Source organism: Schistocerca cancellata, chromosome 4 (assembly GCF_023864275.1).
Source record: "Schistocerca cancellata isolate TAMUIC-IGC-003103 chromosome 4, iqSchCanc2.1, whole genome shotgun sequence".
Classification (NCBI taxonomy): domain Eukaryota; kingdom Metazoa; phylum Arthropoda; class Insecta; order Orthoptera; family Acrididae; genus Schistocerca; species Schistocerca cancellata.
In genome coordinates, this window is record NC_064629.1 from 624,913,097 (window position 1) to 624,985,185 (window position 72,089).

Consider the following 72,089-nt stretch of genomic DNA (forward strand, 5'->3'; position numbering starts at 1 on the left):
CATCACCCGCAAAAAGCCTCAGTGAACTTCCGATGTCATCCACAAGATCATTTATGTATATTGTGAATAGAAACGGTCTTACGACACTCCCCTGCGGCACACCTGAAATCACTCTTCCTTCGGAAGACTTCTCTCCATTGAGAATGACATGCTGCGTTCTGTTATCTAGGAACTCTTCAATCCAATCATACAATTGGTCTGATATTCCATATGCTCTTATTTTGTTCATTAAACGACTGTGGGGAACTGTATCGAACGCCTTGCGGAAGTCAAGAAACACACTAGGTCGCTGGTCGTCTCCACAAACGCCGTCATCGAGGTGAGCGGCGGCTCGAAACGTGCAGCGCGCCAGGGACACAGCCTGGTGGCAGCAGTGTTATGCTATGGGAGACATTCTCCTGCACTTCCATGGGATCTGTGGTAGTAATCGAAGACACGCTGATAGCTGCGAACCACCTGCATCCCTTCATGCTTGATGTCTTCCCCGAAGGCCATGTCATCTTTCAGCACTATAATTGTCCATGTCTCGGAGCCAGACCCGTACTTCATTGGTTTGAGCAACGTTACAGTGAATTTACGTTTATGTCTCGGCGACCAAATTCGCCTAACATAAATCCTATGGAACTCATCTGGGTCGCTATTGGGCGCCATCACCGCGTACGCAAATCAGGGGCCCGTTATTTACTCGAATTACATGACCAGTGTGCAGACATCTGATGCCACATTCCTCCACAAACCTACCGACAAACTGTTAGATCTTTGACACAGAGAATCAGTGATGTAATTCGTTCCAGAGGCGGACAAACAAGCTATTGAGCAGGTAGTCATAATTCTTTGACTCATAGGTGTATTTTTCGTCACAGCACTCTCCAATGACCGTTCGTCACTATCACTCAACACACACTTTCGTCCGCATTAGGTCTTAGCGGATGGCGGCTCTCCGCCTTTCATGTATGCAGTATAATTGCTCAGTACGGTGCCTCTTGAAACAACAAATACTTCGATTACTTTGTTACGAAATCACCTTTACGAGCATCAGCAATTTACCAACGTTCGAATTCACTTAGCTCCGAGATAAAGCATTCTCAACCACAAGGACACCATTAGCATCACGACTGACATTTACATCGTATTGAGGTTATTGCAAAAATGCCGTTCGTGGTCAAATACAACTGCGGAACCTGCCGGCTTGGCCAGAATCTGCATATATCTAGGTGCTTCCATATTTTTGTCCAGCCGCTTTAAACATTTAGGTTCAAATGCGTATTTTATTTAGACGAAGTATTTCTCAAGCAATTTTAATCTTCAGTTTTACACAGCCAGTAGTAACAAATAACGAAAGGGTAAAGGCAGTGAATAAATGTAGAGCTTGAAATTGATTGATTTAAACCCGTTTGATTGAAGAAAGGCTGTACACACGGTATTCATTCTTTACCTAAACATTATTTCTACTCAAGACCCCTCCAGCATATTCATAAATATTCGTGTATTGTGGTATTTGTGATGTATATGGAATATATGATCATAGATAGATAAAGGTAATGGAAATTCCAACTGAAAACGGGAAAAAGAAAGGTAATGTGCTAAAGTCATTAATTCCAATGCTGCCTACTCGTTGGAAACTTGGCTTTTGCTTCTGCCAAAGATGAACTGCCGACAGTAGTAGCACAACCCCACAAAATTGTAGTGGTAAGAGTTTCTCATTACCATAGAACAGATATGAAGCTCATACGTAAAATGACAAGACGAGCACTCACACGTGGGTCCTGTCACCGTACTAGCACGCACAGCGTATTAAAGTAGGTTACCTTTAAATGAGGTATACTGAAACACTGAACAGCTTACAGAAGCCTTGTTAGAGACACAGAGCGCTCTCATAACTGCACAAATAACGCAGGTTTACTTTTACCTCCCTCACAGGGATGGCTGTGCATACTGATTTTCTGTAATCAAAAGAATGTTGACGAAGAGGTTTCCAATAAACAAAATATAAATAAAGTATGCGAGTTATGAAGGTGGTAAAAAATTTTCTTCACGAAGTTACGATGCTGTCTGATATTACATTAGCGCAACTATTAACAATAATTTGTAGAAAATAGCTTCAGTGGAAAATTCTTCTAAAAACCGGATGAAGGGGAAAGTCATAGTCACGAGCAAGGTAATCATCATAACCAACAAGTGAAACTTCCGCCTTATGTCATTCATATCTATCAAATGCTATATGGTACACCGCGCCCGACCAGACCTCGAAAGACCTAGCGATACCATCCGACCGCTGTGGTATCCTCAGCATTGGATGCGGATATGGAGAGGCTTGTGGTCATCGCACCGCTCTCGCGGCCGTTGTCAGTGTTCGTTAGCTGGAGCCGCTAATTCTTAATCAAGTAGCTCCTCAATTAGCCTCACAGGGGCTTAGTGCACCCCGCTTCCCAACAGTGGAGGAAGGCCCGAACGGTCACCCATCCAAGTCACCCCTGGTGATGCTTAATTTCGGTGATCTGACGGAAATCAGTGTACCCATAATGGCAAGGCATCTGACAGCAGAATGGTAGGGAACATTTTAATTCGAATACAGTCTTTCTTCTTCTTGATAATCAGCATGCATTTCAAAAGCATCCATGTGATACCCAGCAACACTCCACAGGCAAGGTTTCCCAAATGTGTTCGTTCAATATTCCTTCATTTTAAAAATGTCATTTAACTCGATGCCGCATTTTTGTCTGTTTTAAAAAGTATTGTCGCATAGAATATCTTGAAGCAGTTAGGATTGGAAGAAGAATGTACTTGGAAGATTCTACACAGTACATTATCCAGCCCACCAGTCAGCAGCCTGTTCTGGTGATACGGAACAGTTCTCTAAACGTCTGCGATAAGGTGTGTGGCGGAGGATACAGAACTTACTAGTATCACTGTCCTTAGTTAATATTCGATTCACGAAAAGTGTATCAAGTAGAAAATGTTTGTGCATTCACCTCTGCACATAAATTCCAGAAATTTTGATACTGAGCATTTCTTTTAGCGTCTGCAATTGTTAAACAGTACCGCAATCCTTTCGCAGTAGTGAATATTGTGCGACGAATTGTCCAGAATCTACTCTGAATATTTTCTATCGTTCCGTTAATCAAACTTGACATAATGAACGAAGAAGTTTTTGAAGAATCTATTCATTTCATTTTCATTCAAAAAAAATTGTAGAAAATAAATTTTATACATTATCCTCCGCCATAAACTATATGGTGGCTTGTTGAATGTGCGTATACTGTATATAGATAAGGAACACTGCGACTGTAATGTCTATATTTTTTTTTAGAAATGACTGCTACCAGTCACCTTTTGTGTTGGATTTTTTTATTTTACTATAACTGGTTTCAAGTACAAAATGCGACTGGTTGCAGTCATTACAGAAAATCTATGTTCGCAGAAAAACATGGAAAAAGCACAGTCCTCTCGATGTCGAGAGCACGGAGCACTATTTCAGTTAGAGAATGATGAGGAAAGAAGACGTATTGGCTTTTGAAGCAGCCATCCAAATGTTCCAAGGGAGGTCACAGTCAACGCCCGGTGAGATGCGTAGTCGGAAGGGAGCACTTGTTCAGTTGGACAAGGATGCGGAATTACCTGCCATTGCTTATTCTCAACAACCGTCGTGGCATTTTATTCTATTTTTGTTTTATTTTACACCGGTTTCCGTGAGATCACCGACGTTAAGTGCTGTCGGACTTGGTCGGCACTTGGATGGGTGGTCATCCAGGCCGCCATGAGCTGTTGCCATTTTTCGGGGTGCACTCAGCCTCGTGACGCCAATTGAGGAGCTACTCGACCGAATAGTAGCGGCTTCGACCAAGAATACCATCATAACGACCAGGAGAGCGGTGTGCTGACCCCACGCCCATTCTATCCGCATCTTCCACTCAGGATGACACGGCGGTCGGATGGTCCCGGTAGGCCACTCGGAGTGCTTTTTTAATTTTATTTTACACGTCTAGTCCCGTAGGACCAAATTGAGAAGCAAATCTCCAAGGTCATTGAACATGTCAGTACATGAAATTGCAACAGCAAATTAATAACAGATAAAATAAAATGTTTATGAACCCAAAAAAGACAAGCCATAAGTTTATGTAAACGCAATCAACAATATAACACAGGAATCAGCTTAATTTTTCAAGGAACTACTCGAAAGAATAGAAGGCGCGACCCATAAGAAACTCTTCAGTTTCGATTTGAAAGCACGTGGATTGCTTCTAAGATCGTTGAATTCTAGTGGTAGCTTACTGAAAATGGCTGCAGCATTGTACTACACACCTTTCTGCACAATAGTCAAGGAAGTGTAATTCAGATGTAGATTCGATTTCTGCCTAGTATTAACTGAGTGAAAGTTGCTAATTCTTGGGAATAATCTGATATTGCTAACAAGAAACGACAGTAAAAAATATATACATTGAGAGACCAACGTCAGAATACCCAGACTAATGAACAGGGGTCGACAAGAGGTTCGCGAACTTACATCACTTATTGTCCGAACCGCCCGTTTCCGAGCCAAAAATATCCTTTGAGAATGGGAATAGTTAACCCAAAATATAGTACCATGCGTCATAAGCGAATGACAGAACTGGCACTTACTTCAGATACCGTTCGAACAGCAACAATTGCAGCATTTAGTCTTTGAACAAGATCCTGAACATGGGCTTCCACGACAGTTTACTATCTATCTGAACACTCAGAATTTGATCCGTTCAGTTTCACTAATCATATGCCCATTCTGTGAAGTTCAAACGTCCGGTTTTGTTGAATTGTGTGTTGGAAATTGTAAAAACAGAGTCTTACTATGATGTAGATTCAGTTTATTTTCTACAAGCCATGAACTTGTGCCATGAACTGCACTATTTGAAACAATACCATTGTTGCACACAACGTCATTTACTACCAAGCTAGTGTCATCAGCAAAAAGAAATATTTTAGAATCACCTGCAGAGGGCATATCATTTATACAAATAAGTAACAGGACTGGGCCCAGCATTGATCCCTGGGGCACCCCCTGTTTCACCATGCCCCACTCAGATCATCATAGTCATTCTCAGAACTGTAGATAATGATCTTTTGCTGTCTGTTGTTACAGTAAGAGGTAAGCCAATTGTGAGCTACCTCCCTGTTCTGTAATGGTTCAACTTCTGGAGCAATATTTTGTGATCAACACGATCAAACGCCTTAGTTAAATAAAAAAAGATGCCTAGCGATCGAAACCTTTTGTTTAATTCATCCAGTGCCTCACAGATAAAAGAGAATATAGCATTTTCAGTTGTTCAACCACATCTAAAACCGAACTGTACATTTGGTAGCAAATTATGTGAAATAAAATGACCAATTATCCTTACATACACAGCCTTTTCCATAACTTTAGCAAACACTGATGGCATAGAAACAGCTATAAAATCATCTACATTATCCCTTTGTCCCTTTCTATAAAGCGGCTTTAGTACTGAGTACTTTAATCGTTCAGGAAACTCACAATTCCTTAAGGAAACATTACAAAAGCACAGGGCTAACATGGGCATTACAGTACTTTAATATTCTGCCAGACACCCCCTTACTATCCATGAGAGTCCTTACTCTTCAGTGATTTAATTATTTACTCATTCTCCCCCATGCCCATATCACAGAGGAGTATTTCAGACATTAATCTCAGAAAGGAATTTTCCAAGAGAGTTATATGATTTCCTGAAGAAGCTAAGTTTTTATTTAATTCACCAGCAATGCTCAGAAAGTGATTGTTAAATTCTCCACATATATCTGACTCATCAGTAACAGAACTGACTTGCCGGCCGTTGTGGCCGAGCGGTTCTAGGCGCTTCAGTCCGGAACCGCGCTGCTGCTACGGACGCAGGTTCGAATCCTGCCTCGGGCATGGATATGTGTGACGTCCTTAGGTTAGTTAGGTTTAAGTAGTTCTAAATCTAGGGGACTGATGACCTCAGATGCTAAGTCCCATAGTGCTCAGGACCATTTGAACTGACTTTACATTGTAGGCCTTGTGCTACTGACCAGACACTTCCCTCACGACTGACCATGCGGTTTTAATGTTATCCTGTGAATTAGCTATTCTAATTGCGTACCACATACTCCTTGCCTTCGTAATAATATGTTAAGCACCTTATATACTGTTTGTAATAGGCTACTGTAGCTTGATTGTGATTACTTCTAACATTTTGATATAATTCCTACTTTGTTCTACATGATATCATTATCCCACTAGTCAGCCACCCACGACGCCTTTTACTGCTAATACCCTGTTTAGAACGTTCTTGTGGAAAGCAACTTTCAAAGAGCATGAGAAATGTGTTAATGAAAGCATTATATTTGTCATCTATGTTATCGGAACTATAAACATCCTGCCACTCTTGTTCCTTAACGAGGTTTAAAAAACTCTCTATTGTCGTTGGATTGGCTTTTCCATATAGTTTCTAGTTATATACGGGGGTTGAAACTTTAATAGTGGCAACTGTTTATTTACAGCTAGTACAAAATAGATACGTCATTCAAAGTATTATTGACCTTCAAAGTAGTCACTAGCAGCTGCAAATAAATAGTTACCACTATTAAAGTTCCAGCCCTCGTATAACATTTGTTTGCGTACAAAAGCCTTTCAGTGTTAAAATTTGTCCTTCATGGTCTGAAAGGCCGTTCACCCTTTTACTAACGAATGCAGTGGGCCGGCCATGTGACCTTGATGGAAGATCACAGATGGCCTCAGAAGCTCCTGGATTTCACATCTACAGGAAAGAGACCCCCAGGAGACCTATGAAGCGTTGAAGGGATGGCCTCTATGAAGATTTAAACCAAGCATCAATAAATGTGGAGCCGGCCGGAGTGGCCGTGCGGTTCTAGGCGCTACAGTCTGGAGCCAAGCGACCGCTCCGGTCGCAGGTTCGAATCCTGCCTCGGGCAAGGATGTGTGTGACGTCCTTGGGTTAGTTAGGTTTAATTAGTTCTAAGTTCTAGGCGACTGATGAGCTCATAAGTTAAGTCGCATAGTGCTCAGAGCCATTTGAACCATTTGAACCAATAGATGTGGACGAATGGTGGATAGCAGCAATGGACAGAATACAATGGAGGAGGAAACTTGTAGCAGCGTGCGGTCCACTGGGCCTGATCACATAGAAGAAGAAGAAGAAGAAGAAGAAGGAGAAACCTAAATATGAGTGCTAGCACTTGGATTCGAACCTCGCTCCCTCCAGTTGCGAGTGGAGTGTCCACCATTGCGCCTCCCTAGGTACAGCATTTTGGGTTTTATCTAATTTTGAAAAACCAAGAAAATATATGTTAGGCCGGTGGCGCATGTATTTTATCTTTTCTCCTTCTGTGTTCTTTAAACACTCGTGGAAAATGAAGCAACAACCAAAAAAATGGAAGTAGTAAAAATAAAGTAACAACCATCAGATATCTAATTTAGTGGTAATACAATGTCGGTTCGAGGGTTAAGAGTGTGCATTAGGCTGTCTGAGATAGGTTGACGGATGACACTGAATATTCGAAGAGGATGACAGCATAAAATTCCCTCCATAGCCAGTAGTTTGGTTGAGTCAAGAGGAGAGCTGTAGAAATATTGGTCTCACTGTAGTTCTAGAAACCTCTACGAAAGCGCTCGTAATCTTCTACCTGCTAAAAAATTACACCATACCAGTGTTTCAAAATGACGCTAGGCATATGTTGGAGACGTTACCGAACACGAATAATTTCAAATGTGAAATTAAAAACTTGCAGCGTGTACGGGGGAACACAGTAGGCGAATTTTTTAGTGTTCCTTCTCGAATATAACAGCGAGAACAATGAATAAAGTAGTAAATCTAAAGCACTGTAAACCATTCATCTCAGATCCATCTACAGAATCTTACTGTAAATGAGCATGTAAATGGGTTAGTGTGTTTTAGGGGCATCAAAGGCGGAGCGTAATATTCTTGAAAGGAGCCTACAAATCTTTCAGACTGCAGATTAATTGCAGTTAGCTAATAATCTTTTTGTATACGAAAGCTGGGAGTTTGAAATACTTTACCAATCGACTTACGTTCTTTTATGTAGATGGTGCTAAGCTCTGGTTCCAGCTTTGCCCCGTACCTCATCTAATCAAAGCCAAGTTAATCGATACGGTTACTGAAAGAGACTATTATGTGCTTTTCTGAAGCTGTTGCTTTTCCCGTCCACGACCTGTCTTAACTGGAAACTCATTTTTACTTCAGGAATATTTAGGGACAATAAATATGGCACACTCATATTGATAAGCTCAAGGGGAGAGAAAAAAAGCGATGTTTGCAGGAGACGAGAAATCGGGGCGAGGAAAGGCCGTGCGAAGGTGTTGAGGCCAGGTCTGCGGCCAGGTTTTGTGCTCCGCCGCCCTCGCACTGATTAACAAAAAACATTCGCTCACCTTTTGATAAATTGGACAGCGCGCTTTTAATCTGGAGGGCGCAAGATTCACCCCCGTCGCCACTCCCCCGTGCGCCCCGCGCTAAATGCGTTCAGGGCAGTGCCTCCCTCTCCATTCACGACCTACGTCCCTGTAGAACAGTGTTTTATGAGTTTACAGTTGTCACAAAACCAATCTTGAAACAAAAACACTCTCTAAACCGTGCATTTCCAAATACTAAGACAGCTCAACTTATCTGTTCGGATTATCTCACAATTCTCCGTCATTCTGTTGATCATATACCTTCGGCCAAAAGTTCTAGATATTGTCCACATACAGATCTGCATCTACAATTTGCATTTGAGTGTAAAGCGCATAGCACAGGGCGCTTATCATTGTCACATTACTGAAGAATCTTGATCTTCCACCTGTCACTTTCAGGGATAGATCTTGAGAAGAATAGATGTTTCTTACATTTTTCTGTCTCAACTCAATTCCATCTGAAATGTAAATTCGGAAAAAAAACATTCGTTGGTAATATCATCAACAACGATACCTGGAAGGTTATAAGAAGATTCTCACATGAATGTAACCAGAGGTTTGCACAATACATTTCATTTCATTTATAATTCATAAAAGACTATAACATCGCCTACTTCCAAGGAGCATTATTTTAAAACGTAACGAACGAGGTGGCAAACTGATTAAAACACTGGAACCAGCTAAGGGTTGAGCCCTGTGTTCAAATCCCCGTCTATCTATCCCGATTTAAGGGTCCAATGGCTTATCTGAAGCTCATCAAGCGCATGCTGGAATGCTTCCTGCAATATCGTGGCTGCAAATGATTTATTTTGACCTTATTCGTCTGATCTCTTGATTAATCTTTGCTGACTTAGATGATAGTGAGACGTCGAACTCTTCTACGCTCTTTATTCTATTTTTATGAAATACATAACGATTTTCCAAATCTGATCGGCTAACTGAACATTTTTTGCCTCATCAGGAAGACAAATTCCAAAATTATATCCAATATGACACGAAAAATCATTAACGTATGATGTAAAACTGAAGAAACTGCAAAAAGGTGGGAATTTAAGAAAATGGGACCTGGATAAACTGAAAGACCCAGAGGTTGTACAGAGTTTCAGGGAGAGCATAAGGGAACAATTGACAGGAATGGGGGAAAGAAGTACAGTACAAGAAGAATGGGTAGCTCTGAGGGATTAAATAGTGAAAGCAGCAGAGGGTCAAGTAGGTAAAAAGACGAGGGCTAGTAGAAATCCTTGGGTAACAGAATAAATATTGAATTTAATTGATGAAAGGAGAAAATATAAAAATGCAGTAAATGAAGCACGCAAAAAGGAATACAAACGTCTCAAAAATGAGATCGACAGGAAGTGCAAAATGGCTAAGCAGGGATGGCTAGAGGACAAATGTAAGGATGTAGAGGCTTATCTCACTAGCGGTATGATAGATACTGCCTACAGGAAAATTAAAGAGACCTTTAGAGAAAAGAGAGCCACTTGTATGAATATCAAGAGCTCAGATGGAAACCCAATTCTATGCAAAGAAGGGAAAGCAGAAAGGTGGAAGGAGTGTATAGAGGGTCTATACAAGGACGATGTACTTGAGGACAATATTATGGAAATGGAAGAGGATGTAGATGAAGATGAAATGGGAGATACGATACTGCGTGAAGAGTTTGACAGAGCACTGAAAGACGTGAGTCGAAACAAGGCCCCGGGAGTAGACAACATTCCATTAGAATTACTGACGGCCTTGGGAGAGCCAGTCCTAACAAAACTCTACCATCTGATGAGCAAGATGTATGACACAGGCGAAATAACCTCAGACTTCAAGAAGAATATAATAATTCCAATCCCAAAGAAAGCAGGTGTGGACAGATGTGAAAACTACCGAACTATCAGTTTAATAAGTCACAGCTGCAAAATACTAACGCGAATTCTTTACAGATGAATGGAAAAACTAGTAGAAGCCGACCTCGGGGAAGATCAGTTTGGATTCAGCAGAAATGTTGGAACACGTGAAGCAATACTAACTCTACGACTTATCTTAGAAAATAGATTAAGGAAAGGCATTTGTAGACTTAGAGAAAGCTTTTGACAATGTTGACTAGAATACTGTCTTTCAAATTGTAAAGGTGGCAGGGGTAAAATACAGGGAGCGAAAGGCTATGTACAATTTGTACAGAAAGCAGATGGCAGTTATAAGAGTCGAGGGGCATGAGAGGGAAGCAGCAGTTGGGAAGTGAGTGAGACAGGGTTGTAGCCTGTCCCCGATGTTATTCAATCTGTATATTGAGCAAGCAGTAAAGGAAACAAAAGAAAAGTTCGGAGTAGGTATTAAAATCCATGAAGAAGAAATGAAAACTTTGAGGTTCGCCGATGACATTGTAATTCTGTCAGAGACAGCAAAGGACTTGGAAGAGCAGTTGAATGGAATGGACAGTGTCTTGAAAGGAGGATATAAGATGAACATCAACAAAAGCAAAACGAGGATAATGGAATGTAGTCGAATTAAGTCGGGTGATGCTGAGGGAAGTAGATTAGGAAATGAGACACTTGAAGTAGTAAAGGAGTTTTGCTATTTGGGGAGCAAAGTAACTGATGATGGTGAAAGTTGAGAAGATATCAAATGTAGACTGGTAATGGCAAAGAAAGCGTTTCTGAAGAAGAGAAATTTCTTAACATCGAGTATAGATTTAAGTGTGAGGAAGTCGTTTCTGAAAGTATTTGTATGGAGTGTAGCCATGTATGGAAGTGAAACATGGACGATAAATAGTTTGGACAAGAAGATAATAAAAGCTTTCGAAATGTGGTGCTACAGCAGAATGCTGAAGATTAGATGGGTAGATCACATAACTAATGAGGAGGTATTGAATAGAATTGGGGAGAAGAGGAGTTTGTGGCACAACTTGACAAGAAGAAGGGATCGGTTGGTAGGACATGTTCTGAGGCATCAAGGGATCACAAATTTAGCATTGGAGGCAGCGTGGAGGGTAAAAATTGAAGAGGGAGACCAAGAGATGAATACACTAAGCAGATTCAGAAGGATGTAGGTTGCAGTAAGTACGGGGAGTTGAAGAAGCTTGCACAGGATAGAGTAGCATGGAGAGCTACATCAACCCAGTCTCAGGACTGAAGACAACAACAATAACATGATATAAGTAGCGGTGCTTGTGTAAAAGTTAAATTTAGTGCATTGGAAACTGTGTTAATGTCTATGAATGATCTTCAGTTCAGAATAAAGTGCGCTAGTCCACTTACAAATCTGCTTTTATATCTCAAATGAACTTATTTTCTTTGCCAAATGTGAGAATTTTGCAAATTGAAAGATTCCTTACTGTACTCAATAAATATTGTAACTACCTAGTTACACTATGTGATCAAAAGTATCCGGACACACCTAAAAACATACGTTTTTCGTATTAGGTGCATTGTTCTGTCACTTAGTGCCAGGTACTCCGTATCAGCGACCTCAGTAGTTATTAGACATCGTGAGAGAGCAGAATGGCCGGCCGTTGTGGCCGAGTGGTTCTAGGCGCTTTAGTCCGGAACCACGCTGCTGCTACCGTCGCAGGATCGAATCCTGTCTCTGGCATGGATGTGTGTGGTGTCCTTAGGTTAGTTGGATTTAAGTCGTTCTTAGTCTAGGGAACTGATGACCTCAGATGCTAAGTCCCATAGTGCTTAGAGCCATTTGAACCACTTTTTAGAGCAGAATGGGGCGCTCCGCGGAACTCACGGGCTTGGAACGTGGTCAGGTGGTTGGCTGTCACTTGTGTCATACGTCCGTATGTGAGATTTCCACACATCTAAACATCCCTACGTCCACTATTTCCGATGTGATAGTCATGTGGAAACGTGAAGTGACACGTACAGCACAAAAAAGTACAGGCCGACCTCGTCCGTGGACTAACAGGCAGACATCGATCCAGACCATCGTACAGGAATTCCAAACTGCATCAAGATCCACTGCAAGTAGTATGACACTTAGGTGGGAGGTGAGAAAAGATGAATTTCATGCTCGCAAGCCACGCATCACGCCGGTAAATGACAAACGACGCCTCGCTTGGTGTTAGGTGCGTGAACATTGGACGATTGAACGGTAGAAAAAAGTTGTGCGGAGTGACGAATCAAGGCACACAAAGTGGCGATCCGATAGCAGAGTGTGGGTACGGCGAATGCCCGGTGAACGTCATCTGCCAGTGTGTAGAGCCAACAGTAAAATTCGAAGGCAGTGGTGTTACGGTGTGGTCATGTTTTTCGTTGAGGGGGCTTGCACCCCTCGTTGTTTCGCGTGGCACTATCACAGCACAGGCCTACATTGATGTTTTAACCACCATTTTCCTTCCCACACTTAAATAGCAATTGGGGGAAGGCGATTGCATCTTTCAACACAATCGGGCACCTGTTCATAATGTACGGCTTGTGGCGGAACGGTTACAAGACAATAACATCCCTATAATGAACTGGCCTACACAGAGTCCTGACCTGAATACTATAGAACACCTTTGGGATGTTCTAGAACACCAACTTCGTGCGAGGCCTCACCAACCGACATCGATACCTCTCCTCAGCGCAGCACTCCGTGAAGAATGGGCTGCCATTCCCCAAGAAACCTTCCAGCACCTGCGAGAGTGGTTGCTGTCATCAAGGCTAAGGGTGGGCGAACACCATATTGAATTCCAACATTACCGATGGAGAGCGCCGCCAACTTGTAAGTCATTTTCAGCTAGGTGTCCGGATACTTTTGATCACATAGTGTATATTTACCTATCATGGATTTCAATAGTAATGCAACTGTTACACCAGCACCAATTTTCGTGTTTTCTGTTTTCTCCTCTCGCCATCAATTTTCAGGAGTGTATAAGTAAAAATTAAATTTAAATCGCCTTCTTTCTGTAAACCTGTTATAAAACAACTACCTACAGCTATTTTCAAGTATAAAATCCGAACTTAAAACTTCTGGGTACTAATGGGCTACAGCAGTGGTTCCCAACCCATGGGCCGCGGTCCACTTGAGGGTTGCGGGCAGCGTGGCACTGTGTCGTGAGCGCTGGTGGTAAGTCGGAGTCAAGATAAAAATTATCGGTATATTGACGGATTGCACTCGTCAGTTGTCAAGGTTACTGAATACAGAATGAAATAAGAGCTGAATCCTCCTTTCGCTATCCTGTACCACTGGAACAGTCCATTCTGTTATGCCGAAACCTGCTCTATTTCTTTTTCTACACAGAAATAACACATCAAATGAAGCTGCTAAGGCGGGCCAAAAGTATTTTTATTTAATGCTGGGAGCGGCTGGAAGTTTATACCACAATGGATTGCACTACAGTGCTGGTGCGGCCTTGTCTGGCTGATTATGGCCCGAACACGTAACACTCTACAATGCGATCGTAGCTTGTAGAGTTGGTAGTTTCTCGGACACAATTGCTCACTAGCACGACTTGCTTAAATTTGCAGACACAACAGGAAAGAAGGAACGAAGACTGGTGTTTTACGTCCGTCCATTGCTAAGATTATTAGAGATGGAGCTTTGCTCGAATTTATTACGATTGGAGGAGACGGAAACGGCCATGGACCGTTTAACGAACCATTCCGGCATTTTCATGGAATTATCTGAGTGACCGTAGAAAACCGATTTGTGGATGGTTGACTCGAGAACTGAACGCGGGTCTCGCGAATACGAGTTGAGGGCGTCAGCCACTATACCACCTCGCTCAGTCCCCGTCGAGCTAGTGCTGCGTTAGTATTCACTGAGTTTTTTTCGTATGTGGCTGCTAATAGAAATTGCATTTGTGCAGGTTTGCAAACTGATATTGAGATACTGGTATTTCGTCATGAACAATAATTTTTATAGCTAAGTCGTTGCAAGACAAACACAGATAAATAAGAGAAATTTTTTACTGAGTATTGCCTGTAATTTTCGTAGGTAAAAGTTCACACTACATCGAAAAGTCAGTTTGTATATTACTTATACATTGTTATAGTTGACGCCGGCAGGAGTGGCCGAGCGGTTCTAGCCGCTACAGTCTGGAACCGCGCGACCGCTAAGGTCACAGGTTCGAATCCTGCCTCGGGCAGGGATGTGTGTGATGTCCTTAGGTTAGTTAGGTTTAAGTAGTTCTAAGTTCTAGGGGACTGATGACATCAGAAGTTAAGTCCAATAGTGCTCAGAGCCATTTGAATTTTTCAATTTGGAACCGGAAAGTAAATGACTAGTAGTGATTAAGGGCACCCTCCATCACCCACCGTTCGTTGGCTCGCGGAGTATGTATGTAGACTGAGGCGCACAACATGCGGTCTTACGTCATCTTGTCGAAAGATAACGTCAGGTAGTCCTCGAAAATAGGGCCTTACTGCGTCACAAACAACCGGCCATGAGAGCCAGGGGTGCTCGTATTGTGTACCCAATGGCACGCTCTACCATTATGCCAGATGCTGGACCCGAATGACGATGCCGATGGCGATCTGGCGACGTTTTGTTCTCCTCGAAGCCTCCACACACTGGTAAGTCCATCTTGATACTGATCGCAGAACCATGTGTCTTCTGAAAAGATGACCTGGTATCGTTCGCGTTCAGTGTTGTTGTTTTCCGCACTACTGCCGGCGTCTCTATTTCTGCTGTCACGTCAAGCGAAGTCCGAACAATGGAGGCCGAGCTGAAAGGCCGTGATACTCCAGGCGCCGTCCCACTAACCGTGTGGATATTGTTCTTGCTACAAACAAGCCCATTTCCTGACTCAATGTACGTGACGTGACACGGCTGAGCAAACAATATGTCTGACCTCTAGGTCGCCAGACGTCAGGGGCTGCTAGTGTGGCGTTATTCGAGTCAAAGTCATCGGATCCCGGCCAGCTCTAGCAGCATTATCCCAGAACAATTAACTGCAGTCAACCTAGACAACGATCCTGCCGCTGCCGAACTCCGGCATGTGTTGGTAGTCGCAGACGTTTCTCTCTCACACACAAGGCATAAAACGGTTTTCACACGAACAAACAACATTCAAATGTGTTTTCTGAAGGATAAATCCGACGCACATTCTTTCCGTATTTACAGAAAGTAGACAGCGTTACTCCTTGCTTCTTTGTATGGTTGCTTTGATAATCTTATCAATTGCATACCCAAACATGTAATTTCATGCCAGTTTGACATTTGGGACGTTCAGTGCACGAAGGACTCAAGTCACAATAAGAGAGTTTTGAGAAAAAAGGAAAAAGTTGAGACGATTTTAAAATGTTTTAATGATAGAAGATGTTTTATATAATGTATTCACACACTTAAGAGGAGTAAATTTAACTGCTGTTACGTACTAATTTCAATAGAAAGGGAAAATTTTGGTATTGATTTCTTTTGTGCACTGATTGTATTGCACTTGTGTCTTTCTCTTTATTCTAGCAGCCAGGTTTTATTAAGGAACCGGGAATAAAAATACGTTTCTTGAATGTACAATTATAATTTTTTTCTGTGTGTCTGCTTATAACTAATATTTCCAATTTTGAAGTAGAGGATAGGAAGAGATTAGTGTTTAACGTCCCGTCGATAACGAGGTCATTAGAGATGGAAAGGATTAGGGAAGGATATGGAAGGAAATAGGCCGCGCCCTTTCACAGGGACCATCCCAGCATTTGCCTGAAGCACTTTATGGATATCATGGAAAACCTAAATCAGAAAGGCCGAACGCGGGTTTGAATGGTCGCCCGACAGAATGCGAGTCCAGTGTGCTAACCGCTGCTCCATCTTACTCAGTAAACAATAATTTACGCAAATAATTCATCAATCATAAGATACGCTACAGCTGTAAATTTTTTATCTCCTAAAACGAAAGCACAACCCGGTTTCGGGATCTGTGTTCCATCTTCAGGCGCAGCTACAAAGTTATAAATAAATAATTATACCCATCCAAATTTTCATATAAAAAATAAAAAGAGACTAAATAGAACTTATACTAAAATTCTTAAGAAAGAACACCACGTAAATACATAAAATCTGAGTCCATGAAAGTCAAATAACAGAGGTTAAATCAGGTTAAAATAGTGAATCCCTCGCACATTGCATAAAAAGGGAGACCCTCTCAATTCCTATGGCTCCCGCAAAGCCTCTCGCAGAGAAGGACCTACTTAAAAAGATCCCCACATTAAATGAGAGAAACCACCATTAATAAAATCAGGTCTAAGAACTCACAGACTAGCATCGGCCCTATCACTTGACGATAACGGTATAATATCTCAGATTTTGACCGTCAGTTTGTGCGAGGAGTGCACTCGCTTACGTCACGTCTACACGGCCTCTGCCGTCGGCATTTCAATTTTGGTGTGTGCTTGGCACGGGCCTGATGGGTGTGTATGCAGCTCTGCTACGGGGTGACAATTACTGAACTATATGAAAAAAGTAAATTAGTTACAAACTACGGCGTGCACACACTTGATTCAACATGTAAAGATCACTACAGATATTCAGATTTAGGTTATGATATGTTCGATATGACTGCCATCATAGTCTATCATGAGGCTCAGACGAATAGCGAAATTCTGCATGACTCGCTGAAGTGTCGGAATATCGATGCTGTCGATGACCTCCTGAACGGCGGTTTTCAGCTCATCAGTGATTTTGGGGTTATTGCTGTACACCCTGTCTTTAATATAGCCCGACAAAAAGGAGTCGCATGTGTTGAGATCCGGGGAATGTGGCGGCCAATCGAGGCCTAGCCAGTGGTCTCTGGGTAACCTAGAGCCAGAATGCAGTCCCCAAAGTGCTCCTCCAGGACATCAAATACTCTCCTCCTTCGATGGGGTCGAGCTCCGTCTTGCATGAACCACATCTTGTCGAAATCAGGATCACTTTGGATAATGGGGATGCAATCATCTTCCAAAACCTTCACGTATCGTTCGGTAGTCAGCGTGCCATCAAGGAATTCGCACCGATTATTCCGTGACTGGACATTCCACACCATACAGTCACCAGTTAAAGGTGAAGAGACTTCTCGATCGTAAAATGCGGATTCTCAGCCCCCCAAATGAGTCAGTTTTGCTTATTGATGAACCCATCCAAATGAAAGTGAGATTCGTTGCTAAATCAAATCATACAGCGCATACTAATTTCAATAATGCCCCGCGGCCAACCGTGTAGTTTGAACGTCGTAACGCGAACCGTTCAGAGTCTCTGACGATTTTATTTCACATAGTTCAATAATTGTCACTCTGTAACCAACCTTTACTCAGGGATCACATTGTGTATTCACACATGGCTGCAAGTGCACGGCCTATATACCCTCTTTTTTGTTTGTTTCAGTGTTTGAACTGCCACTTACCTAACTTTATGCAAATCCATGTCTGGCATGCCCTTTAGCCCGAACCACCCTTGTAAGTTCTGGAATGGGGATTATGGGATGTTGGGTCGTTTAATAGTTTCTATTTTGATTTTGTTTTCGGTGGATCCAGTCGTTTAATTTTTGGACCTATGTCTTTGTAAATAGGTCCTGTTCTGCGAGAAGCTTTCCGGCAGGCCTAGGAATTGCGAGGGTCTCCCGTTTTATGTCGTGTACCAGGGATGAACTATTTTAACTTCATTTAACTTCTATTGTTCGACTTTTATGGACTCATATTTTGTCTACGTATATGGAGTTTTTTTTTCAAAGAATTTTAGGAGAAGTTTTTTATGCTAACAATTTTGATAGGTGTCATTATTTATTTAAAACTGCAGATGCACCTGAAGATATGACACAGATCCCGAAACTGGTTTGTACTTTCGTTTTAAGATATAAAAAATTTTGCAGCTGTAGCAGACATTATCAGTCATGATGAATATCAACACTTTGTGAATGTCCAGTCAAGAGAGACGTCTGTCATGCAATTCAGATTCGAAGATAATTGTATTTACTGTCGTCTACTTCCTCTTGGAAAGCCGGCCGAAGTGGCCGTGCGGTTCTAGGCGCTACAGTCTGGAGCCGAGCGACCGCTATGGTCGCAGGTTCGAATCCTGCCTCGGAAATGGATGTGTGTGATGTCTTTAGGTTCGTTAGGTTTAATTAGTTTTAAGTTCTCGGCGACTGATGACCTCAGAAGTTAAGTCGCATAGTGTTCAGAGCCAGCCAGCCAGCCTCTTGGAAAGCTGAGGAAGCTCTTGTGGCAGTTTCACACAGAAGGCTCTTGAGAAAATGGTGATGCTTGGGTGGAATATATAGTAGTAAATCATCCATGTTCTTATTTCATAAGATGGCGATGCTGCTTCTCTTTTGAGTGAGCTTCCTCAATCTGTACATCAGTGCTCAGAGTCAATTTAAACAACAGCATACAAGGAGGCTCTTTTGAACACTGTAACCATCTCATAGTTAGGCAATAACCATCATTTTAACTTTATTTCTTTTATGTTTTGTTACTGAATTCTCCAAGTTCCTGGAGTATAATAGAGACTTCCATTTCAGTGGCCTTAAATCTGGGGGATGTTTTCTTTGCTTCTCTAACGATATCCATTCAGTTATTTGATGGTAAATTTGAGAAGTTTTCGTACAGGCTTTCTCCATTAGACCAAAACCACTCTCATTAAGTAAGTAAGAATTTCCTTATACCAAGAATTTGTGATCAATGGCTGGGACTTCACGCTGGGATCTTGTCGTAGCTTCTTAAGAGAGCATGACACTTTAATATCTTGTTTTGGCCGGTAAAATAGTCTGAATATAAGATTATTTTATTATTGTTGTGGATAGACACCCTTACAGATCTCATTCAAATCCTTCAGAAATGTTTCAAGCTAACTCCTTTAGGATTTCCGGAACCAACTCTCTTCGGGACCTTATAGTCGGACCTGACTAAACAAGTCCCCCAAGGTACACATTTTGCCAACTGTACTCACTAAATTTCCAAAAGGAATGGAAAATGTTTTCTCTCTCTTCTTTTTTAAGTTGACTATGGCATAGCAGCTTGCAGCAGGGGGAGTTAGCAGGAAGGCTTTTAGCTGGAACTCTTATGTCCTTCCTTGTAGTACATTTCCGCCCACAGTTTCACTGCCGTTGCCTAATATCACTCTACCACTTCTCAGCATATCAAGAACGTCTTTTCCTCCGCTCTCTGTTCCATGTCGATTCCAGACAGCATTGTAGGCTGATGGAGAAACTCCCACCTTCCTGAGCAGCTGTGTTCTCTCCTGCCTTAAAAGAAAAATGTCTTCGTATAACATACAATGACTGTGAGAGTACCATAAAATGCTGTTATCATACATTTAAGCTCAACAGTTCACTCTGATTATGAACTCGTTAGTTAATTCTTATATATCAAATTTAGAACGCAATTATTAGCTTACCTGAGCTAGAATACTGATATTACGATGCGTTATCATCCGTATCTACAGACTAATCACTCATAATCACAAGTTCACTTCATTTAGAGCTCACGCAATGACAAAATAAACCATGCAAACTATGACAATGGACATGTTCCCATTGTGCTCTGAAGAAACGCCTGCTTCCCTCCGTACCCAAAAGTGTTGCCAATTCCATAGCATTTATTTATGATATATGAAAGCATAAAGAGTATTTAAAAGTGAAATAATCCCAAAATGACCAAAAGTTAATTTATTCCCTCGTGCTCTTGAACGCCTGTCTTTTTACTTGCCGCGCTCATGGTGCTGCACTTTTAATGATGAACAGTGTATGTGTTGTGATCCTTGAAAGTTTCCCAACATTAAGAGCGCACTCACGGAGGTAAAATTCAGATGTCAAAAAAAATAAAATTAACTGTTCCAGCGTAGTATAAACTGATGATTTAACAGATTTAGTGACTGTCTAAACGGGTTTTCAACGACTTAAGTATCGTTTTCCATGTCCACTGACCACTGAGTGCACAAGGTAACAGCGTAAAAAGCACTTTATAACATTATTAATTTATAATATCACTATTTATTACGATGTTATTCAATCTGTATATTGAGCAAGCAATAAAGGAAACAAAAGAAAAGTTCGGAGTAGGTATTAAAATCCATATAGGAGGAATAACAACTTTGAGGTTCGCCGATGACATTGTAATTCTGTCAGAGACAGCAAAGGACTTGGAAGAGCAGTTGAACGGAATGGACAGTGTCTTGAAAGGAGGGTATAAGATGAACATCAACAAAAGCAAAACGAGGATAATGGAATGTAGTCGAATTAAGTCGGGTGATGCTGAGGGAATTAGATTAGAAAATGAGACACTTGAAGTAGTAAAGGAGTTTTGCTATATGGGGAACAAAATAACTGATGATGGTCAAAGTAGAGAGGATATAAAATGTAGACTGGCAATAGCAAGGAAAGCGCTTCTGAAGAAGAAAAATTTGTTAACAGCGAGTATAGAGTTAAATGTCAGGAAGTCGTTTCTGAAAGTATTTGTATGGAGTGTAGCCATGTATGGAAGTGAAACGTGGACGATAAATAGTTTAGACAAGAAGAGAATAGAAGCTTTCGAAAAGTGGTGCTACAGAAGAATGCTGAAGATTAGATGGGTAGATAGCATAACTAATGAGGAGGTATTGAATAGAATTGGGGAGAAGAGGAGCTTGTGGCACAACTTGACTAGAAAAAGGGATCGGTTGGTAGGACATGTTCTGAGATATCGAGAGATCACCAATTTAGTACTGGGGGGCAGCGTGGAGGGTAAAAATCGTAGAGGGAGACCAAGAGATGAATACACTAAGCAGATTCAGAAGGATGTAGGCTGCAGTAGGTACTGGGAGATGAAGAAGCTTGCATAGGATAGAGTAGCATGGAGAGCTGCATCAAACCAGTCTCAGGACTGAAGACCACAACAACAACAACAACAACAACATTTATTACGTATCGGTAACACATTGAATTTAAATTCATTACATCGACCTGTGAATCTGACAAAACATTATTATCAGATTGTAAAATATTTACACTCATTTAAGGATCTGATCGTGATAGTTTTTATTCAACATTTAGAACTATCCAGTCGATTAGCTAAGATACTTCAAAACAAAAATTATGAAAAAATGTAACTCTTGATATTGATTGTTACGGGTAGAGTTTGTGTAATCACAGCGTGACTCACAGAGTGCGAAAATCTCAACAATTCATATTTTAAAAAACGTTGCTTTATCAACATATTTCTTCAAAGTTATCATGTTCCTTATAGCATAATATCGTATGGAAAGAATTTAAACATTTTAATCATTAAGAATTTTACTAGATCATAAGACTTTCATGGACAATCTAGTTCAAATTTGCCAAGTATTTTGTACCCAACACACATTCCTATTATTTATTCTGAAACACATGTTTGTTGTCAGTAAATTCCTGGATTCGTATTCTAAAGCTTTCTTCCGATAATCAAATTTTCACCGCCTCTAGGAAATACTTGGTAGGTATCTAATACGTTTTAGGATCTATGGCAACACCGTAGAAGTCCCCGCATCTTGTACGTAATTATTTCGTCTATAGGTGCACATATAGTCCGAACGACAATGGAAGAGAGTACTTCTTACATTAATTAGCACGCTCTTCGAAGTTCCATTTCATATGAAACCCATCATCGAAGATACAGTTTTCTCAAATAATTATTGACAGCATATGACCACATACACTCCGCAATCCACGTCAATACTGATTTCATTACACATTTTTTAAACCTTGTGATTCATATAATCAGTTATCCTCTCTGTATAAGGTGTCCAGTATCTTCTACATGCAGTTTGTTAAGGTAGAGAGCTACGTCTGTGATACACATAAACACGGTTTGCACAAAGAAATTTTCTCAGTTCGACTTCTAATTACAGTATGATTTATTTTGTAATTGAGTGATTCAGTATGTCACATGACAAGAGTGTAATTACGAACGCAGACTTTCTGACACTCGCGAACGCTGCAGTTTTTCAGCCAGCACTAACCACCCGAAATACATTATCTGCTATTCTTATTTGCGATGCAGCTGACACATATTAGTATTAACTCAGTCGTTGATTGTAGGTCTAATGTAATAATTCTTTGAGCATATGACGGATGCGGCAAAGTTTTAGAATTAGAATAACAGAATTTCGTTAATAACTTGTAATAGTTACGTTTATGCTGTCCAATTTTAAATAAACCCACAACGCAAATTGTGGTCAGCACACTACTCTTGCCGTCATTCACGTATGTATTTAAGATTTCCCCATGGGTAAATATGAAGTAAGTCCTTTTCATTTATACGGCCCAATCTTTAAACATGAACACGATTACAGTACTATTATTATTATTTCTTTCCTTTCTCAGACGTTCTGTCTGGTTAAAAATGGAAAGTGACGCGGACCTTGATCAAGCGTGACTTCCTTTTAACTGTACGGTATATGTTACATTGCATTTAGGAACTTTCGGGTAATTGAACATGTATCAATAATTACAGATTTCTGTAGTTGTATAGATACGTTTGGATGTAGCTGTATTGCGTTGATGTACTAGTGGATATTATTATTATTATTATTCCCCAAAATAATTTGGACAATGCTGTTGTCATAGCAGCGCAAATGTTTGTTTTCCATACAGTCATGTAGTGCTAGCCAACAGAACAAAAAATTTTCATATTGCAACAATTAACAAATCCATAAATAGTTAAGTTGTTGGCTACATGACTGACAATGTGGTGCAGTGCTGTCGACACTGTAGATCTGAAATACTGTAAACATTTGCCTTAGCGCAGAGCAGAAACAGCAGCTGATTGTAGTGACTTTCAATTGTGCTGTTACTTGTCTAGTTGATACTATAACAGAGTTATCGCACTATAACAATCAAAAGTTTCACACAATGGAGAAATGAGAAAGTTAGATGGGAGAATTAAACTGTTATAGTTAAATTATATTTAAATTTCCAAGTGATTTTAAGTGAGAAGTTCCAGGCATGTACAACTTTAAACCAGGCTTAGCTATTGATTGCGTCAGTATAGCGATGGTTGATGTGTCGATGTTGCTTGTATCGGTGCCGTAGTTCTTAGTCCATATAAATAAGCGAACCCTACTCACTTCAGCATAAGCACACGTCAGTAGCTATGCTCATCCTTTCTATCCAGCCTCGGTCGTCCAACATACCTGTACTACACTAAAACTAATAGCGGACACTTCTGTTCTCGCAAATGATTTACTTGCTCCCTGTGTTTCTATATTTACGATACCCTCGGGGACGAACTGAACTTAGGAACTTTTGTACAAATGATATTTCTCAATGGCTTAGAATTTTTTTAATGTTGTCATGACACATCATTACAACAAACTTACTTTAGCAATATGTTCACATTAACAACTTTCTTTTCAGAGTTATGAAAAGAAATTTAACTATACACCGCAAGGACCTACAATAACTTGCATAGCGTGGATGATGCTGAAGGTATTATGCTCAGTTAAATTTGCAACTATGTGTGGTACTCAATCTCGATACCTTTTATTACATTCACAATTTTTGTGATAGATCACATTGTTTAACTTATGTACCACACTAGGTGTTTCTTCTTTTATGAGGCAAAATAAAGCACTTCACAAACTTTAGATCAATGTATTTATTTTGGGTTGGTCAGAGTTTTGACCACAAATGGAATGGTAGTTGACAGTTGGTATAGCCCGGTCGATGTATCACCAAATTCAAGTTAACGTTGGCCCTCACATCTTTTTCCATTACTTCCTCTGCATTTTATAAAATATATCGTACTAATTAGTATGTAAGCCTTTCATACAAGCCGATATGTTCACTAACATAAATAGCACAGAAGTTAAAAAAGTCACGATAATAATATTTAATTAAAAAACGGTCGAAGTCCTCCGGTTTACGGTATTCGGAAAGCGTCACAGGAAATAATTATGTCTGGCATGTTACGGGAAAAGGAATCCTTGCAGTTACAGAACGATCAACGGGAGCAGATTAGGTACTTCCACTATAAGCATCCTCTACAAACATCTACTAGCATGAGCTACAATACAACCGAAATACAAATTCTTGAAACGCAGCAGCCTCCTCGTGGGTGCCGACGCGAGATGATATGAGATGAGATTTCCCGTTTTTGTTTTACTGTAACACTTGGCAGGCCCGCGATGTTTCGGCAATACATCAGGATAGCAGAATGGGACGGCTGGGAGCAGACTGCGAGGGAAAGAAGGTGAAAGTTGTCCGGAGGCGCGGCACATACGGCCCATTCGTCAGCCGGCGATTCAGCGCCCGTCCTTCAATATGTGCTCATCTCCCCGCAGTCCGGCCGCCCCACCCGCCCATCTAATGAAAGTAGCGCCAGATATCCCAGCCACAATCGCCGTTTGCTTTGTCGAATCAAGCAGAAACTAGCCTTTGTGTGTCAACTCAGTTGCAGATGGAACTCTTTGCCTGAAGCATGAAGTTTTTAGCATACTAGCATTGTAAGCAGTCTGAATTTCCTTCTGGATTTTTAATTTGGATACGATACATGATTTACTTACGTCAGAGACACACACACACCCTTTATCTTCGAATCTTTTGGACATGTAGCAGTTTTTTGTATTTGGCTTCGTTTTCTGTGTGATAATAAATCTGCAGAGTGATACATTACTTAAGTAATTAACTAAAAGTAATCAGAAAAATTTTTGGTCCAAATCATACGGAAGAAGGAACGTACAGCGCAAGCTCGAATAAGAAAACTGAAAAGTATAATTACTTTTAAAACTAAACTCTATCCGAACAGGCCAGAAGGCCCAACGGTACCGACCGATCATCGTTTCATCCTCAGCCGATAGGCGTCACTGGATGCCAATTTGGAGGGGAATGTGGTCAGCACAGGCCGTTATCAGTTTTCGTGACCAGAGCCCTTGATTCTCATTCAAGTAGCTCCTCAATGGGCCTCACTGGTGTGGTTGCATCCTTTCGCCAACAGTGCTCGGCAGACCTGGACGGTCACCTATCCAAGTGCTAAACAAGCCCGACGGCACTTAACATCGTTTATCTGACGGAAAACGGTGTTATCGTTGCGGCAATGTCGTTGGCGGAAAGTATGACTGCCTTATTCATTGCAGGGCCGTCATATGAAGTGTAAACGAGAAAGCAAGTGTAATTATGTCTTATCGCTACCAAAAGCAAAAATATAACCATGTTCGTGAGTGCGAAACATACAGACTGGTCCGTTCGGAAGAAATGGGTAATCGTACTGTGCCATTTCATCTCCCACATACTACACAACGATGTGTGCAGATCCAGTGGACTTGCATGTTGATCTTTTGTGTAAATACACGCAGAAACATGATACACCTTTTTCAAGTACTCTTATACTGATCGTCCTTGAGAAAAATGTGTGTTGGAGGGAGCATAATCGTTCTGCAGTCAGCCATAAATGCCGGTTCTCTAAATTTTCTTAATAGCGCCGCGCGAAAATAACATCGTTTTCCCACCAGGAGTTCGGGAATCCCATCCACTAGAACAGTACTCGAAAATGGGTCACACTAGAGTTCTATTAGCGATCTCCTTTATAGATGAGCATACTATCCTAGAATTCTCCCAATAAACGGAAGTCGACCATTCGCCATCTCTACTACCGTACTTACATTTTCGTTCCCTTTCATATAGCTCTGCAACGTTACGTCTAGATATTTAATCGACTCGACTTCGTGAAACAGCACACTAATAATGCTGTATTTGAATATTAAGGGCTTGCTTTTTTTAATCATCTGCATTAACCTAGAATTTCTTACATTTAGATCAAGCTGCCACTCATCGCTCTAACTAGAAATTTTATCATAATCATCTCGTGCCCCCTACAGTCACTCAGCGACGATACATTCCCGTACACCACAGCACCATCACCAAACAGTCGCAGATTGTTGCTCACCATTTCCGTCAGATCAATTTTGTGTACAGAGAATAAGAGCGGTCATATTACACTTTCCTGGGCCACTCCTGACCGTAAACTTGTCTCTGATGAACACTCGCGGTCGAGACAACGCACTGAGATCTATTACTTAAGAAGTCTTCGAGCCACTCACATATCTGGGAACCTACTCTGTATGCTGGTACTTTCGTTAGCCGTCTACAACGGGGCACCGTGTCAAACGCTTCTCAGAAATCTACGAGTGAGGAATCTGCCTGTTGCCGTTCATCTACCATTGATTTCATTGATATACTCCATACCTCAGTTTCCATTGAATGACGGAGGGTACTCGTGCTATCATTAGACACCATCTTCAGTTCGATTCTTACGTGGAACGAAAGATCTAATAACTGTTTGTATGCATTCGTACGCACTCTTTTCTTATTTTCATTATCTCTACGTCAGGGACAGAAAAATTGTTTTATATTTCACCTCGGATGCCGATTCATTACCTAAGACAATAACACCAAACAGTTTATCATATAACAGGTTTCACTACAGTCTTGCATGCATTTTCGGTGTAAGGGTACAAGTATTACCCCTGAATCTGTCTACCATTCGCTCTCCCCACTACTAATGTCACAAGTCAGTTCCAGTGTTAAACAATGTTTCCGAAGATTTCTGCTGATGTTTTCTTCTTGATCACACGCATTATATTATAATTAATCCTCATTTAAATTGGCTTTTTATTTAGATATAATATGCAACTAATCACTTTTTGAATTTGATACGATTTATTGTACCATTAACAAGTTTTCGAGCCACTGTAGTCTCATCTTCAGATCGAAGTGTTACATGGTTCAATTGGTTCAAATGGCTCTGAGCACTATGGGACTTAACATCTGTGGTCATCAGTCCCCTAGACTTAGAACTACTTAAACCTAAGGACATCACACACATCCATGCCCGAGGCAGGATTCGAACCTGCGACCGTAGTGGTCGCGCGGTTCCGGACTGAAGCGCCTAGAACCGCACGGCTACCATGGCCGGCGAAGTGTTATATGTACATTATTTTCTGGATCATGTGGATCTAGACGCTAGGAGGATAGTGGTGATTGCATTGCCTCGTAATATTTGTGACAAGGTTATTCCGATAACGTAGATTTTTGCTTTTCACCAGGTTTCACACACACACACACACACACACGCACACACACACGCACGCACACGCACGCGCGTACACTCATACTCACAGAGAGAGAGAGAGAGAGAGAGAGAGAGAGAGAGAGAGATTATTTGGGTGAACTCTGTAATACAGTAAACACATAATCAGTTACAGTTTGTCATCCAAAAGTGGATGTAGTGAAATATCCTTACTTAAGAACAACTGTTATTTAGTACATGGGGTCTCTGTAATGTTTAAGTCGTCCAGCACTTCCTAACGATTACCGAACGACGCTTGTTTCTTGTAGACAAAAGTATCGTAAATGAACAACCTGCGGCCCCCTAATATTCCCTTGGGGCACTTCAGTTTGTGCCATACCTTCGCCGTCCAGCAAACCGGTGTTCAGCATCCTCCTCCTGTATGTGATATTCCTTCTAAAATATCCAGAACTCGAAACGAATGCTCATTCCATAAGCAGCACTTTGAGACGCAGGCATGTTGCCCCTGTTACGGATCGAATCGCCTCGCTGCATTAACGATGGCCCGCCACAGCCGCGGCACGTGAGAGGCTTTTAGGATGCGCGCCTATTTTGGAGCGTGTCGAGCTCGTTCCCATTTCGGCTCCAAACATGCTGTACATGAAAAGAAGATGTGCAGGTATCTATCCTCAGTAAAGGGCCGTACAACAGGGGCGGAAGGAAGGAAGGGCTGCCAGAGACACAGCTTCAGAAATGGTGGTGAGTAAGTTCTGAAGTTACACGAAGAAAACCGAAAAACGTATAGAAAAATTTGACACAACTACCTAACCTTTTGCGAAGCAGTTTTTAGCTACTGATTGTATGAATGCTGTATTTACTTATGACAGAACTCGGGACGCGTTTGCGCTTTGGATCCTCCGAAGTTGTCTTGTATTGCTACTAAGACGAAACACCCTGCAAAAATTAGTAGTTTGATACGTTTATTTTTTCATACTTGCTGTATTGTGAATGCAGTGTGGTTTATGTAGCTAAGAATTGATTTTGAGGCAAGAGCTTACTGTCTTAAGTTCGCCATCGATGAATTTGTTGTAGGTTGCCGGGTGATCTGCTTAACAAATCTAAATTTGTTGATGTACGAGGGCGTGCTGAAAAGTAATGTCTCCGAATCCTTATGCGAAAACCCTTAAAGCTTTTTTAAATAAAACGAACGCTATTAGTATTCTACATCTTTGTCCTTCATGCCTACATACGTGTACCCCTCTGTCGCTAGAGAACTCCAAAATGTAGCGTGCAACATGGCAGTTTGTAACGTAACTATATCGGCGGGGGAGAAACAGCAGGTCGGCCGCGGTGGCCAAGCGGTTCTAGGCGCTTCAGTCCGGAACCGCGCGACTGCTACGGTCGCAGGTTCGAATCCTGCCTCGGGCATGGCTGTCCTTAGGTTAGTTAGGTTTAAGTAGTTCTAAGTTCTAGGGGACTGATGACCTCCGATGTTAAGTCCTATAGAGCTCAGAGCCATTTGAACCATTTCAGAAACAGCATGCTGTAATCGAGTTTCGAATTCGAAGATTTCGTCCACACATGTAGCACTCTCTCCTTCAGCAAGACAATGCCAGACCAAACACGAGCGCTACGACACCCGCAGTAGTCGGTCTCCTTGGGTTCACTGTCATCGATCATCCTCAATGCACTCCCAACTAGGCCCCATCCGATTTTAATCTGTTTCCAAAACTTAGAAAAGAACGCCTTCGAGGACTTCACTTTGAAAGTGATGAAGCGGTGCGAGATGAAATGATGATGTGTCTCAGTAAACAAAGTCAAACATCCTACAGTGCGGGTTTAACAAACTGGTCTCTCATTAGGAGAAATATGTTCATTTCCACGATAACTACATCGAGAAATAAATATATAGATACGAAGAATAAAGATGTAGAATGTTAATAACGTTAATTTTATTTCAAAATCTTTAAGAGTTCTCAAATAAAACATTTGGAGGCATTAATTTTCAGCACGTCCTCTTAGTTTAACATCTCATGGGACGCAGATACATGTCACACAACCACCACAACCACCACAATCAGAAAAGTGATACAGATGCTCCCACGCAGTATTAATAACTTCAGCTGTTGACGGCCAAGTGCTAGTGTTACTAGTCTCGTCCTCCATCTCCCAACTCGTTAACGGCTGGGGCAGGTGAAAGTGAACGGTTGCTCTTGTTACAGCTCTCGGCCGCTCTATTTGCGGCGGACAGCTGCGCTGCCAGTCACTTCGCTAAATGCCCCTCCACCTAGCTCTACATTTATATCTACATGAACATCATTACCCCGCAATTCATACCTAAGTTTTTGGCACAGGGTGCACAAAACCACTTTCAGACTATGTGTCTACCGGACAGCACTTGGGGAAAATGAACACTTAAATCTTTCTGTGTGAGTTCTGATTTCTCTTTTTTTTTATCTTGATTGTTATTTCGTCCTTCATAATTGAGAGTAGACAAAATATTTTAGCATGCAGGGAAGGACGCAAAAACGTAGTGTAAGTGGATTTTTTAGTAGATTTGTGTTTGTTAATGTTCTGCCAATGAAACGCAGTCCATTTTTACGCCTTCCCCAAAATATTTTCCTTTTGATGGTATTAATTTAAGTTGCTTGTAACTGTTGATAGTTGAAATGACAACTTTTAAATTTATTTAAAATTTACCTTGTTATCTAAATTTAAGAAAATTGTCTACGTACTCACGTGGAGGACCTCAAACTTTTTATTGTTCATGGCCAGTTACCATTTTTTTGCCACGTAGGTGTCTTGTCTGAAGCGTTTGGTAATTTGTTTTGATCGTCGGATGATTTTACCAGGCTGTAAACATCTGAGTCGCCGCGCGGGATTAGCCGAGCGGTCTGAAGCGGTGCAGTCTTGGACTGTGCGGCTGGTCACGGCGGAGGTTCGATTCCTCCCTCGGGCATGGGTGTGTGTGTTTGTCCTTAGGATAATTTAGGTTAAGTAGTCTGTAAGCTTAGGGACTGATGACCTTAGCAGTTAAGTCCCATAAGATTTCACACACATTTGAACATTTGAACAAACATCTGAGTCATGTGCAGATAATCTTATAGGACTGGTTTGATTGTCTCCTATATCGTTTATGTAGATTAAAAACGGAAAAAGAACAATGACACGTCCTTGGAGAACCCCAGATATTATTTCTGTTTCACTCGATGACGTCCTTTCAATTACAGTGAGAGCTAGTTTTATTTCACAGGAACTATATTTTCTGAATCTTTGCTCGTTCTATGTCAATAGATCGTTTTCATCGAGCTATTTCACTATTTTTGAACACAGTTTATGTTCTAACACAAATCGATGTCAATTGTATGATGCAGCGAAAAACTTCTATTTTAATTTCTTGTTTGTTTGTGAGATCAGTGCAGCTTTCCAGCCTTAAGATACGAATCTTCCGTCGAGGGGATTCACCAAAGCCATTTCCGTTGTAACATAAGAAATTACGATTCCTGGGAAAATAAAAAACTGAAAATTCGCAAACTATGATTTTCAAGCCGTTAATTAGCAGTGGATAGAAGACCTGAGGCCCTGTTGCCTGAGACAACTTCACTGACAAACAATAACGACATGTTGTGATTCAGGTAGCGCACTAAAAATTTTCACCATGTACTCCTGGCTGCTGATAATGAGCATCACGACCGACAAATACAGAGGAAACAAAGGGAGAAGTGAAGCAGGAGCTACAACAGAAGAGATGAGTTGCTAATATCGTTGTCAGTCTTGAAAAAGAGTATAACTGATAATAATACCAAAGGAAGACAATTAGAACTTCAGGTTTGTGAAACTATATGGTATTATCTGTTACGTCTGCCAGAACCTTTCTTTGGGTGTAGCTATTAATGCACCGTCGGTCACACTTCCTATGTTTCAGAAACGAAGAAATTCACCGTCAAGTACCGAAGACTGGAGAACCATTACTCTGCTGTAAGTTCCTAGCTGATATGCAATGCGGCATTTTATCTACCCGCAAGAAAATATAATTCCTTTCTGTCGCAGTTCGCTAATTCTCATTTAAACTGATCAAAATTGGGAAACGCAGAGATATTGAATCGTACTGCCATCATTCTGTGTTCGACATACGAATGATTACAAGAGAAGTCCAAATGATATGAACAGTTGCCACCGGCGCACATCAATGTCTAACTGTGTCATTTCTAAGCAGGAAGCGTTTGATATAAGTTGGATGTGGAAGAAAGTCAGTCGGAAGTGTTGAAGGTCTTTATACACAGAAGCGCCAAAGAAACTGCTATAGGCATACGTAATCAAATACAGAAGTCTGTAAATAGGCAGAATACGGCGCTGCGGTCGGCAGCGCCTATATAAGAAGAGTGTTCAAATGGTTCAAATGGCTCTGAGCACTATGGGACTTAACATCTGTGGTCATCAGTCCCCTAGAACTTAGAACTACTTAAACCTAACCAACCTAAGGACATCACACACATCCATGCCCGAGGCAGGATTCGAACCTGCGACCGTAGCAGTCGCGCGGTTCCGGACTGAACGCCTAGAACCGCGAGACTACCGCGGCCGGCTAAGAAGAGTGTCTGGTGCAGTTTTTAGATCGGTTACTGCTGCTACAATGGCAGGTTATCACAATTGGAGTGAGTTTGAACGAGGTGCTATAATCGGCGCACGAGCGATGGGACACAGCATCTCCCAGGTAGCAATGAAGGGGGTATTTTTCCGTACCACCATTCCACGGGTGTACCGTGAATATCAGCAGTCCGGTAAAACACCAAATATCCGACATTGCAGCGGCCGGATAAAGATCCTGCAAGAACGGAGCAAATGACGGCTGAAGAGAATGATTCAACGTGACAGAAGTGCAACCCTTCCACAGATTGCTGCAGATTTCAATGCAGTGCCATCAAAAAGTGTCATTGTGCGAACCAGTCAACGAAACATCATTGATATTGGCTTTTGGAACCGAAGTCCCACTCGTATAACCTTAATGATGGCACGACACAAAGGTTTAAGCCTCGCCTGGGCCCGACAACACCGACACTGGACTGTTGATATTGGAGACATGTTGCCTGGTCGGACGAGTCTCGTTTCAAACTGTATCGAGCGAATGGACGTGCACGGATATGGAGACAGCCTCATGAATCCATGGACCCTGCATGTCAGCAGGGGGCTGTTCAAGATGGTGGGGGCTCTGTAATGGTCTGGGGCGTGTGGAGTTGGAGTGAGATGGGACCCTTGATACGTCTAGATATGACTCTGACAGATGACGCCTGCATCCATTCAGGTCCACTGCGCATTCCGACGAACTTGGGCATTCCCAGCAAGTCAATGCGACACCTCCACACATTTAGAATTGCTGCAGAGTTGCTCCAGGAACACTCTTCTGAATTTAAACACTTCCTCTCTCCATTCATGTCTTTTGTGCATTCTGACGGACTTGGGCAATTCCATTAGGACAATGCGACAGCCCACATGTCCAGAATTGCTACAGACTGGCTCCAGGAACACTCTTCTGAGTTTAAACACTTCAGCTGGTCACCAAACTCCCCAGACATGAACATTATTGAGCATATTTGGGATGCCTTACAACGTGCTGTTCAGAAGAGATCTCCACCTCCTCGTACTTTTACGGATTTATGGACAGCCCTGCAGGATTCATGGTGTCAGTTCCATACAACACTTCTTCAGACATTAGTCGAATTCATGTGACGACGTGTTACGGAACATCTGAGTGCTCGCGGTGGCCCTACACTATAATTATGCTGGTGTAACAGTTTCTTTGGCTCTTCAGAGTATGTGCGGTGTGTGTTGACATGATGTCCACTGACGGTGACTGCAATGGGAATAACACGGCTTCTTTTTAAGTATACCAACGACGATTTCTGAGTGGCAAATATATCACTGAACAGCGATTTCCAATGTGTTAGGCACGCTGGCGAGTGTATGCATGTTCCCAGAATTTGTATTGCACCGGGGAGACAGGTCCAACATAAGGTAAGTGACGAAGAGACTATTCGTCTAGCTGTACAAGATATTGATACTAGTGTAGCGCTTGATAAGAACGGAGATAATAGTAGACGGCAGCTTTTATGTGACTGGGCTATCACTAATGAAGAATTGAGTTCGTAGATGCTGCCTACTGGCAATCGGCGTCTACCAGTTGCCTATTCGGCAGGACTAGTATTAAAAAACAAAGACTTTAATCACCACTCAGCTAGTAACGTATGAGCAAGTACAACATACTTTCAGCTACGAAGTTTCATCATCTGTTAGTTTCATTGCTTTGTGCATCATACGGAGAAGAATAAAATATACCAGTTATTATCATTTCAGACGCACCCACGTGTGTAACATTCTGCCTATGCAATATAAGAATAGCTGAAAGTACATAAATAAATAGGTATTATCATTTTCCTCGTGACATCTCCTGGGCAAAACAACTGGCACACGATGTATAAAGGATGCGTATGTTTTTTTAACGTCCAACAGTTTATTTTAATAACGTTCAGCACCTTTCCACGAAGCATCTTGTTATCGAAATGTACGACAGCTTTGAACCTTACTGCCCTCTGAAGGATATAATGAAATGTGTTTCATGGATACCACGAACAGCAGTGAGTTGTAATATCTCAGTATTCTTTTGTAATAACGGCTCCCTTCAAAAGGCAAACGGTGCAAGAGGCGTAAAAAGAATGTATTAGCCGAAAAAATCAATTTCGCCAAGGTTTTGCATAGTTACATTTTGTTGTGGCTGACTGAGAATTAAATTGTAAAAGGGATGCTGAATAAAACATGAGCGGGGCAGCACGTGTGAAGACGCCTCGGCCAGCCGATCCCAGCCGCCAAACACCGCCAGTACTCACTTTCTGGTGTTCCCCCACTCAGCTGCCTCAAGTTATGTTCTCTCGCTCAGCAATGTGTACACCTATTCAATAACGTTTAGCAGCAGCTATAAAGAACCAGAATTCCACTATCAAATTGTGTGGCTCCAAGCAAACAAACTCAAACGAACAACATTTCCTAAATCGAAGGAAAGCTGAGGTCACATGTGGATGTTACCTATAACAAATCAACAAAGAGCAAAGATTATGACATTTGACTCGTATTCAAGAGGATCGGAAATCAAATATATTATTCCTGAAATATACATCTGGTAACGTTAAAATTAGAGAAATTCTGTCTCATACAGAGAACTACCAACAGTCTTTCTTCTGTCGCTCCATCTACGAATGGAATATGAAGGAGCGAACTACTATTATTACCATATGTTCCCCCACTGCACAAAGTACAGTGACTTGCGATGTACGGATATCCATGTCAAAAACCCGACTGAACACTCTGAATCATACTTACCGTGGGTTCCCTAAACCACTTCCAGCGAACGCAAGGATGGCTACTTAAAAAAAAAAAAAAAAACCTGCAATCGATTTCGTCCACAGTTCTTATTTTGCTGGCTCTGACGATCTCGACAACGCCGGTATGGTCAATTAAATTATCACCAGCAATACGTTCTGTTTTTTTCCGTTATGCAGTCACACTAGATGTATTTGGGAGCAGATGTTGGTTTTCTTGACTGATCTTCAAACACTTACTCTCGGATATTTACACGATGCATCTCCCGTGCTTGTTGAGCATTTCTGTGATTACATCGCGCTAACATTATGGATCCGTGATGAATTGCGGAGCGTGATAAGGAGTGTGTTGCTTTTTTATGCTATTGGTCAGTTTATTCGCGCTGTTTTTAGTTCAAGTTAGGCCGTCTAGAAATGCGATTTGTTTATCTACTTTTACCAGATTGTTACTTCCAAGCAAACTATTTAAGCGCCACCTGTTATGTCATTCTTGAAACTGCAAAAATATCATCTGCAATTAGAAAATTAAACTGCAGTTCTCGTACATCAAAAGTGTTTCTGATTCCACGTTTTAGTAGTCTGAAGTCGATATAAATAAAATATGAAGTATACAAAGATGCAATAACAAAATATCACGCCAGGATCGAAAATCTCATTCCGTCTTCAATAACCACATCGTCGGCGCAACGTTGACACCTAATCGTCGTTTCATCGAAGATCGAGTTGTTATGCAACTACACACCAAAGATATGCGTTATCTAGGTGAGGACGTATTTATCATTTAATCACTAAATGCCAAATACTTTGTCTGTTGTCTCTATAAACGCTCGAATATTTTACACTATTTTTAATGAAGAACTTATGTACAGTAAAGTGCAAAAGTCATGGAATACCTCCTAATATCGTGTCGGACCTCCTTTTTTCCGGCGTAGTGATGAAACTCAACGTGGCATGGACTCAACAAGTCGTTGGAAGTCCTCAGAAGAAATATTGAGCCATGCTTCCTCTAGAGCCGTTCATAATAGTGAGAGTCTTTCCGGTGCAGGATTTTGTACACGAACTGACTTCTCGATTATGTCCCATAAACGTTTGATGGGATTCATGTCGGGCGATCTGGGTAGCCAGATCTTTCACTCAATACGTTCAGAATGTGCTTCACGCCAGTCGCGAGCAACTGCGGTCCGGTGCATTGTCATCCATAAAACCTCGATCGATGTTTGGGAACAAGTAGTCAATGATCATTTCAGTTGTACCAGAGGACCCAGTTCATGCCATTGTAAACACAGCCACACCATGATGGAGCCACCAGCAGCTTGCATAGTGCCATGTTGACAACTCGAGCCCATGGTTTCGTCGGGTCTGTGCCACACTCATATCCTACCATTAGTTTGTACCAACTGAAATCGGGACTGATTTGCCCAGGCCACTGTTGTCTTGTCGTCTGGGATCCAACAGATGTGGTCACGAACCCAGTAGAGACGCTGAGGTGACGTCGTGCTCTTATCAAAGGCACTCGTGTCGGTCGTTCCCTGAAACAGCCCATTAACGCTAGATTTTGTTGCACTGTCCTAAAGGATACGTTCGTCGTATGTGCCACATTGATTTCTGTGGTTATTTCACGCATTGTTGCTTGTCTGTTTGCATTGACAACTCCACGTGAAAGATGCTGCTCTCAGTCGTTAAGTAAAGGCTGTTGTCCGTCATGAAAGGTAATGCCTGAACAATATTGAGGATATTCAACCCAGTAGTCAGTCGTGTGATTATTGCCACAACAAGTTTCGGGACCACATTATTCCATTCTCAAGTGCTTCAAAATTGTTTCTTTTTTCCATTAGGCATAGTCACAACTTACGACCAAGCTGCAGACGTGCATTGTCAGCGCAAACCATAAAACATCACAAGATAGAACTTCCACAGTTCACTAGATACAGTTGCAGTATTCTCGGCACATTCTTGACACTAGGGACCTTGGAATATTAAATTCCCTAACGATTTCCAAATGGAATGAGGTATCGTCTCAGATAAAAATGTCTGGTCACCAGCAACCACTGGTAAAATATTCACTTCTTACATTTAGTAGGTCGTCGCCAGTAACACACATCTATAGGCTGGCGAAACAATGTAGTATATTAACATCTGGGAAAATATCTGTGTGTATACGATATAAATATATTAAAATGGATTGGTGATAATCTTATACCTCAAGGTTACTCTTCGTTGTAAGTCCTCTAACGTAAAACTTTTTCTTTATTTCAGGACACACCTTTTTCTACAACTCGAACTACGAGTTTGGGAACTATTTTTTGTGGTCACTTCTCGATTTTTCGTTGTTCTCCGCACTTTTAAGTGTTTTCGGGGTGAAAGTCGCAAGAATTATAGGCCTTTATAATGTTACACATACAGGTAGGTTCCCTCTTTTGATGTTGGAATTACCTTTACCGTTTAAGTTCTGTTTTTTATATTCTCTGTTCCTCATCATTCAATTATCTTATAATAATCTCTCCGTTTCGTGGCACGAGGAAGTGTATTGGTAATAAATTCAATCTGGAGCTGTATGTGTTGCAGTATGTAGCACCAGGACACCTTAATTGTTGACGCTTCGGGCTCATATGGAGTAATTCCCAGTGAATTATTGGCTAATCATTTCACCAATTTTTGAATGATGTTTTCAGGTAGAGCAGCTGGCTCGTGATTTTTGCGATTTTATTTGTCTTACCATCGCAAGTCCTTTCCATAATATGGACATCAGTATTTCTCCACTGAGGCTATTAAAATAGTAGCTTCACTGTCTTTATTTTGTCCTGCAGTGTTTCTTTACAGGCATTCGACTAAGACTTACTTAATCTTGTATGACGCACTATGAAGTTCCAATAGTTTACAGGCAAAAGTATACGTCCAATGGAAGCACAGGCAAATATTGGTAGATGCGTTCATAAATATTTACATGACAAAGGTCTAGGATGTGTTACTGGTTTCTCTCCATCGCAGCAAACGCCTACTGTCCCCACCACCCGCTGGTACTCTCACTCTGGAGATTATAAAGGAATTTACCGTTGCTGCGTGAGTTCCCAAATAATCTCTCAACAATGAACACAGTGCATACTGTGTAGTGCCTATCTGATGGGAACACAGACAGGTCATTTTATTTTGACTTCCATTAAACGAATAATGAAAAATAGTCTGTTAATCAGACATTGGGCATTTGTGTAGTGACAGTTATTATATCATTTAGCTAGCGGATTTAGCTTACGTTATTTATATTTATTAATTGTAAGTAGTACGATGCCAGCGGCATTATCGCGGTGGTAACACCGGTTCCCGTCAGATCACCGAAGTGCTGTCGGGGTTTGCTAGTACTTGGATGGGTCAGCGTCAGGGTCTGCAGAGTGTTGTTGGCAAGCAGCGTGCACTCAGTGTTTCTGAGGCGAAGTGAGGAGCTACTTGATTGAGAAGTAGCGGCACCGTCAGAAAACTGACAACGGCCTTCAGAGCAGTGTGCTGATCACATGCCCCTCCATACCGGAATCCGGTGGTGCCTAAGAGGTGAGGATGACACGACGGCCAGCCAGTACCGTTGGGCCTTCAAGGCCTCTTCTGACGGTGTTTGTTGTTTTAGGTAATATGATAGGTATTTCAGTTGAATGTTACAAATGAATTCAATAAAAACTAAAATATTATACTTCTAGGCCGCAGGATGTAATTAGAGTATACCTTTCCATGATAAGTCGATATTTAAAAAAATATTTCCATTCTGTAGTAAAAAATCTTAAGGGTGTTACTTATGAACGACTTTGAGTCAACGGGAACATTTTCAAGCGAAATTTTAATGGAATATATTTGTGTATATCATTACCAGGCGCCGGACGCAGTGGCCGAGTGGTTCTAGGCGCTTCAGTCTCGAACTGCGCGACCGCTAGGGTCGCAGGTTCGAATCCTGCCTCGGGCATGGATGTGTTAGATGTCCTTAGATTAGTTAGGTTCAAGTAGGTCTAAGTCCTAGGAGACTGATGGCCTCAGATGTTAAGTCCCATAGTGCTCAGAGCCATTTGAACCATTACCAGGCAGTGATGTCTGTGTTGTCAAGAGAAGATGCTGAAATATTACTCCCGAGATCAATACATGGGTCTACTTTCAAGCAAAAGTTGGAGTGTCGCACGTCAGGCATAGAAGAAAACTGCCTTTCTTGGTTCCAAATTTTATTTTCAAACTTTTGGCAAATATTTGCACTAACTTTATCTTTAATTTTGGTTGGACAGCTCGGATTTCAATCGCACTAATAGAATTACTGCTGACAACTTTTGTTACATTCAGTAAAAGTCTCTTCACTACACTAAAATTACACCCTTCCCCACAAAAATTTCCTCCTATATTCATTCTAGAGTATCTCCTAGATTTCCAGTATTCATATTCCATAGGGTCATACACAAGACTTTACTTTCAGTGTTTCGTGTTCCCTTTTACATGTTCTAACGGTTATAGCGTCTTGGTTATCGCTCCTCCTTTTTTGTCATCAGAGATTAGAATCTAACTTCCCCAGATTTACTGGTTTTATTTCTTCGTTGCTCCTGAATCTCGCTTTTTCGGTGCTTTTTAAATTTTATTGTACAATCTACTTCCTGAATTTGAAAGCCTGTGTTTCAATGATAGTGCTACTGGCAACATGCCTATGAAAAACTGTTTTTAAGTCTATAATAATCGAAAATGGTTCAAATGGCTCTGAGCACTATGGGACTTAACATCTGAGGTCATCAGTCCCCTAGAACTTAGAACTACTTAAACCTAACTAACCTAATGACATCACACACACCCATGCCCGAGGCAGGATTCGAACCTGCGACCGTAGCGGTCGCGCAGCTCCAGACTGTAGCGCCTAGAACCGCTCGGCCACCCCGGCCGGCAATAACCGAAAAAAAAATATTTATTATCTACTCGTAATGTTTATCACATGACCATTCGAATAGCAGGATCCTTTTCCGTAACGTCAAGGAATTATGCTGTCCGAACTCCTCAGTTACTGCTCTTTCTAAAAGCGAGATTCATTTAGTCAGTAGCAGCATCGACGAGTTCTTCAGTTTTTAGTTTTATTCTACAACTAGATTTTATTTACATATCTGAACGAATCCTTTCTAAATTTTCCATTCGTAACTCAAGATAGACCACGGTACTGCATTTATACCTCTATCGTTCTTTTCCTGTAAGACAAGAATAATATATTCACAAGCCTGCATCTTTGGTCTGGTGTACTTACATTTGTAGGGAAATCGCCATTTAGGACTAAACTTTCTTCCTATAAGGTTTCAGATAATTCTTCTCAAGTATCTTCGTGTATTTTGTCCCATGATAAACAGTAAAAGTAGAAATTATCATTATCAACTTTGGCCGATTTATAGCATTCAGTGGTCTGCGTAATTAGGCTTTTTGCCATCCGATCATGTGGCTACCTGTACAGTATTACTACATTTATTTCTGCCGTTTGCGTGGCGATGGTGGCTGCTGTTAAGTTAGAAATATACGTTTAATGAATGTAGGAAATTAAGTTTATGGCATATTCTCTTTTTTAGAACTAACTCCATCAATCGTTTCCCTATTACATCGCACTACTTCATATTTCACTACGTAGTACTTAGTGAAACTAAAATACTAACGTCGCCTGACCACATGATGATTTGAAACTTGGGGTTTCATGACCTACAGCTTATGTTTGCTGAAAAACGAGCTTTTGTACAAGTGCTTTAACAGTTAAACGCGTCATTCTTTCTAATGATATTGCTAATGATTATTTGTTTGTTGCTTATTTCACTTTCATTAAGAAGCAGTTTCCTATCATCACGAGCTGGATGAGGCCTGCGTTCTTTTCTCCAGTTTCCGATAAATATTACAAACGGACTGACATATTATCGTGAATGTAAGTAGATATTCGGGCCTGGCGCTCCCATAAAGGACCTTATTTACAATCTGTTGAACGTAAAGTACAATTTCGCTCATTTTTGTGTCTTCTTTCGTCACGTGAAGAGCATTCCGCTCTAGTAAACTGACATTGCAAGTAGGGAATTACGCACAGTTAAATCCATTTTTTCACAAACACTATCTGACGCTAAGCGATATTAAATTACTTTTCTCATTTGGCACAGTGCAAATCTTTACTTTTCCTTTATCAACAGAGCCGTTATCACATACTACAGAGAACCGACTGAATATTGCTACAATTTTCTCATCAATAACCATATCAAATGTTTTTTATTCCAGTCTGTGATCACAATATCAGTTCTTTTGACGATGACCGGTTTCAGTTAGTTATGACTATCCTCAGATCTTTTCTACACCATGTCCTAAAGTGATAAGGCCGTAATGGCATAGTCAAAACATATAAATATACTCAGCACAGCATCGTCACATATATCTAAAATCTACACCTTACTTTAGATCCATGTGACGATGCTGTGCTGAGTATCACATCTGCACCTGCCTTCCAACGACAAGTAATGGACTCCCTGTAACATTGTCATTCCTTACCATTATTCGAAGACCAGGTGTAGCCCGACTAGAGAATTAGCGTCCCAAGCCTAGGCTGCCTTTAACACCACAACACAAACGGTTGCATTGGGAGTTGTCTCGTCACTGGTAAGCATAGACTGCTCATGAATGGCATCACATTGTGTTCAGCTATGAAGCACTGTTCTGCACTACGCTGGGTGACCATGGTCGACCAGAACGATAGCGAACTCAAGAAAGCATCCATCCATCCAATATTTTGGTGAGACACAGCGGTGTTGCCTGTTACTCGTGGCGCCGTGGTGTGCGTAGGCATCAGATATAACTTGATGTTATTGCTAGTAGTGGCTGAGGAAATTTTGACAGCACAACCGTAACTGACCGACAGCCTGCGTCCTCCTGTGTTACCTCTCATGCGACAGTATTGTAGTGCTATTTTTTAACAGAACAAAGCTAATCAATACACAATACGTGTCTCTATAAACTGTTTGCGTGATGCTGAGGTGCTCCTGTGACCAGAAAGATCTTCAGATCCGTCTCCAATAGAAAACGTTTGGGACTATTTCGGATGTCAACTCCGTCCAATCGACTTCAAGTTACTGGAGCAATTACATCAGTTGTGGGCCAGCCTGCCTCAGGACAATTTAATGGCTTTATGAAACACTTCCCAACCGAATCAGTTCATACACTACTGACCATTAAAATTGCTACACCACGAAGATGACGTGCTACAGACGCGAAATTTAACCGACAGGAAGAAGATGCTGTGATATGCAAATGGTTAGTTTTTCAGAGCATTCACACAACGTTTGCGCCGGTGGCTACACCTACAACGTGCTGACATGAGCAAAGTTTCCAACCGATTTCTCATACACAAACAGCAGATGAACGGCGTTGCCTGGTGAAACGTTGTTCTGATGCCTCGTGTAAGGAGGAGAAATGCGTACCATCACGTTTCCGACTTTGATAAAGGTCGGAATGTAGCCTATCGCGATTGCGGTTTATCGTATCGCGACATTGCTGCTCACGTTGGTCGAGATACAATGACTGTTAGCAGAATATGGTCGGTGGGTTCAGGAGGGTAATACGGAACGCCGTGCTGGATCCCAGTGGCCTCGTATCACTAGCAGTCGAGATGACAGGCATCTTATCCGCATGGCTATAACGGATCGTGCAGCCACGATTCGATTCCTGAGTCAAGAATGGGGACGTTTGAAAGACAACAACCATCTGCACGAACAGTTCGACGACGTTTGCAGCAGCATGGACTATCAGCTCGGAGACCATGGCTGCGGTTATCCTTGACGCTGCATCACAGACAGGAGCGCCTGCGATAGTGTACTCAACGACGAACCTGGGTGCACGAATGGCACAACGTCATTTCTTCGGATGAATCCGGGTCCTGTTTACAGCATCATGATGGTCGCATCCGTGTCTGGCGACATCGCGGTGAAGCACATTTGAAGCGTGTATTCGTCATCGCCATACTGGCGTATCACCAGGTGTGGTGGTATGGGGTGTCATTGGTTACACGTCTCCGTCACGTCGTGTTCGCATTGACGGCACTTTGAACAGTGGACGTTACATTTCAGATGTGTTACGACCCGTGGCTGTACCCTTCATTCGATCCCTGCGAAACCCTACATTTCAACAGGATAATGCCCAACCGCATGTTGCAGGTCCTGTACCGGCCTTTCTGGATACAGAAAATGTTCGACTGCTGCCCTGGCCAGCACATTCTCCAGATCTCTCACCAATTGAAAACGTCTAGTCAATGGTGGCCGAGCCACTGGCTCGGCACAATATGCCAGTCACTACTCCTGATGAACTGTGGTGCTTGGTGCGCAATACGACGATCCTACCATGTCGTGGTTAGATGTGGTCGATCGGAAGCTTGGCGACGGAAATGCCTGACCTCACGTTCCTGTCCAGTCAAACATCGGGCTACTGTCAAATCCGAATGCCCTAAAAATTTGGATACTGCATGATTGTACCAGCTGGTCACGTGTGAACCCACTATGAGGCCCCTTTTAAATCGTGTTAGGTGCGGATATCGCTGTATCACACCACTAGGCGGCGTCTCGGTGCCCTTCAAAGTGGTCACCCACCATGTGTCGCTGTTTACGCAGGCCTGGTTCAAAAATGGTTCAAATGGCTCTGAGCACTATGGTACTTAACTTCTGAGGTCATCAGTCCCCTAGAACTTAGAACTACTTAAACCTAACTAACCTAAGGACATCACACACACCCATGCCCGAGGCAGGATTCGAACCTGCAACCGTAGCGGTCACGCGGTTCCAGACTGTAGCGCGTAGAACCGCTCGGCCACCCCGGACGCAGGCCTGGTAACAACACTAATGCACTTTGGTGGGCTTTCTACCTCTCTCAGGAAATTGCAATTCTGTCACGTGCATACGCGCCGATAGTGTGTTCGTGTGCGAAGTTGCACTGACTTCCGATTTTTTTCCGGCAGTGTATGACCTAAGTTTCCTACTTTAAGGACATCTTCCTTTAGAGCCGCCGCGCCGCGCGTGCGAGGTGACGCAATATATGACACAGGACTTTCGGGACGTGGCCGGTTCAGACCCCGTCTGGCTACTCCATTTACGTTTTCCGTGTCTTCAATAAATCGTTGAGCTCAGTGTCGGGATGGTTCTTTTGAAAGGAAACGACCGACTTCCATCCCAGATCCTTCCAATCCCAGGTTGTGCTTCGTCTCTAATGATCTCGCCCGCAACAAGATATTAAACCCTAATGTTTCTTCTTTCTTTTCTAGCACCGACGAGAATAGTTTTGGTAATGTGTACGCAGTTTTCCTGCCTTATTCACTTCTGAATTTGTCACTGTTGTCATGAACTCTAATGACAGCTGTAGCATTGATCCATATAATCTTCAGTATACTTACAAATGTTGAATCAATAAATTGTTTCTCAACGGCTGCTGACAGATATGTACTTACCGTACTCTAATAGAATATCCCCTAAGACAGCAGAATTTAAATAATATAAACATTTCACTGCAAACCAACTTGAGCTGACTTGCTGATAATCCTATAGTCAATGGATAATTATTATTTCTCTGAAGATACGTAGTACGTGATTTGGTAAAATCAGAAGAGCAACTATTTTTCTCTTGATTTGCTGGCCTAGATGAACCTGTTTAGCTCCGTCTTGTGCATAGTATTACAATCCTTTTAACATCAGCTAACATTATAATTTTAGTTAAATTTATTGTTTCAGCGATGGTATAAATTTTGACACGAAACGTGCATTTAGAACGCTCTAATGGTCTTTCTTATAATGTTAAACGTACCTGAAATAACTGAAACGTCGAAATATATTGCGTAAAGGCAGATAAAAGTAATCCATTTGCAAGTAAAACAATCACATCATCAAAAAGTGTGTTAAAAGGCTTGAACATGCACATGAAAAGAATTTCTGTTAATATGAACCACATATGAATAACGATTCAGTACAGAAACTTTCTAATTGAAAGTTAAAATCCAGACGGTTTCAAATTACTTGTATCTTCATGAGATGCTGTAGAACATTTAGAAATGTAGACGTCTGTTGTGAATAAGCATTATGTTGCAGCTGTCACAAATGGAACTCCTCAACTCGCGTATCGAACACTGCTCGATGTAGCTGTTCCAGCTGGTCGCAGACATGATCGATGAGCGACAGGTTTGAGAGCCTCGCAGGCCACGCCAAGACAATGTGCTCACAGCTCGCAGGCAGAAGGCCAAGACGACCTCCAATAAGCTAGGCATAGTACGTGAAAGTCAACGGTAGAAGACTCAGGTACGAATTTTACAGAAATTTGCTAAAGCCTGAAACAAGCATCGTGGCCAACATGCACTGTCTTCTGGAGTCAAGTAACATGAGTATTTATATAAAAAATGAAGTTTACCCGCCCGTAGACCAGTTCACTAACACACGCCTGTTGAGCGGCGCTCACTCGGAAGTAAGCCCGTTCGATTGCTGGTGATGGAAAATTTTCACTTTCAGTATTTGGCACGCAAAGGGAGGCGAAGTGGCGGCGCTGAATTCCTGATCAGCAGTCTTTGCACTAATATCCTGGGTTAAATTCTAAACCTCGATGTTTCATGAAGGGTAAGTATTTCTTGTGGTAGGGCGTTCCATTCCTCCACTAGTACGTTTGACAACTTCTGGATAATCGTAGGTAGACATGCAGCAATACGTTTCCTTACCTGCTCGATGGGATTTACAATGTCCAGTCACATTACTGTGACCACAGCCTATGTTCGACGTTAACGTGCAATAACCACTCACAGATGGCTAGTGGCAGCGCTAGCAGTGGAGGGTATGTAAAGCGTGTCCGGTCGGTGGCGGGGGTGGACGGGGGGGGGGGGGGGGTGACACTGCAGGCAGTGTCGTAATGCATAAAAGAGCGATTTGGCCGACATCCTAAAGGGCATGATGATTGGTTTGAGCGTGAAGGCTGGAAGCATTTCCACAACGGAAAACATTGTAAACTGTGCTGCCGTACGTCACTAACCACAACCCGCGCTGAAATTTGGAAATTTGTGGTAAGTTTTATGGGACCAAACTGCAGAGGTCATCGGTCCCTAAGCTTACACACTACTTAATCTAACTTAAACTAACCTCTGCTAAGGACAACACACACACCCATGCCAGAGGGAGGAATCGAACCTCCGACGCGGGAAGCCGCGCGGACCGAGACAAGGAACCCGAGACCGCGCGGCTAAACCAGAGCTGAGGCAATTGTGGTGGAACATGTGCTGTAGAGGACAGGGCTGAACGACGGCTGCGGAGATATGTACAGGTCAATAGACGTGCAACTGTTGAGCAGCTGAAACCCCCGATCAAGCAAGGGGCTACCAGCAATATCTTCTCAACGACTGTTCAACTAACGTTGCTGCATATCGGCCTCTGCAGCGGGCGCCTGGTTCACGCAGCAATGCTGACTAATGTTCATCGGCGACGAAGGGTGGAATTTGTACTCCAGTATCGCAACTGGACATCCACTGAGTGGAGAGAGGTGGCCTTTTCCGATGAATCATGGTTTATGCTCCACCAGACAGATGACCTTTGACGTGTACTGCCCTGCAACAATAGCCGGAAGGGTCCAGGCCAAAGGACGGAGCGTCATGGTCAGGGGAAAGTTTTCGTGGCATTCCCTGGGTAATTTAGTCTTCTGGGAGGCAGAAGTGTGTATCTATCCCTGGGGACCATGTCCACCCCCTACTTGTAGTTTGTTTTAAATCGGTACGATGGTGTCTACCAACAGGACGATGCAAACTGTTACACAGCTCGCAGTGTACGTGCGTGTTTCGAGGAGCACGAGAATATCGTACTCTCCTGGCCACCACGTCTGTAGGATTTAAGAACAGTCGTTAATCTTTGGGACCAATTCCATTGGGCTGATCGCGCCGTGGGTATTCATTCGTGTAACCTAGTGCACTTTGCCACAGCACTGGAGTCGACATGGCTTAACATCCCTTTCGATTCCTTCCAGAACCTCACTGACACTCTTCCTGCACGTTCAAGCAGCAAAGGGTGGTTATTCAGTCTTTTAACAGGTGGTCACATTAATTGTAATGGACTCTGTAAGTCAGAGGAACAGGCGGACCAGTCCATTCGCCCAACATAATCTCTTTCCAAGAGCTCCTCCACCTGCGCAGTTCGATTCGGCCGTGCAGTGGCAAAGTGAGGGCCAAATACACCTCTGAAAAGACACACATGGGGAAGGAGTGTAGTGTCACAATAATGTTGACTGGTGAGAATACCGTTTTCAAAAATATGGAGGTCAATGCATCCATCCAACATTATGCCTCCCCACACGATAATACCTGGACTACCAACACGATCAGGTTCGACGAAGTTCCTGGATACATTACTTGTTCCCACCTCTCGCCATATGAGGATACGCCCAGAATCACTACTGAAACTGAATCCGCTCTAATCATAGAAGAGCAAGTGAGCCTTATTCCTCGTTGGTCCAGTCCCTATGCTCTTGGCACCATCGTAGACGGTGCCGCCGATGTGCGAGTGTCAGCGGCACACGACGTACTGGTCTTCAGGAAAAGAGAACACACGTACGCACTCCCCGTGCCGCCGTGGAGCGTGAGATTGCCTGCCTTGCAGTTCTGTTAAATGTGGCTGCAGTTGCACTCGCTGTCTGACGTGGGTAACTTCTTGCCTTTTGTACAATGAAGCTGGCATCTGCTGGAGTAGTTTACCGTGGTCGACCACCTGCTCTCCTTCGGACAGCAGCTCCTGTTGTTCAGAACGCTCTCCATACACGTGAAACAACGCTGTGAGCAGTGCTACACTCTTGGGCTACACTCGTGCCTCTTCGTCCTCCTTCCAGGAATGAAGGAAGGAAGGAAGGTTAGGGTTTAACGTCCCGTCGACATCAAGGTCATTAGAGACGGAGCACAGGCTCGCAATGTTTCAAGGAAAGGGAAGGAAATCAGCAGTGTCCTTTCGAAGAGACTTTCCCCGAATTTGCCTGGAGTGATTTTAGGGGAATGACGGAAAACCTACCTCTGATGGGCGGATACCGAATTTGTTCTTAGTTCTCGCGCATGCGATTCCAGTGTGCTGACAACTGCCCCACTGGGGATAATTTTTTCTAAAAAGTGTGGAGTGTTGATATCGTATATCGCGTCAACGGCGCGGTCATTAGAGACGGAGTAAAAGCCAAGATTTTGTGAAAGATGGGGATGAACATCGGTCGTTAAGCAGTTTAGGGGAGCCACAGATAACCTAAATACGGATGGCTGGACGAGTCCACTGTGTGGTGTATGTGGAGATATCACAAGAATATAACAAATTTAACACACAACGAAAATTATTAAACAAAGTGAAATATAAATTGCACAGAAGATTTATTATGTTAATTAAAATACTTTATAAGTTGTCTGTACTGTCTCAGGAGTCTGATATTATTTCAAAACTGTACGAAGTATAAGGGCGATCAGAAAGTTTCCGTTTGAAGGCTTTGCTGCGGCGTGTATGCCACATAGCGCGACTCCGATGCGCGTCGATAAGCACCGAAATGTAGGCAAGGGATTAATGTGGCATTCGTGTCTTCCTGACAAGCATAGGGTAAATACGGAAACGTGAACTACGGCGACGTTGTTACCAAATACGTCCAAACAAGTCCAACGTGCTGTTATTCTTTCCTTGGTTGCCGGAGGACAGACACCGTTAGATATCCATCGGAGAATGAATAATGCATATGGGGTAGCACGTTTCTCGAAAACTACAGTTGTGGAATGGTGCGCGAAAAGGGGTGGTGCTGCTTCATGATAATGCACGTCCCATCAAACGTAAGGCAGAAGTTACGTCAACTCAAGCGGGAGACCCTCATGCACGCGCCCCATAGCCTTGATCTCTCTGTATGCGATTATCGCGCCTTGAATAGTCGACGATTCCTGTCGGACGAGGATACGCAGCAGACAGTTACGGAGTACTTCATGCAGCAGAACACGGATGTTTCACTAAAAGCGTATCTTCAACATGCTGCGACGGTAGGATGGTTGCTTCAATGCTAATGGCGATTTTTCCCGATTTTCACACCGATTCTAAACTGTACGACCATCGAACGGAAGCTCTTATAAGAGAATATATTAACTTTAAATTAGAATCACGATTTTCAATTAAAATAAGTTAACTGTACTTGTAATTGCAACACGTTGACTTGTTGGATTCTGTGCTGTATAGATACAGAATACAACTTCATACACTGATGGAAATAGTAAGTGTTGCACCATGAAACGCTAGTCCGACATTTATAAAACTTTGTTGAGATGTTCATCACCCTCTCACTTGAATGTGATTTGCAGAGTATCCATGTAGATGTAGATGTAGAATGGGTATTAAATGATTATACTTTTGTTCTTTGGGGCCCACAGTGCAAAACCTGTCCTCTAATGACACGATTATTTTGAATATCTGCCAACTACACTGCTCTTTAAATGGTTTTTATTATATAAATCACTCATGATAAGCCCATTTCGACATACTGCCATAAACAGGTGCTGTTGCATGTACTGCGTGGCCTATCTTTATTTTAGAATTATTAGTTTCTCCTCCCAGACGTATATCTGACTTACTCGGTTTTTATGTATTCTATCTTTCCCTTGACAGTTAGAGGCGCTCAAGCTTAATCCACCGGATGATGCTTCGCACCACCGGCCGCTTGGCCGAGTTCGTAAACCAAATGTCAGAACCTGCGGTTCCTCTCATACTGAGTAAGATTACTACTGCAACAATACAGTCATCAGTAGGGTAAATCTAACCTCTCTCACGACGGTCTAATCCCAGCTCCCATTCCCATTTAAAGAGTGAAAAATCCAACGCCTGGCGAATTCTGCTGTCAAGAGAAGAACAGCATACATAAAAACCGACTAAAATCAGATGTAAGTCTCCAACGTACACCTAAGGACAAACTAATAATTCTAAAAAAAGACAACATATGGCAGCAATATTACCTGTAAGAGCGCCTGATTGTAGCAATATGCCGTAATGGGCTCAAAGTAAGTGATTTCTAAAATAAAAACCAATTAAAGAGAAGTGTAGATGGCTGATATTCATAATAAATGATCATTCATTCATCCCATTCAGAATTGATGTCTATCATGAACATTGGTACGAAGTGTATCCCCCCACTGGCATGAATACATTCTTTTATTCGTTGTGACATGGAAGAAAACAGCCTGCGAATCGAATGTCATGTTGAACAACGCTTTGCCAAGCCCACACAACACGCTACTTCAGTTCATGAATATTGCTGGTTAGAAGCTAGTACGAAAGTATACATCTTCCCATCGTATCATAGACATGCACAAAGACCGGTCATTGTGGCCGAGCGGTTCTAGACGCTACAGTCAGGAACCGCGCGAATGCTACGGTCGCAGGTTCGAATCCTGACTCGGGCATGGACGTGTGTGATGTCTTTAGGTTAGTTAGGTTTAAGTAGTTCTAAGTCTAGGGAACTGATGACCTCAGATGTTAATTTCCATAGTGCTCAGAGCTATTTGAACCATGCACTAAGGGGTACAAATAACGGGACCTAGCAAACCAACCAAGAAACCATATGTTCCTCAAGGACTTCTAGTGTGGAGCCTTGCTTTATCTTGCTGGAATATGGCATTTGGTATCCTGGTCATGAAGGGTATCACAACAGGGTTTACCGTCCTTGCCACATACTGACAGTCTCGAACCGCGCGACCGCTACGGTCGCAGGTTCGAATCCTGCCTCGGGCATGGATGTGTGTGAGGTCCTTAGGTTAGTTAGGTTTACGTAGTTCTAAGCTCTAGGGGACTGATGACCTCAGATGTTAAGTCCCATAGTGCTCAGAGCCATTTGAACCATTTTTGAACCACATACTGACGAGTATTCAACAACCCTACAGCAGCTACCAAATCAGTTCCGCTGTCATATCCAATACCTCCACACACAATGACTCCAGTGTTTGGAGAGGTATGGTCCTCGAGAATCGCTACTTCTTTTTCCCTTTCACTAGTCGTCTACCAACAAGTTGTGTCCATCTGACTGGCACAAACAGGGTTGAGACTCATTTCTGAACACCACAGAATGCCACTCAGTTTCCTAACTGACAGTCTCTACACCATACTAGTGTCTGTAGTCTGTGGTAAGCTGTCAGCGGTAAAGGACCCATGGCACATCGACATCTCATAAGTGGGCTGTTTATGAAGTTTCAATCTCAACCCAGCTTCCAGTAATCTGTCGGTGACGATTTGAAGGGACAATTCCAAAAGAACAAGGCAGCTACAGCGCTCACCATCAACGGAAGAACGATAAAATTCATTGTAAATTGTCACTATTCAGTTTTGTCGTAAGGGAAAAGGTGCTGCACGTGTGACTAGGACGTCGTGATTGGCCGTCCTTGCCTTCACTTTTACTGATCACCGAAAACCCTCATTTTATTTTTGGAATGTTACACTAATATGGCTACAAATTCACCCATCGTTAGGAGCATACACCCGAAAGAATCAATTTTTGTTTCTTTTTTTTACGTTAGGCTTATAACTGGCGTACGCTTTCATCAGAATCTCGGGTTTCCTAGACAGTGTTGTTCCAGAACCGCTGCGCTAGAGAGAGAATACAACATGTTTTACAGTGAACAACAAATACAGGAAAAGAGAATGGGGACGGAGCGACTTTGATTACGGCGACCCCGGCTGCGGAAACGCTAATGGTCGCTGCCTCGTCATTGATCTAACGAGCCCCACGCGCCAACACATTCTTTAGCTTTGAGAAAACTGATTCTTCGACTGTCCGCTCCGCGCAGATTCGTTAAATTCCTTTTTTACGGCGTGACAGGAATCGTTTTTCTCCGAATCTGAGATCCAATGTCGATATTTATTGAAGTTCGTACCAGAAGAGCTGCCGTCAGCGTTGCTCCTGAAAAACTCTGCAGTTTAAATGGACTGTGGAGTGGAAAATGTGCCGTACGAACTGATAAAATACGAGACATTTACACGAGATGCAGCCACCGCAATAAATAACTCAACAGACAGAGCGAGGGTTACTGGACCTGATGCCATTGCGATACCTGTATCAATCCTTACAGATTAGACGAAAGAATGTGCTTCAACTCTTGCAGCAGTTTATCGTTAGTCGCAGTAGTAATGAAGTATTCTAAGCACTGAGAAAAAGATACAGGTTGCGTATTTCTTTTCTTATTTCATTTAAGCAGGAGTCATTTACATCGACGCCTACATACATACTCTGCAAGCCACCATATGGTGCGTAGCGGAGGGCACCCAGTACCGATACTAATTTCTTTAACTGTTCCAATCCCAAACAGAGCGAGGGAAAAATACTGAATAATCGGTTGAACGGGGATTTTGTAAGCTACCTCCTTCGTCATGTTAATTAAGTTTCATTAGGATTCTTCTAACAAATGTCTGCCTTTGATATACGTATTTGTACATGGCATTTCCACCTTAAATCGCTCTGGAAGCCTGGGATAAGGGCGGCTATAGTGGCCAGGGCGGGTAACGTGGCCGCTTTCGTTTATCCTTTTGGAGAGTGCTGCGGCCTAGTGGGGGACATTTAAAAGTATTCAGAGAGACTTCTTTGGTATTTGTCAGGGAGTTTCGCGGTGATAGTTACAACCCCTAGCCCAGTGAAATATTTTGTGTGTTCGATATGTCTGATGTAAGGTAAGTGGCAAATTCATTTGCATGCATTAATATATATTGTGGCAGTTAATTGCTACAGTGCTGGTGACACGCTGTACTTTAGCCGTGGAAACCATGTGCTTATGCATTACCTAAGTAACTTAATCTCGTATTCAGACAACAATTAGCGTAACTGCGTCCAGCCGGCACCTGACAGCGGAAAGTGACCCACTGGCCCTAGCCTCTTCGCCCGAGAAATTTTTACAATATATTCATCTTTCTTCAAGTACACAAGTATTCCATAAAATAAGCATTCTAAGGCATTAGTGCAGAGGTGTGTTCTTTCATTACAGTTGTATGTCGAGATGCCGCCAAATTATTTAAGAAAACAGTCATGGGATTGACAAGCTATGCAACAGGTAATCGATGCTACAAGAAAAGAACAGATACCGATGAAAATGGACCTGTGAGTAAAAGAGAAGTGAGTGGCAATGACAAAAATGTAGGCCCATTCGTCACTGATGTAAACGAAGTGGCAACGCCGCAGTCATGTTTTACATTAAATCAAAGACTACTCATACCTTTGCCACAATAAAAATTATGCCACCAAAAACAAAAGAGAAAGAAATGTCAAAGAAAGGACTGACTAGGCAACGATAATAACGTCGAGCCCATTCAATACTAAACTGTTACAAGATAAGTTGAAGAAAAATAAACAGATCAACAAAGCAAGAAGGAAGCCAGTATAAACGGAAGAAAAGACTAAAAGATCAAAAGGAGGCCACATATAGGATATTAGTGTGACCTATTGTTGAGTATTCTTCGAGTGCTTAGGATCGTACCAGGTCGGGTTAATGTTAGACCTTTAAGCAATTCAGAAGCAGGCTGCTAGATTTGTTACCGTTAGGTTCGAAAAGCAGGCAAGTGTTACGGAGATACTTCGGGAGCTCAAATGGGAATCACTAGAGGGAAGACGATGTTCTTTTCGAGCAGCACTATTGAGAAAATTTAGAGAACCGGCATTTGAGGCTGCCTGCCGATCGAATCTACAGCCGCCACGTACATTTCGCGTAAGAACCACGAACGTAAGATCAAAGAGAATGGGCCGCGTACGGAGGCATATAGACAGTCGTTTTTCCCTCGCTCTATTTGCGAGTGGAGCAGTAAAGGAAGTGGTTAGTAGTACAGGGTATCCTCCGCCATGCACCATACCGTAGCTAGCGGATTATCTATGTAGACTTAGAGGTAAGTGTAAACGCTGCGGCCGGCCGTTATGGCCGAGCGGTTCTAGGCGCTTCAGTCCGGAACCGCGCTGCTGCTACTGTCGCAGGTTCGAATCCTGCCTCGGGCATGGATGTGGTTAGTTAGGTTTAAGTAGTTCTAAGTTCTAGGGGACTGATGACCTCAGAAGTTAAGTCCCATAGTGCTCAGAGCCATTTTTGTAAACGCTGCTTTCTTCGGGAGGGCACGCAAGGTTCACTGCCTGATCACTGCCTAGTAGGGATATACAATACAGAGTTCTTATAGAACTCCAGTTGGAAACATTCCGTTTATTTCAAAATCACTGAGAAATAACAGACAGAAAAACAATCCTAAGGTTGTAATTTATAGGATTTGTATATTATTGCTTTTATGTCCTAGTTCTTGTTTAAACACTCGGACTTAAAGGATTAGGTAGCTACCATCAGTTTAACCACGGTCGAAAATGAACAAGTGCTGTGGAAGTCAAAATAATTGTGAATCTACTTTAATTGAGTCCTTGCATCTAATGCACTTAATCTTTTAATTTTATTGATTAAAAATGGCACACAAAAGTTGATTACTTCAATCAGTCTATCTGAATATAGTTTGGCACACTTTACTGCACCAGTAGAAATAACAAATTTAATTAACTCCTCTAGCCGGTACCTTTGTTAATCCATCACCTAAGGAAACTAATTGTCCAGATTCGTATAAGAAAGTACACGGTATGCTGTTGACTTGGACCCGTTTCTCAGAAGAAGGCGTTACGCTTGGTGCCTCTCATGTGGATATCATGCTGCTGGCCTGATGGGCCACCCAGTGTTGACCGGCAACCGTGTTATCTTCTGCCTTATGGCATTATTTACGGGCGGCATGGGGGAGGGCTTGATGTTAGCACATCGCTCTCCTGGCCATCATCAGCCTTGGAGCTCCTCTGTTTACTTCAGGGGGTGTGTGTTCATCCTGTTCCTGTACTCCCGCCAAAGAAATATGCCTGGCAGTACCGGAAATCAAACCCAGAACCTCCGCACACCAGTCAAACGCACTGGCCCCTCAACTGTGAACGTGGACATGCTGACAAACATTATCTTCTTTAGTAAGCAGAGTATCTGTTCTCATAATGGATCTCTTACCTTTCCTTTTGACATTGCACAATCCGTATAGTTCCACTTTATTTGTTTTTTTTTCTTAATATGAAGTGTAAACTCTTTGACGTCTTTTGCTGATTGTATAACAGTATTTCTTGCAATATCGAGCAGCTTCTTATGTCAGCATAGTATGTTTCGATTTTCCTGCAAGATGATACATAATTCCTCTACTTGTCCACGATCTTTTAGGTGCTGCATTGGTGTGACATTTTACAGTGTTCATTGAGAAACCTGTTAAAGATGGAGCATTTATGTGTACTTAATTTAGAACTGACTTACAATGTACTTACAGGGTATACCACAATTAATAGCGTAAACGCATGTAGTTGAAAGTACACGATACTAGAAGTAAAAAAGTCTCAGTAGACATAGGTCCGCATACGAACCGTGTGCAAGGTGATTGCGACTTTGTGATTACCAGCCACTACTGACCTGATTCTGTGTAACACTGCATTCCGGTCCGTGACTTGGCCCTTGTTTACATTTCTGAGACGTGGAAATGTAAAAAAATGGATATGACAGTTTAGTACTCAGAGTGCTCTTGTCAGTTGTTTGCGGAGCGTCAGTTCTGTTGTACGAGTTCCGCGTTACAGTAACGAAGAGTATGCGGATATGCACTTCGGCTAACGGCAATGCACGGGAGGATGCACGTTTAAGCCACGGAGCATACACTGTCCGAAGGCACGGGAGAGTCGAACGTTTACAAGGGTGCATCAATGCCTCCGAGAAACTGGGAGTTTTGAAGGTGCTACGAGAGCGGTTAGGTCTGCAAGAATTACACCTGTGCTCGAATATGGGGTGCTGGCAACAGTCGAACACTCTCGAGGAATCTCGCAAAAGAGGCATGACACAAAAATTCCTGGAACGAGTCACAGTAGTGTTTCAAGAATAATTCATCGCTATGCGGTGAACCCGTGTCACCTCCAACGAGTTCAATATCTGTCGGCAATCCTGTGTTCCGCAGTAAAATTTTATTTGCAGATAGAGCAGGGTTCATTTATATCACAGTTCACACGTTTTGATTCATCTCGGCTTCAACCAAGATGTTGTGCGTGTGTCTCTACATCAGCGACGTTTCTCATTGACTGTATGTTTAGGGATGTTAGGTGATCGGGGTATTGAGAAGTACATGTTATCAAACAGACTCAATGGAAGTTATAACCTTCAGTTTCTGAGGCTTCATCTTGCAGGATTGGTTGAGGATGCTTCGTTACAGCAACGCCAGATGTGGTACATACATGATGGAGCTCCGGCACATTTTGATTCTATGGTGAGAGGACATTTAACGCGCAGATATGGCCAAAGATGGACTTGGCGAGGAGGACTTTTACCGTCGCAACCAGGATCACGTGATCTGAACACTATGGATTTCTGTGTTTGGGGTCGTCTTAAAGTTGTAGGGTATGCTACACAGGTTGACATGGTTGCAAACGTGTAGCAGACACTTGTCAATGATTGTCAAGAATTTCAGAATGATTCTGGCGTGTTTGAAAGGATTCGAAAGTCATTGAGGTGACAGGTACAGACCTGCATCTGGGTACATTCACGACGCTTTGAATATCTCCAAGTATAGTCCTGTAGCTATTTCCCCGTTCATTCAGAACACCTGCAATTCTACCAAAGCACCTCTAAAAACTTTTCTTTATTTTGTACAGTACTGTTACCTCTTTCTCACTATGATGATGTTTACACAGAATCGAGCCAATGATGGCTGGTACCCACAAAGTCGTAATTACATCGCAATTTACTGAGACATTTTTTTTTTTGCTTCTAGTAACGTATACTTTCAACTGTATGTGTTTACGCCATTAATAATGATACGTCCTGTATTTGATACATCACCTTCGATCTGTTGAACACAGTTTCGTCGCCGGCCGCTGTGGCCGACTGGGTTATAGGCGCTTCAGTCCGGAACCGCGCTACTGCTACGGTCCCAGGTTCGAATCCTGCCTCAGGCATGGATGTGTGTGATGTCCTTAAGTTAGTTAGCTTTAAGTAGTTCTAAGTCTATAGGGACTGATGACCTCATATGTTAAGTCCCATAGTGCTTAGAGCCATTTGAACCGTTTGTATACAGTTTTATCTCTAGTTCCCTGTCGTGAAATTGTTGATTATTCTTTTTCCGTGTTACCATGGAGAAGACGATGATATGCCTCGAGATGGATTTCTGCTATTGGTGACAGAAATATTGCAGAGACTGCGGGTATAAGGAGTATGTACAAATGTGTAATGCTGGACAGCTACAGCAGTGGCATACAAGTATTGTGTTGATAGTTTGTGCATTGGCACTAGACTGTGAATAGTGAGGGTTGGTTATTCAATTCGGATTCACATTTCCAGTCACTAGGACAAACCCATGACACCCAGGCTGCGCCTCTTCTACAGTTATTTAAAAATATTGAAAGACATATCAATTAAGATAAAACACTGACGATGACGTACGCAGCGTGATATATTTGTGACCTATAGATGTGATCGCGATGAGATCTGCTGAAAGCCTTATATAAGGAAATTGCTTTCCGACAAGACTAAAAAATATGTTGAATTCAAAAACATATGGTAAGCGTGTAATGAATTAAGTGTTAGATGGCACTTAGGCATTAGTAAATGGATAGGATTGAAGCTAGAAAGGAAAAAGAGAATTATAATCTTCCTTTGGGATAGGACAAATATGGAAGGTTACTTCTTGAAAGGATAGATGGTTCTATATCTGAGCGTGAGAGGTAATTAAAGCTACGCTAGCAAAGGAGGCCTGGAAAACAGAGAAAGCCGGCCGGTCTGGCCGTGCGGTTCTAGGCGCTACAGTCTGAAACCGCGTGACCACTACAGTCGCAGGTTCGAATCCTGCCTTGGGCATGGATGTGTATGATGTCCTTAGGTTAGTTAGGTTTAAGTAGTTCTAAGTTCTAGGGGACTGATGACCTCAGAAGTTAAGTCCCATAGTGCTCAGAGCCATGTGTGTGTGTGTGTGTGTGTGTGTGTGTGTGTGTGTGTGTGTGTGTGTGAAAACAGAGAAAACTGATATGTGCTGGCATAGGTGAGGCCACAGGGTAGGATTGGCGAATGTGGAGGTCTCAAAGAGACATCCGAATCCAAATTTACGGGAGAAATATTACATTCTCCATCACTGGAAGAGCTGACTGTGTTCAATATAGTTATTCAAATAGTTATTCAAAAGTATAGGTGGATTAGAATTTCTCAATGTAGGTGTAAAAGGTGTGTGACGAGATACAGAATGGTATGAAATACGATAAATGAGACAATGTAGATACTTGTAGATACTGCCACATGTGGCTGTTAAGATGCTGAAATCCCCGTGCGGTCATCGTCATTTAAGGTTCCAGCGGCTTTTGTAAAATATTCCAAGCGAATAACAGGATACTTCCATCAAAAACTTCGCTGCCTAATTCCTGCCTCATTCTTTTCCAATATGAGCTTGTACTCTATCTCTAACGAACCTGTTGCCAGCGGGACATTAATCTCTAGGCACGTTCACCTTTTCCTTTCGCTTTACTTTTACTTCTTCTTCTCCTTAGTCTTCTCTGTCAACTCAATTCATGGACAAAGTATAACGGTGACGTGTTTACACAGAAAGCTCTAATAATTAAACAGCCGGTAGGAGTGGCCGAGCGGTTCTAGGCGCTTCAGTCTGGAATCACGCGACCACTACGGACGCAGGTTCGGATCCTGCCTCGGGCATGAATGTGTGTGATGTCCTTAGGTTAGTTAGGTTTCAGTAGTTCTCAAGTTCTAGGGGACTGATGACCTCAGAAGTTGAGTCCCATAGTGCTCAGATCCATTTGAACCATTTGAATAATTAAACCAGCGGCAATTCAACTGTTCTCTTTGCAAGAATTATATCGCCTTATCACAGCATTACGGGAACAGTTCCATTGCAAAATTTACAAATATTCCCAAACCAGTCTAGTGTGTAACAAAGAAAAAATAATTTCATTTACTACGACGTGTAAGTCAGACACATTTCCGCATCTCTTGGCGTCTCTCTGTGCAGTGTACGTCTGTTCACTGTAGAACTATAATTAGTTACGTATCTGTTGTGTGTGTAACTTTACTATAATCTCTTTTCGCATGTTACATCAGTGCTGAAGAATTACATCAGTGCTGAATTGTCTAATCAGTTTTCAGGTGAGTTGTGCCAGCCATTTGATGAAATCGTTCTGGAAAGCGGACTTCGTATTTGACGTGATGTTTGATGGAAATGTTTCAGCATAACGTTTTGCTGTTTCTAAAATTCTGTTCCTAGTAACCCACGACACAACGAACACAAAATAGGCCTGTTAGTGCTCAAAACTCATTCAGACTGCTTACACATAATCTGACGAATGCCATACAACGTGAGATTGCTACAAAGGCTGTTTACCTACACAATTGCAGCTTTTGTGAAAGTATGTAATTCCTATGCACTACGATTCAAAAAGCGCACGGAAGTGGAGGCACGTAGCACAGGAGATGATTTCCCCTGTGAGTTCATTTTATTTTCGTTTTCTATTTAGCTCTCTTGCATTTAACATTTGGTCGATAGCAATCTCATTACACACAGCTCGACATTGCTAAGGGAAGGTACTGAGGTGGCTTTAGTGAATGAATCATCCTGAAGTAAGTTTGATATCGTCATTGAAATATCGTGAGAGTCAATCATAGCGCCATTTGACTCGTTGGTGTTTATTAATGGACGTTCATTAAACGGCGCTTTCTCAGCCAAGGAAAGGAGCTTCAGAATACTCCCCCGTCCCAGTTTGGAAACTTTATGCTGTCATCGCTACACATAAACTCCCTAATAGGCTTTTTGATTAATAACATACATTCAAAACGAATTTCAGGGTTAACATAATGGTTACCACACGAGGAAACAGTTTACATTTAGACGAGATTTCCTTAACTATTTCAGTAAAATGTGTGCAATACCCTAAACCGGACACACTTTGATCGCCGTGGTTACTCTGACCACTCACACACCAGAAGTCTTACAGCTCTCTTCTGGCACTAAGTTGAGTGTTTAGTTTTGGAAATTTGTGGTAAGTTCTATGGGGCCAAACTGCTAAGGTCATCGGTCCCCAGGCTTAAACACTACTTTAATCTTTAATCTAACTTACGCTAAGGACAACACACACCCATGCCCAAGGGCGGACTCGAACATCCGAAGGGGGGGACCGCGCGAACCGTGTGAAGGCGCTCTAGACCACACGGCTACCCCGCGCGGCGAGTGTTTAGTATATACTGTTCGCTGGCAAAGTTAAATCATTATATACTAGACAGCGCCATGTAGTCTCGATGTTCTTGCGCAACAGCTGCAAACCTGTTGTGCCGCCTTGTTGCATACGAAAAAGTGTTTTAAACTCCCGTTGTGCAAAATCCACCGATATCATTTAACTGCAAAGCCATCGGTGTTTTCAACTACGTAATTTATGTTACTCGATTAACTCTTGAAACATCCCCTTAGCAAGATTAAGAATGACTGTGCTGGTAAACCTCTGCGTTATTTGATTTTCAAACAGCTAAGCAAAACTGAACGTACTCAGACATTTCTCTCTTTACTTATTCTGATCAACACTAAACTGACACACAATATTTTTAGCGCAACGTAATCTGACTTTCAATAATCCCTACAAAAGAATGGCCCTGATTAACAATAACCTATACCTTTCATGAATCACTTACCTCACAAAAATCTTCGTAACTCGAATTACTGCAATACAGCGAGCGCCAATACTGCCAACTAAATGAAAGATTCTGACTACTGAAGGCACTAATTACTGATAGGCATAGTTAGCACATGAAAGATTTTGATAGAGAACGAACAATGTATTTACCTTAATAATGTTACAAAAAGGTACGGCCAAACTTTCAGGAAACATTCCTCACACACAGAGAAAGAAAATATGTTATGTGGACATGTGTCCGGACACGCTTACTTTCCATGTTAGAGCTCATTTTATTACTTCTCTTCAAATCACATCAATCATGGAATGGAAACACACAGCAACAGAACGTACCAGCGTGACTTCAAACACTTTGTTACAGGAAATGTTCAAAATGTCCTCCGTTAGCGAGGATACATGCATCCACCCTCCGTCGCATGGAATCCCTGATGCGCTGATGCAGCCCTGGAGAATAGCGTATTGTATCACAGCCGTCCACAATACGAGCACGAAGAGTCTCTACATTTGGTACCGAGGTTGCGTAGACAAGAGCTTTCAAATGCCCCCATAAATGAAAGTCAAGATGGTTGAGGTCAGGAGAGCGTGGAGACCATGGAATTGGTCCGCCTCTACCAATCCCTCGGTCACCAAATCTGTTGAGAAGCGTATGAACACTTCGACTGAAATGTGCAGGAGCTCCATCGTGCATGAACCACATGTTGTGTCTTACTTGTAAAGGCACATGCTCTAGCAGCACAAGTAGAGTATCCCGTATGAAATCATGATAACGTGCTCCATTGAGCGTAGGTGAAAGAACATACTGACATAACTAAAATGAGCTCTAACATGGAAATTAAGCGTTTCCGGACACATGTCCACATAACATCTTTTCTTTGTTTTTGTGTGAGGAATGCTCCCTGAAAGTTTGGCCATACCTTTTTGTAACACCATCCAGTCTTACAAATTTCCTTTTTCTGACGGACACACGTCCACATCGTCCGCTCTCAAAACGCTGCCATCTCTCTCCCCACATCCACCACTGCTGGCGACTCACCTCCAACCGCACAACGCTACACGCTGTTCACATCCAACTGCCCAACACTACAATAGTGAATATTCCAACAATGCCAACCAGCCACAGATTGCACAAAGCACAGTCAGTGATTTTCATACAGAGCGCTGCGTGGCGTTACCAACATAATAACCTAAACAGCCTACTTACACTCTCAAAGGAGACCACTGATTAGTTCTTTGTTCACATGTATACAGGGTGAGTCACCTAACGTTACCGCTGGATATATTTCGTAAACCACATCAAATACTGACGAATCGATTCCTCAGACCGAACGTGAGGAGAGGGGCTAGTGTAACTGGTTAATACAAACCATAAAAAAATGCACGGAAGTATGTTTTTTACCACAAACCTACGTTTTTTTAAATGGAACCCCGTTAGTTTTGTTAGCACATCTGAACATATAAACAAATACGTTATCAGTGCCGTTTGTTGCATTGTGAAGTGTTAATTACATCCGGAGGTATTGTAACCTAAAGTTGACGCTTGAGTATCACTCCTCCGCTGTTCGATCGTGTGTATCGGAAAGCACCGAATTACGTAGGGATCCAAAGGGCACGGTGATGCACCTTAGATACAGAAGAGACTGCAACAGCACATTACGTCCACATGCTAACACCCTTTTAATTGTCTTTTTCACTGACGCACATGTACATTATCATGAGGGGTGAGGTACACGTACACACGTGGTTTCCGTTTTCAATTACGGAGTGGAATAGAGTGTGTCCCGACATGTCAGGCCAATAGATGTCCAATGTGGTGACCATCATTTGCTGCACACAACTTCAATCTCGCCTCAGGCTGCCACAATACGTTGTTTCATATCCTCTGGGGTTGTAGGCACATCACGGTACACATTCTCCTTTAACGTACCCTACAGAAAGAAGTCCAGAGGTGTAATATCAGGAGAACGGGCTGGCCAATTTATGCGTCCTCCACGTCCTATGAAACGCCCGTCGAACGTGTACCTCACCCCTCATGGTAATGTACATGTGCGTCAGTGAAAAAGACCAATAAAAAGGTGTTAGCATGTGGACGTAATGTACTGTTGCAGTCTCTTCTGTACCTAAGGTCCATCACCGTTCCCTTTGGATCCCTACGTAATTCGGTGCTCTCCGATACACACGATCGAACAGCGGAGGAGTGGTACTCAAACGCCAACTTTAGATTACAATATCTCCGGATGTAATTAACATTTTACAATGCAACAAACGGCACTGATTACGTATATGTTTATATGTTCAGATGTGCTAACAAAACTAACGGGGTTCCATTTAAAAAAACGTAGGTTTGTGTTAAAAAACATACTTCCGTGCATTTTTTTATGGTTTGTATTAACCAATTACACTAGCCCCTCTCCTCACGTTCGGTCTGTGGAATCGATTCGTCAGTATTTGATGTAGTTTACGAAATATATCCAGCGGTAATGTTAGGTGACTCACCCTGTATATCTGCCAGTGTATTAAGATTTCTGAAGTTATACGCATGATTTCTCTGTTTCGGGGTTACTTTGATCACTGACCATTGCTACCCCAGGGTTATAGATACACAATTTATTTAACAGTGCTGATGCCAATGACAGTGTGGAATTAAGGAATGCAAACATTAACAATAAATATACAGTTGAAGGCTCTTTTGTAACTTAACGCTACTACAACTAAGGTAAGATAATATCAGTCACATATTGGGCAAATTGCAACCTATTATGTTTCAGGCGGTGACTCAGGTTTCGCATACGCTGGCGGAAAAATAAAATCACAACAAAAAATAATTAAACAGAGTGATGAATTTTTTGGATTACATTTGCCTAGGCCACCACTGAGCTCTCACGTAACACCACTGACATTGCAAATCGCGGTTGTATGGAGTCAGTAGAGTATACGCTATAGCGCGTCTTGCTCGGTGTTGTCCTTAAAGCAACCGCTTTGGAACAGTTCGTTAGTCATTGCGGTGCCAACTACTGCTCTCACTGTTGCTGCAGATGCAGTACGATGCGCCAGAGCCATACGCCGAACGCGATCGTCTTCCCTCTTGGTTAGGTCTTCTTGCGGCCGTTCACTCTCGTGACCGCTGCTGCCAGCAGTTATGTGCAGTGGCTACATTCCTGCCAAGTATTTCTGCAATATCGCAGAAGTAACATCCAGCTTCTCGTAGCCCTATTACACGCCCTCGTTCAAACTCACTGACGTTTTGACAATGGCGGCTTGTAGCCTTAAAGGCATTACTAACATCAACTCAGCACGCCATCTCAAAGGAAACTAACCCTCATTACCGTTAAAGTGTGCGTTTAAAGCAAACCTGATACGCATTCTCGCAGTGGCGCTACTAGCGTCACTCTTATGCGACTGGAGCGAAATCTGAACAGACATCATCCTTCAGTTCTAGAAACACGCCTACCAACTTTCGTTTACGTCGCACAACTCCTTGGTGTTACAATTTTTTTTGTCATTGTGTTTATTTCTGGATGGTCAAAGTTTCATTGTGTTAAGGTACCTCCAAATCCGTGCTAATTTTGACCAACTATAGTTTTTTCCATTATTTCCACTGCATTTTAGGAAATATACTGTACAATTAGTATGTAATACTTTCATAAACCCGTATGTTCATTACCCTAAACAGCACGGAAGCTAAGAAAAGCTGCCTTGATAATCACATTTGAATTTGAAAATCACCCGACCCGTGTGGCCGAGCGGTTCTAGGCGCTTCAGTCCGGAACCACGCCGCTGCTACGGGCGCAGGTTCGAATCCTGCCTCGGGCATGGATGTGTGTGATGTCCCTTGGTTAGTTAGGCTTAAGTAGGTCTAAGTGTAGGGGACTGATGACCTCAGGTGTTAAGTCCCATAGTGCTTAGAGCCATTTGAACGACCCCCTCCACAGAGAATTTCGACGACATCCACTTAGCTATAGAGACCATTAACAGCCCCTTTACTATTTGATTCCAATGCGGTGTACCTTTTGATCTGATATTGTATTCAATTTGCAAGAAAGAAACTGTGCCTTCTTGGAATAGCTCCACAATATTGTCAGGTGTATTGTCACCAAATATTTCAAGAAATACACTCCTGGAAATTGAAATAAGAACACCGTGAATTCATTGTCCCAGGAAGGGGAAACTTTATTGACACATTCCTGGGGTCAGATACATCACATGATCACACTGACAGAATCACAGGCACATAGACACAGGCAACAGAGCATGCACAATGTCGGCACTAGTACAGTGTATATCTACCTTTCGCAGCAATGCAGGCTGCTATTCTCCCATGGAGACGATCGTAGAGATGCTGGATGTAGTCCTGTGGAACGGCTTGCCATGCCATTTCCACCTGGCGCCTCAGTTGGACCAGCGTTCGTGCTGGACGTGCAGACCGCGTGAGACGACGCTTCATCCAGTCCCAAACATGCTCAATGGGGGACAGATCCGGAGATCTTGCTGGCCAGGGTAGTTGACTTACACCTTCTAGAGCACGTTGGGTGGCACGGGATACATGCGGACGTGCATTGTCCTGTTGGAACAGCAAGTTCCCTTGCCGGTCTAGGAATGGTAGAACGATGGGTTCGATGACGGTTTGGATGTACCGTGCACTATTCAGTGTCCCCTCGACGATCACCAGTGGTGTACGGCCAGTGTAGGAGATCGCTCCCCACACCATGATGCCGGGTGTTGGCCCTGTGTGCCTCGGTCGTATGCAGTCCTGATTGTGTCGCTCACCTGCACGGCGCCAAACACGCATACGACCATCATTGGCACCAAGGCAGAAGCGACTCTCATCGCTGAAGACGACACGTCTCCATTCGTCCCTCCATTCACGCCTGTCGCGACACCACTGGAGGCGGGCTGCACGATGTTGTGGCGCGAGCGGAAGCCGGCCTAACGGTGTGCGGGACCGTAGCCCAGCTTCATGGAGACGGTTACGAATGGTCCTCGCCGATACCCCAGGAGCAACAGTGTCCCTAATTTGCTGGGAAGTGGCGGTGCGGTCCCCTACGGCACTGCGTAGGATCCTACGGTCTTGGCGTGCATCCGTGCGTCGCTGCGGTCCGGTCCCAGGTCGACGGGCACGTGCACCTTCCGCCGACCACTGGCGACAACATCGATGTACTGTGGAGACCTCACGCCCCACGTGTTGAGCAATTCGGCGGTACGTCCACCCGGCCTCCCGCATGCCCACTATACGCCCTCGCTCAAAGTCCGTCAACTGCAGGTACGGTTCACGTCCACGCTGTCGCGGCATGCTACCAGTGTTGAAGACTGCGATGGAGCTCCGTATGCCACGGCAAACTGGCTGACACTGACGGCGGCGGTGCACAAATGCTGCGCAGCTAGCGCCATTCGACGGCCAACTCCGCGGTTCCTGGTGTGTCCGCTGTGCCGCGCGTGTGATCATTGCTTGTACAGCCCTCGCGCAGTGTCCGGAGCAAGTATGGTGGGTCTGACACACCGGTGTCAATGTGTTCTTTTTCCCATTTCCAGGAGTGTATTTCCTTTTTTAGGATGCCCTCATGGTGAATGAAAAACCTCGCGCCGGCCGGAGTGACCGAGCGGTTCTAGGCGCTACAGTCTGGAACCGCGTGACCGTTACGGTCACAGGTTCGAATCCCGCCTCGGGCATGGATGTGTGTGATGTCCTTAGGTTAGTTAGGTTTAAGTAGTTCTAAGTTCTAGGGGACTGATGACCACAGATGTTAAGTCCCATAGTGCTCAGAGCCATTTGAACCATTTTTTGAAAAACCTCGCGTCAGTGACATACATTACTTCAATTTAAATAAGATTTTCGCAGGCCAATTTTTGAGCTGCTATGTCTACTCCTTTAGCTTTTTGCCACCTGTGGCAGGGTGTAATGAGAATTCGTCTACGACGATTTGACTTCTGTAGCTTGGTGAACGTCGTAGCATCGTAGAACCCGAGTACCTCAAAGGAAAGTGTCAAGAGCACCATCTGTATGTATATTGTATTAATATTTTTCTCTACGTATTCCTATTTTAATACTGTGTGCGTTGAGTTCCCATAGAGGATACAACTGATATGACTTTAGCCTACACAAATGTGAGAAACAACCTAAGACTCTTAGCCGATATGACCGGTATTGCAGATCAAATATTAATGCGCCACACTGTTTCAGTTTAGTTACAGCTTGCTTTTTGCTATCGCAAGCCAGCGCGGTAAATGGCGTACAGCACGGAGAAATATTATATTTACAAGAGATTCTTGTAAATAATAAATAACTTACGTCAAGGATGAGTTTCAGCTTAAATCTAAAACTCTGATGGGAGAACTGACATTTTTAGGTCCTGCTGGTAGTCTTATAAAATAGAATACCCTAAACCGGGTATACTTCGACCGATTTTCACATTTAAAAAATCAAATGGCTCTGAGCACTATGGGACTTAATATCTGAGGTCATCAGTCCCCTAGAACTTAGAACTACTTAAACCTAACTAACCTAAAAACATCACACACATCCATACCCGAGGCAGGATTCGAACTTGCGACAGTAGCAGCAGTGCAGTTCCGTACAGAAGCGCCTAGAACTGCTTGGCCACAGCGGCTGGCAAATGGGGGGGGCGGTCGTATTTCAATTTCAAATTTAATTACTTTTCGTCTTCTGTCATACATTTTTTTGTAAAAAACACTCTGCTGAAGACTTCATTTCCCCCACTATACCACACTAAATACACTCCTCATAGACAGCACGTAGTTAATTTCTCACATTTGAGGTGACAGTAGATAGTCAGTTATTGTGACAGGTATGACAGAAGGGCAATCTTGATATTCACTGTTAGCAACTTCTGAGGTTAGACAACTCATTTGTCTATGATTTCGTAACTGAATTTCACTCTGACTATTTCAGCTTTATTAGAGAAACGGGAAAAACTTTACGTAGAAGATATTGGTTTTTAGTGGGATTTGATTGTTACAGTAGCCTACGCATCAGGAGATAGGCTTTGTAAAACACATACCTTACGTAATGCTGCTTCTGTGAATACTCATTTGTTGAATTCTTCATTTGTGTGGCCATAGTGTCCGTAGCTGCATTATAATTCAGAATGATCGGTCTCCGGGAAGCAGGGCTGTCCTACCGTGACATTTCGGCTCGCACAGGACATACTGCTACGACAGTGATGCGTGTGTGGAAGCATGGAGGCAATGGATAGCGGAAGTTCGTACGCTTTTCGCCTTATTGAGGTAAAGCATCATCAGCTGATGATGCTTTACCTCAATAAAGCGAAACGGGCCTGGTGAAAAAAATCACGCATTTTTGTAGTTGCAACGACACAACAAAAATACCCTCAAGAACCCTTTCATTGGTTTAATGATAATTAAAACTAATTCCACAAAACAAAATACACTGCCGTTTTTGAAAAGTACAACGCCGAGAAGGAATTACCCGAATAGCGCCACATTTGGTGGAAGTGGCGACGGATGTGCAAGCAATACGTCATACGTTTTGCAACGAGATGGTGTACACGTAAGCCGAGCAGCGCCCTCTCGTGTCGGGCGACACTGTCGGTGCTGCGCTTAGTGTAGTCGGTGCAGAGCTGTTACACAAGGCAGAAACAATACAGTGAGCGCCAGTATGCCTCGTCGACATCAGAGGGAACTATATCGGCACGTGAGCGAGTTCGAACGGGTCAGGATGATCGGTCTCCGGAAAACAGGGTTGTCGGTACCGTGGTGATCGCAACCTGGGGGGCTACATTGTGGAGCGGCATAGTGGACAAACACTAAGTGTGATGGTTTGGGGCGCCATTGGTTACAACAACCGATCTCGCCTCGTACGTACTGCTGGCACTTTGAACAGCAACCGGTACCTCACGGAGGTTGTGGAACCTGAGGCACTCCACCTCCTTCAGGCATCTCCACAGGTCACATTTCAATAAAACAATGCCCGGCCACATATTGCGAGGAATGTACAGGCCTCCTTCGAAGAGCGACGGGTACCATTGCTTCCCTGGCCTGCACGTTCGCCAGACATGTCGCCCATCAACATGTCTGGGAAATGGTTGGTCGGCTCCTGGTGCTTCAGGGTCCTCCAGTTACTGGTGTTACGGATTTGAGGGCTCGGATACAAACTGCGTGGAGGGAAATCCCTCACGAACGTATTCAGAACCTTATTGATTCAATGCCACGGCGTATAGCAGCTCTAATTGCACCGCATGGTGGCCACACGACATACTGAATAGTAGGGCTCAAAGGCCATGTACTGATTTCAAAAGGTAATCATTTGTTACTTGTCATGTACCTAACCTGTAGTATTTAATAAATAGAATTCATGCGTTTCCTTCTTGGTGTTGTAATTTCCACAAACTGTAGTGTAGATACGATGCTACTTAGACGTGGTACAACCTTTCACGAATCGAGGGATTAATCATAAATAAAGTGGTTTTAGTTGGATAATTCAGCACCACGAGAGGAAATAAGTAGGTGAAGACGTACTTGCCAAACATTTCCCACGATGTACATTACTCTCGGTCACATTAAAAGTACAATGAATATCTCTCCGCAGCCAACTTCTTGAGCATATCAGAATGCCTCTCGCTGCTATGCACAGTTCGCCCTGTCCAGCCACGAATGATAAGTCGGGTGTCTCGATCAAGGAGCACCAAAGTACCAAGTCGATACTCAGTGGAGCTATGTCCTGGCTTCTTTTAACCAGAAAAAATGGTTAAAGTGTTTTTGGTAACGATGTTTAGATGTTATGATGACATATCGAGCAATAAATTGAATCAAGGTGATTTACCAAACCGAACTAATTTTATGTTTTTTATACAGCACTCAACTATCAGATAATTTACAATGATTTACCGAGGTGTAATTGTTAGAATAGGTAGCTATATTAAGCAGTATTCACTGAGTAATACTAACATTTCTTTTAGTACATCTACTGATGACATACTGAAAAATTTGTAACTGCTGTCAATGTTGACTGCCAAGGGTATTTTACCAAACGCTTTGTCGGCTAACTATAACTAAATGCAGGAAAACGAAACGCCCTTCACTGTTATAGATTTTGTGATCAACTCTTCTTCGTTACATGTACGTCGATACAGTAATTAAAATACCTAAGGGCTCTCTCGTTGTGACAGTCGATTGATCGTACGATTAATAAGTTAAGTGGCAATCTCAGTTCAGTACTCGCCAGGAGCAGTCTGCTGCGGGAATATGACTGTTCTTCAGCAGACAAACACTCCGAAAGTATTCAAACACGTCGTCATTGTAATGGAATTTTGGCTTCATTTATCAGTTAGGAAGAAAACAAAGAAGAAAAAACACAGAATCAGTTATCTCAGTTCTGGAAACAAAGACATTTCCGTCGTGGTGGAGACGTCTGTAACTGACAACTTTTTTGACCGGTTTGTTGTCTAGCATAATTATATATAATTTCAAATACGGTAGCTTCACTGTTGCTTATCTGAATATAAATTTCCATCTGAAATGTTATGTGATTATGCTGAACGATAGACTATTTAAAAGAGAAGGATTTGTATGATTTTCTGAGGTAGTTATAGTGGTAAGAAAACATTGAAAGTGCACAAATACAAAACTTGATTTTATTGGCATTTTTGTTTTTGCAGCGGCCGATACGGTGTTCTTTCTTCGTAAATATGCAGTTTGACTGATTAGCGTTCGATGTCATATACATTTTCACCTGCCACAGTATTTCCGTACGTCTGCGGTTGTTCTGAATTGCTACTCGTATACGAAGTAAAGCTGCAGTGAATACAATCCGTTTCAAGGTCAAACGTGCCCAAAACCCTACCATTTTCTGACATTTCGGGTAACGTAGTTATATAGTTACGTTCTTCACAAGGCAATAATGATAAGTGTACAATTCATTAGAATTTTCAAGTAATTTTGAAGTACAGTGGCATTTTACGTACTCTGAAATTTCTTTCCGCATATTTAACATAGGAAATTGTAGTTCCTATCACCCTTCTACACTAGTTAACTTCAAAATCAAACAATTGTGGGCGCAGTCTAATTCTGTACCGGTGCCTATTGTATCACTCTGTCAGTTTAAGTTGTTCCTGAATTCAATGACGCAGTTCAAAAGCTAATGTTATGCCTGTGTTTCAATCGAAGATATTCCGCATAGTTTTCTGTTTGCTTTTAATACAATATTTTCTTGGAAAAGTATACAACAATAAAGAACTGTTTGTTTCCCAATGTGACGAGCATAAACAGGCACTGATTTCAAAGGCCGCGTTCAAACTTCCATTTCTCTTTTGTCCGTTTCTGCATTTGTGACAGTCACATGCTCGAAAGTACACTCCGCGCTCTTGAGAGAAAGGTCCGTTAAGTGTCTTTGGCTGCCCCTCTCACTTACTTTTTTCAATATACTACTGATGGTCAAACTGAGCAGCAAGCCTCTTCCGACAGCAGTCAGGCGCACCTGCTGGCCGTTGCAATTCGCAATGAGCAGTAGTTTCCAGTTGCTCCCTTACAGAACACACGAAATTGCGAAATCAAGCAAACCACACAACCATCGCCACACTTGACAAAGCCCGAAGTGAACTGACTTACACGTTTCACTAGTTTCAACAATATCGAAGCATTTCTTGCCCCAGTTCTGTCTTTGACTACAACTTACTTACTACAGTTACTGGTTTTAATACTAGGAATCATTATCGGACTGTTACTTTGTGTGCGATCTTGAGAGTGTATCCTTACGTTGAATGACGATAAGTTATCCCTCTTTCATGAAATGTATTCGCAGTTGTGAATACGAAATGCCATCAGCTGCGTAACGGAATGACTATAATAAAAATTTATGCCGTAATGAGACTCGAACCCGGATTTCCCGATTATCGCGAGCGGTCGCCTTACCATTTTTTTTTCCACTTTGGTCGTTGTATTTGATCGAAGCGGACGTCACATGACATCCGTTGAAGTTCGTTGTTGATCTTTTTTTTTTTTTTTTACGGGGACACGCCAGGTCTCTGACCGAACACGCTGAGCTACCGTGCCGGCGACCATTAGGCCATCAAAGCATGACTCACTGCCAGACCCAAACTTCCAGATGCCGTCGTTCATACGTCACAACCTGCACTCGTACACATTATGTAATTACCGTACAGGGAAGGGGTGGGGGTGCAAATTTTATTTGAAATTCGTTGCCTACTATAGACGGATAAATACGGTATTACAGTGCCTGTGTTGTTCAGAAGTACGACGCACTTTTCCTTCGAACATGCATGCTTGTCCCAAGAAACAGGCACTGCCTGACTGCAGCCGTTATGAAATACATGAAATGTATTCGCAGTTGCGAATACGGACAACCATCAGCTCTATATTGGAATGACAACAATGAAGATTTGCGCCGTACAGGGACTAGAACCCGTATTTCCCGCTTCACTAGATCGGCTGCCTTAATCTCTTTAACTATCAGTGCACACATCCAAAATTGCATATGTCGTCGTTCTTGTGTTACTGCCTGTTCAAAAAATGGTTCAAATGGCTCTGAGCACTATGGGACTTACCTGCTGAGGTCATCAGTCCCCTAGAACTTAGAACTACTTAAACCTAACTAACCTAAGGATATCACACACATCCATGCCCGAGGCAGGATTCGAACCTGCGACCGTAGCGTTAGCCTAGAACCGCTCGGCCACTCCGGCC